The 72,089-nt window shown below is 46.2% G+C and overlaps 1 protein-coding gene across 2 annotated transcripts; it reads left to right on the top strand.

Moving 5' to 3' along the window:
- The first annotated feature begins 8,324 nt into the window (after positions 1–8,324).
- On the top strand, positions 8,325–50,305 carry BBC3 (BCL2 binding component 3). 2 transcript variants are annotated; one of them, XM_086938480.1, is made up of 4 exons: positions 8,325–8,771; positions 14,666–14,951; positions 32,180–32,373; positions 47,236–50,305. In XM_086938480.1, the coding sequence occupies exons 2-4, from the start codon at positions 14,681–14,683 to the stop codon at positions 47,341–47,343; spliced, it is 573 nt and encodes a 190-aa protein (XP_086794606.1). In that variant the 5' UTR covers positions 8,325–8,771; positions 14,666–14,680; the 3' UTR covers positions 47,344–50,305. The 2 variants fall into 2 exon arrangements, with proteins under 2 accessions (XP_086794606.1, XP_086794607.1); XM_086938481.1 differs by lacking the exon at positions 8,325–8,771 and adding an exon at positions 10,248–10,313.
- Positions 50,306–72,089: the final 21,784 nt, after the last annotated feature.

Below are 72,089 nucleotides of genomic sequence, written 5' to 3' on the forward strand. Positions count from 1 at the left end.
CATTCAGGACTACTTGCAACCTATTTGTCGGTGTTTTGGGGAGACCCAAATACAGGGCATTCCCATAGTCTAGTCTTGAGATTATTGTGGCAGAGACAATTGTACGGAGCGTAGAGGAAGAGAGCAGAGGGACTAACTTACGTAACTGTCTAATTAAGTTAGTGCAGGTCCCAACCACTGAGGAGATCTGGCTGACCATTGACAACTCATGGTCAATCTTTATGCCTAGACTTTTTACGTTGGAACAAGGTTTAGGGGTCAGGCCAAGATCTTGAGGCCAAAACAAATCACCCCAAGGAGACGCTTCAGTTGAAACCACCAGGACCTCAGTTTTTCTGGGTTGATCTTCAATGAATTTGCTGTCATCCAGCATGAGTAAGTATTTTTTGGGCAAGGGTCTGTGCGGATGCCGTATTATCAATACTAAGTAACAACTGGGCATCGTCGGCATAGTTGAAGGTTTTACAGCCCATTCCTACCAATGAGTCAATTAAGGGCTGCAAATAAAGGTTAAAAAGGAGTGGGGACAAAGCAGATCCCTGAGGGACTCCACACTTCAGGATACCCAAGTTTGATATACAGTCCTCCAGTTGAATCCTTTGAGATCTTCCAGAGAGAAAGGATTTGAGCCATTTATAGGCTACCTCTTGTATTCCGAACGCGGACAGTCTGTCCAAAAGCAGGGTATGGCTGACAGTGTCGAATGCCGCTGACAGGTCTAATAATATCAGGGCACTCGGTTTTTTACTATCAGCCATACCTCGGAGCTCATCAAGCAACGAAAGCAACAACAATTTGGTGCTGTGATGTGCCCGAAAACCAGCTTGACGCTTCTGGAGTAGATGGTGTGACTCCAGGAATGATGAAAGAGATATCAGAACATGTTGTTCCAAAATCTTGGACAGGAAAGGTAGCTGAGCTATTGGTCTATAATTTTTTAGGTTGATGGGATCAGCCCCCGGCTTCTTTATTAGGGGCCCAACTCGTGCTTCTTTAAAACTGGATGGAAGCTGGCCAGTGTCTAGTGATTTATTTAGTAGGGAGACAAAATGACTTTCTAAAGCAGGGAGCGCCAGGCGAAAGATGCTAGGGGGACATGGATCTGTAGGTGAGCCAGACTTTGTTCGATTCATGAGCTGTCCTAAGACTGTAGAATCAATCAAAGGAAACTTAGAAATAGTGTATTTTGGTGGAGGGGCTCTGGGATAGGGAGAAAAGGAGTGACTGCTGGAGGTATTCTTGATGTCATTAAGAATAATTTGTACCTTGTCGAGGAAGTAGTATTGAAAGGTGTTACAATCAATTGGAGATTCTGATCTATCTACTTTCTTGCTCAACTCTGATAAGATCTTAAAGGTTTCTTTTTGTACATTGTCCGCGTTGTTAATTCGGGATTCATAGTACTCTGCTTTTGCTGACCGAATACAGGTCAGCAAAAGCGTGACGTGTGGTAACACCCTTACGGGGAGATCACAGTGTCGGGCCTCAATCAAGAAGTTTCCATGTAGCGTCGCCGGTACCCCGCCTGTTAAAAGGTGGCCCATCACGCCACCCGTCTGATCCCACCACAAGTCCGTCACCAGCGCAGTGGCACTGCGACACACCACCAGCACTGTAGTGGTCCCGCTGTCTCGTAGATCGCAGGCGTCCCACAGATTCATCTTCTAGAACCACCAATCAGCGGATCCCCCAGCCTGGTTTGCCATCTTCTCCCTCATTGCTATAGTCCGCCCGCCAGGCAGCCCGTGGAAGCTCATCCGCGTTTCTTGCGGCCTTCTCCGCCGCCGATCTCAGCCACTCTGGCGAGCCTCCTCCACTGCAGGCAGGCACAGGGGGGGCGCACAGCCACCGGGGCAAGAAGCAGCACCCCCAACGTCTCTTGTAGGCCTAACCGGCAGTAAGGGCGATGCAGCCTCGGGGCAAGGCGAAGGCCAAGGGCATACCTAACCACGCCTCTCCGGGGGAGCCCACAGGGGAAGCCCAGGTCGCAGCGGCGACAAGAGCAGCACAGGCAAAGATGCAGGTCTGGGTCCCGCACTCCGACCCCCCCTCGTCAGATCCGTGCCGCTCCACAGTCCGCTCCAGGTCGCACCGGCCAACCGGTTTTCAGGTGGCACTCTCCGGGCCAGTCCTAGGGCCTCTGCAACCCCGATCGAGTGGTTTTCAGGGCTGGTGGCAGTTGAATAACCTGCGCCGACCCCAAAATGGCACCAATCATGTCCCGGGCGCTGCCATTTTAAGGACAGGCAACCGCGTCTGACCCACCGGGGTGTTTCTGCCCTCACCCGCCGGTGCGCGAAGCCTCCACACCGCCAGAGTCCAGGGAAGCTGCAACCTCCCTTCCGGAGCCGTTAATAGGGCCACAACACCCTCGGGGCTTCCTCCGATCCCAATTGCCGCCACTGGAGTCAGGTGCCAGATCCTCAGCGCGGGGCCGCCATCTTGTCGTCCGAGGCGGCGGCCTACAGCAAAGGTGGGAATTAACGGTTTCCTTTCTCTTAGCGCCTCTGCCGCCGTTGGAAACTTGGTTCAGGAGGGGCACCGGTTATTCCGCCATGAAATGCGATGCCGGGCCCGAGTTTGCTGGTCAGGATCATTTATTTTGGAGGGCAGCCACAGAGGAGCTCTGGAGTCCGCTGCTGCTTACATCGGCGTTCAAGCCACGCCCCCATGCGCCTGTGTAACCATGTACTGCGGCAACCCTTTATGCCTTGAGGGGCTGTTGGTACTAATGTTGCCAAAGGGTTCGTGCTGCCACCAGAAAGTGACTTAGGTTATGATACACAAGTTGGCCTTGCACTGAGAGGGAACTACCCATGACTCACTGTGGAGTACTACTGGAGATGCCGTGAATGATGTTGCGTACTTGCTGGCTCCAGTTAGGAGTTGAAATGATTCTCACGAGGAGCTGCTCCAACATCCGAGAGACCTCCAGCAGCACCTCTCAGAAGAGAGTGCCTGCGCCACCGGGCATTCCCATGTGTGTCTCGAGCAGGCCAAATTCTCCGAACTGAGCAAAACTCTCAGATGTGCTATGAAAGTGCCTGCTGCATCGCTGAACACGACTGTGCTTCAAGAGCAGGTAAGAAGGGAACCGGGCCAGTTGGACCCCGGGGGGACTCGCTATTAACGGTGCTGAGGAAACATAGACCCTTTTGACTAAATTGCTAAAGAGTCAAAGGGAGAACTCTTGAGCCCAGCTTGATGGTTTGCATTCCCTGATGCAGCCATCAGTAAATGGGTAATAATCCTTAACATGTTACACAAAGGAGGATGGGACATGGATTAGTCTAACAACCACTATCACCCCAATCTCAATTGGGTTGTGTTGATGCTTCCTAATGTTGTGATTCGCTGCATGTGTAGAGTTAGAAATAAAATACTACTTTTCTTACAATGCAAATATTTGGCTGGACATTGATTTATTGATCATACTGTTTGCACTTTGAGTTATGAGTTGTGTTCACTGACCTGTATCAACACTCCCCCCCTCACCCGTGGGGGCAATGACTGCAACCAAAATGTGGAAAAATACACATCGAGGATAGTTTTGGGAAATTAAGCATAGACTCATCGTCCTTCGGGTGAATAAAGAGGGTAGAAACGGGAGGAATAAGGAAAAGCTAATGGAAATGCATGGCTCGTACAATGATGGGAAGCTGATATAGTTGAGGATTGTAGAAGTATTTAATGATACAGGGTTAAGATCAAGTGAGCGTTTGAGTTTAAGGGGGCACTTTATGCACATAAGGGGAAACTCGTTTCTTTGAAAAGAGAGGGGCTCATGGTAGAGAAAGGGTTTGGATCACAGTACACCACAGTAATTTTTTGCATAATGTATAAACCAGTGATGTTGAAACATAAAGAACAATTGGTGATTATGTGTTCTCTGATTACTTACAGTGACCCCTGAAGAAGAGCATCTTTGCCCGAAATGCATTGGGTATTTTATTGAATAAACACTGCCTTTTATGAATTTTGCATTACTCATGTTCTTTCAAGAAGGTACGGATGGACACGGTTGGAACATTAGAAAGCTGGGAAATCGCATTTACACTCCACGTGTGGATTCTGATAAACAGTTGATGAAAAATTGAAAAACGTTATGAACAAAGAAGTTTAAATATAAGGATTACTTGGATTACTGTGGAAGATTATTGTCGCCAAGATGGCGCAATTTAGCTGTGCGATTGGGCAGGGCGAGATGTACGCCCCATCATCGAAAGAGGCAATGACGGCTTGACCACAGCTATTACTGAGAGTCAAGTGCAGAAGGGGTACTTAGCCCAGTTGAGCAGGATCCATAGTTGGTCAGGCCTAGAACATCAGGGGTAAAGGGCCTCACCCACCACGGTTGGGCCCCAAGAACCCCTGCATGCCCTTTGGCCTTCTGAAAGGGGTTCTGACAAAACCCAATAGAGCAGTATTTATATAAACGATTTTTAGCACATTTATGTCAGACTATGTCAAATATCTTTATTTAGATATAACACAGATATCTTTAAAAGAAGAATACAAAATTCACATTATGTTCCAAATGTTAAAATAAGTACAGAGACGCGATCGATTATTAACAGTCGTATAAAAATAGAGATCATCCACATCTTGATCCTCCTTGTTCCGTAACATTTTAAAATAGGATAAAAAAACAGAAATATGAACTAAACCAGAGGGAGGGTAGATTACCACATAATGTATAATTACTCTTCGCCCCGTTTATGTGACTCTCACAATCAGTGGTATCTTACATATAAAAACAACCCAATATTCTTAGGGATAGTGCTCATTCTCATTTCATTTTTTCTTCCTTAGAAGTTGGGGTATATTATAAGATGTGTTAAATGGTTAAAAAGGATCAGGGGAGGCTTTATGGGACCTCTTTTGCTTAAAATTACGATATGCTTGCTTTAAGACTGTGTTTTCAGGGTTCAAGGCCAAAATAATGGCTTGCCTGCAGGTCCGGGCACCCAATCTATTCCATTCAGCTTTTAGTTTGCACCTGCGTTGGGAATTAAAGAGTGGGCAAAGGCAGACCACATGCAACAGAGTTTCGGCCGTTTTACCACACCCTCTACAGGGTGTGTCTTCCGCCGTACATTGCCAGGAGGGCAGGTCTTGTAGAAATCGCCAGTCACCCATTCTAATGGCTATAAGGCTACGTTTTAGGTACAGTGAGTATGTACAAGACAGGTAAGTAGCGGGGGCTAGCCGTCTATACGAATTTATGAGAGCCCAAGCGTGGCTGCGTTTCGCAAAAAGTGCTTTATCTGTGATAAGTGATCTCATTCTCACGCATTTTTTTTAATTGCCATTTTAAATGCTGTCTGACTGGGGTTGAGGACCCATAGGTCACTCGCTGACATTTGATGAATGGCGTCCTTAAAAAGGCGACCAAACGTTCCACCTGGATTTTTCTGGGAGATTTCTAGCCAGACTAAAGATTCTAATGTGCCTGGGTCCGCTTGTCTCAGTTTATGACAGAGCTTTAAGTAAGTGCCCACGTTGGAAGCCTCACAGTTTAGTAACCCTATCTCTAATCTTATCTGTGCTGGGGATGCGGAATTTGGCAGCCAGAGAACTCTTTTATATATAGTGGTTGTGTGTTGGTTTAAAGCAATGTTCAATTTCCCCCTGAATATCTCTATGCCATATGATAGGGTAGGGCCAATTTTCGCTCTCATGACTTCCAAGAGAGGCGTAAATTTTGGACCTGAGAGATGTTTAGAGAGCTTACTTAGTGACACCGCCAGGGTCGTAGCTTTAACTGCGATCTCATTGCGCTGTTTTATAAGATTACGGCCCACATGCATCAAGCATTTTTGGAGTCGCCAACGGTGCGATTCCTTAAAATCGGCCGTTTGCGATTCCAAAAATGCTTTTTGAGATGCATCGTGCTTTTTTAGAAATCACAACTTTTTTGCGATTTCTAAAATTGCGATAGCATTTCGAAAATGCTATGCATCATTTGATTTCAAATTGCGAAATTTTAAATTGCAAGTGCAAATTACCACGAAGTTGAACCTCGTGGTAATTTGCGAAATTGTTTAAAAAAGCACAAACATGCATTTTTTAAACTGTAAAGTTACAGACCCAATGTCCTTAGGACATGTGTGTATGTAACTTATACTCAAAAGTACATTTCATGGGTGAAGGGGGGGGGGTCATTTGGACCCCCCTCTCCACCCTTGAAATGCATTGCTGAATTGCGATTTCAAATTGCGAATTCGCAATTCCCATTCATTCCTATGGGCATTTTAGCCCATAGGAATGAATGGGAATTGCGATTTCGCACTTTGCTAATCACATAATATTTGAGAATCGGTAAAAATTGCGATTTTTACCGATTCTCAAATGTTTTGCGAAAATGTACATGCATCCCATTTTGCATTTTCTAATTTGCGATTCCCTAAAAATCGCAAATTAGGAAGTGCAAAATGAAACAATGATGCATGTGGGCCTACATCTGGAGTCCAGGTGGACACCAAGATATTTGTACGACTGGCCTATAGAGAGACTTGTATTGTTAAATGTCCACCCGCCACCGGCTTGTCGTTTTTTACCAAAGGGGACAACTTGCGTTTTCTTAAGTTTGACCTCTAGTTTGTCTGTCAGACTATATTTCGGCCACAGATATTCTGACATACAACCATTTGGAGTAATCCTTAAGTCTTAATGACCTGACATCAATTGTTTAGTGAGGTAAGAGGGTTTTGGTACAAAGACTTCTATGAGCATGCCTTTTCCAAGAGTAATGGGCAGGAAAGCATCTGTCAATTTTTCCAAATTATTAGATATTTCTAAATAAACAGGACTGAATACTTCCTAGATGTGATATAGTGCATTCGTCGAATTTCAGTTATTCATACTATTGAGATGTTATGACCACCCATTATTTTTCTTGCATTGAAATGTTACCCATTCTTTCCTTGGGCCCAGAGATGCAGTGTTTTAAAAGAGTATTATGATTATGTGTCCTATCTCTTCAGGGGCTTAGTAAGGATGCCATAGGCCATAATCAGGGCCAGACTGACCGTAGCGGGCACCGGGCGTTTTCCCGGTGGGCTGCGAGGGTGGCTGCCGGTTTTGGGCACCTACAAGGCCGTTTTTGTTATGGGGAGCCAGCAATATCAGCTTCCTGTAACAAAATCGGCCGAAACCAGCCCTAGTAAACAGCTCGGCCGCACTCCCAGGGGGCCGGCCAAGCAGTTTGCCAGGGCCAGTTAAGCAAGGAAAATGTCCACCACCTCGCTACACCTGAACTCAGAAGTAAAAGCCATAATAAGGGTGCTGTAGGATCATCACATCATTGGGCCAGTGACACTGCATCTGGTGCACTATTTCTAGCTAGTCCCACTGTAACAGGCATATTTTGGATTACAGTATAGAACAAATTTGAATTTCTATAACCCATTCCCTGGTAATTCAAGTCTGCATTATGCCTAACAAAACTATATTATAAGTTAGACTATTACAGGGTCATACAAAAACAGTTAAACTAGGTCTTGCCTGAGACCTCATAAAACCTTAAAATGATACTGGGTTGAGCCACAGAGTCAAAGGTAAAGGTGATTAGAGACGGGGAGAGCTTTAGATGGACAAACCGAATAGACAGGGGTCAAAAAGAAAGTTCACTTTCCCGGGGGAAGCCCAAGAAAGGAGGGGTTTTCAGGCAACTAGCTGCACATTGCCCAATGCCTTAAAACGTAATTCTGTAGTTAGTGTGTCCTTCTCGTTCAAAAGTGTGTTACTGCAGGAAAAGAAATTACTAATTTAATTTTAAACATTACAAAATTGTCTTGGGCTGAAGCCGGATCAAAAGCTGTGGCAAAAGCGTTTATGTCAAAACTCGGTTGCGTACCTTTCAAATGAATCTGCGTTGTGACATTAAAAACAGCAAAATAGGATGTCAGCGCAAAACTGACTAACCTACGTCCAAACTGCAACATTTGTATAGAGTCCTCGTGATATCCTGTGCGGTCTGGTTGTGGGGCTGCCTCCTTCATAGCGTGCAGATAAGGCGATGCTGAGGGCGCGGGTGTTTGGAAGGGGGTCGGTGCCAGCTTTTATGTGAGGGACAGGCTTGAGCGTGTCATCTGTGCACGGGGTAGACGTAGACTTCTACGGCCAGCACACTGCTCAAACATTAACCGAGTAAAACGTACAAAAAACTGTCAGTTATGGTTCCTGGTTCTTTTTGCAGGTGGAGTCTGCGCATTGAAAACACAATTTCCCGCCAGAACTAGCGGAGCTGGTTGACACGCACCGCCCTCTAAGGAGCAAAAAAATCGAAAGCGCGGGAGAGTGTGCACACCCAGACAAGAAACACATTCTCTGTGACCCTGGATAGAGGAGTGACAAATCTTTTCGTCCCTAGCCCACCACCAACGTTCGACACACGCTGCAATACTCGATTTACTAGAGAGGGGGCGATAGCTGTTCGGAGGCACTTCATACAAGCCCGAACTTGTCAAAAGGAAAGCCTGGGAGCGCGAGCCGAGCGCTGAAGCCACGCCCCGCGCAGAAGGAAAACAACCCTCTCACGAGCCCGGCGCTTCAGATGACAGAAAGAGTGGTCCACGCTTACTCTGGACGGGTGGAAACAACGGCGCGTGCCCAGCTCCAGGCGGAGGAGAGAGACTCCAGACAGAACTTAAAGGGACAGTGACTCCTTGGATATTGGTGATCAAAGTTGCTTGTTTTTCTGGTTTTGGATCCCTGAAGTGCAGAAGACGGCTTTAGGAGGCAGCGGGACGGTGCATGCCAGCAGTCAGGTGAGGGGGCACTGCGTTACATTCATGTCCTTACGTTCTGTTCCTGACAACACTTCCTGTATAGCAATACATTCTGAGCACGGTAGATCGTTCGGGGCACGACGCTGCATTTCGTACTGCACTGCAGCTGCATTTTGGGAAGGGCTCCTCACTTTTTGCGAGCTTTGCGTTGTTTGCCTGGCACTGCCTCCCGTGCTGCACTGCCCAGCGATACCCTCTGCTTTCTGTGGTGACTTTTAGATAAATGCTGGTGGCGCTTTTGTGAAGATGGTAATTCTTTACTTTGTTGGCGTTGTGTAGTGGCTGCCACGGCTGTCTGTGGTGCTGTTGTGAGGGAGATCAAAACACACAAGATGCTTTTGCAGTTGTGAGGTAGAAGGCACTTCAACCTGTGGTGATGATGTGCAGGGACTGGATGGTGTTATTGTGGCGGGAATGTCACGTCAACGGACGGTCATGCTGTGTGGGGCAGGATCAGCTGGCTGTAGTGGTGTGCGGGCACTGGATCTGCATTGCTTTGTGCTGTTGTGAAGGAGATGCTACTTCCCTGTGTTGATGTTGGACAGATCGGGCTCTGCTTTCTGCACTACTGTGCAATGGCTAGCGCTGCATTCAGTGGCAGTAGGAGGTGTATGGCACTGCATGCTGTGGTGGCTGTCACAAGTTCTCGCTGTATTCAGTGGTTGAACTGTATGTGTGGTGGTTCAGTACCGCAGCCGATCTGACATTGGTGAACATGGGCTGCCACTGCGCTCTGCAGTATCTCAGCAAGGGACAGCTAGCACTACGAGCAGTTGACTGGCAGCGTTTGACACTACGTCCTGCGGTGGTTCTGATCAGAGTGTCATTACCTTCTCTGAAGGGGTCTGACTCTACAATCCGCAGTACTTCTAGGAAGAGCTAGTTGACCACACTGCAAGTGTAGTGATTGATAGCGGTTGGCACTACATTCAGTGGTGGTTCTGGGCAGGCTCGCACAGTATTCTCTGATGTTGGGGGACTGAAGCTGTCACTGCAGTGAATCGAGGTTCTGAGCAGGGGTAGTACTTCATGAAGTTGTATTTATTATTTATTGTATTTTTTATTTATTTATTGCCGGATCCATCAGGGTGCCCTGCACCTGCAGTCGCCGCTGCACAAGTGGGAATCCGCACCATGCAGTGCAGTGGGCGATGGATCTCCTGCCGCATGTCCCCGAGACAGAGCAGGGGCAGATCCGACAGTCTCTCCATGCGTGTCCCTTCCAGCCATGCATCTCCGGCAGCCTGTCCGCGCGAGGGGGAAGCCCATGTGCCAGTGTTTACTGGGCGCCTGACAGCAGCCGGTGCACATGGCCAGGCTGTGTACATCCAGTCGAGGGGGAGGTGGTGGGGGGACCCTCCGCTTGCAGCAGCAGCGCCTCCCCGTCCCTCCCCTTACGCGCAGCCAGCCACAGGCTGCCCAGCCTCGCTTGCAAAACACAGATTCGACCACTTGAAGAGCTACTGCGAAGCAGCAGCCGACATTCAGTCGTCATGCTTTCCGCGGTGCTGTGGCTCATCTGTAAGTTTTGCACCCTGGATTTGCTGGAAAAAAAATAAAACTGGCGGTTTCATTCGTGCTGCGGTAAAAAAAAAAAAAAAATTAGGAGCAGCTTTAAACCGTCCAGGTTAACAAAGCGTAATTTTGACAAATTACATTTCTTAATACATTTTATTCGGTTGTCGGGCGCCCTTCTGTTTTTTAATACAGCCCTCCAAATTCACGACAATATTCATGTATTTGTACACGGTGCCAGCGAAAAAATGTCAATGCGCATCGAGTCTGCCCTTCTCCGTCCCTCAGTCTATTCGGCAGACACTGTCCAGTCTCCTGCTCCACCACAGCTCCCACCGCTGTCCCAGCACCCTGACCGTGCCCCAACATGTCATCGATACTTTTGTCTGGACGCGTCCACCGGTGGCGTCCGCGCCCCCTCGCTGCTCCCCTTTTCGTGGAAGGCTGGAAAGTCCCCTTGTAAAGCCCCTCCTGTCAGCAGCCCCTCTCTCTGCCCCGGCCTCCCCTCCGTCTCTGCTCTTTTAGCCCCGGCTTGCCAGGTTCAGCCCAGGTCGCTGCGCAGCAGGTGCCGCCCGAGCTTTGTTTACAAACACTGGCAGCTGCTCTCGCCCGACCCCCGGCGGCCGCTGTGGGTACTGCGTCCCTCGGCAGCAGCTCCCTGTTTGTGTTCAGGCGTGCATTGCTGCTGTTATCGCCGACTTTTTTCTACAACCAAGTTTGTATTTTTTCATCGATGTATATATTTTATGGCGTTTCCGCGCTTTTCATACCATACTGCCTTCAACTATCGATGCGCCAGGATAAATACATACATTTCAATATATATATATATATATATATATATATATATATATATATATATATATATATATATATATATATATACATACATATACACACACACACACACACCCTATTCTAGTCCTCCATTGAAGCAAAACATGTTATTTGACAAATGGGCGGGCAGCATCTTGTTTATTTTAAATGAGTCTTTGTAGTGCATAGTGCCTTAAAATCTACCCCTGGCGTTTTAGGCATTTCTGCGTTGTGCCTGCACGCAGCAGGAGGAGTGGGTATGCGAACGTCCCCTTTTTAGCCGCACGAGTCAAAGTAAAAACTCCGCGTAATGCCACATTTCCCCTCAATTCTTGCTTCGAGGTGATCGAGTCAACCTCAAACAGAGCTTGCTCATTGTCGTTTGGCAATCACAGACAACACATCGCCAATTACATCTGTCAAGGTGTCGACAGTAGTGTGGCCATTGAGAGGTCAAGAGCAGTGGGTGTGGGGCTGCATGTGTCAAATCAAACAAGAGTGTCTGCTATCTATAGAGGCTATAACCTGTGTTTGAACTGCAGGGAATTGACTCTCAGTTGTAACTGTTGCTAGCAAGCTCAGTGTCACCCTTAAAGCCCTATACCCGCATCTTTAAGCAACCACCCATGTAGTATTCCCGCAGACAAAGTGCCTCGCTCCAAAAATGCAGTTTAAGATGATCGTTCATGTTATCACCACTGAGGCGAGACAGCTCCCAGCTGCGTGTATCCTGACACCCATCCAAGGGGACTCTGATAGTTACTGCTTTTCCTAAAAGCCTCCACCAGATGTTTTCCTATTCAGATGCCTCAAGCAGCATTTTGTTTTCTGATGGGGTAAAATGCACACCACTGGACTGAACCCTTTAAAGGCACCCTCTGAACTTAGCTTATTTTGCCACGCATGGTTTTGGGGTCTTGCTCATATTTCACGGACGAAGTGGGATTGTTGTGGTTTGGTGAGATGCCGACCCGTGCCAATTTGTTCGCTGATTTTTGATAGTAAAAAGTTGACTGTAATACATATACCTTATGTCTCACCAGAATCCATCAAGCTTGTAGGATCCCATGTAAATGACTGACTGTAAGGAGGTTACAGAACAATACTGACTGAATCTCCCCAAGTCCTATGATTTTGTTCGTATCAGTACACAGGCCGTTGAGATGTAGCAGAAGAAGCACGTGTGTGCGGCGCAGACAGAGCCCTTCGGGGCCTTGTTCGCGCCAATATAAACCTTTCCAACTGAAAAAAGAAAAGGGGAATACCCACGCAAAAGCAAAACGGCTGCGCTTCTATTATTTACACGCCTGTAAGTAAGGTAGCGGGCCCGGTTAGTGCGCCTGCTGCTGACACCTGCAGGTGACAGGCCATCAGGACAGGCTGCAAGTCAAGTGTCATGAAGCTGGGTATTAATATGGCTTGCTGTGTCTTTTTAGGGTACGTGTTACAGAATCGGTTATTGGTGTTATTGTCCTTATTACCACAGTCCCTGCCTAGTCCTTCTTTCAGGCTTGTATGTGCTAGTGCAAATGTAGCTGAAAGGCAGCAGAGTACTGTAGAGGTGCAATCAAGGTGTTAGCTTGTTTTTAAGAGCGAAAGTGTGTGTTTTTTTTTTGAGAGCTCAGAATTCAGTTCTTTCCCAAATTGGAGCAGAGCTGGGGCAGTTCTGATGGATACATGGATTAGTTCCAGATCTTCAGTGATAGACTGTGAAGGTCTATTGCATGTGTATTTTATGTTTTTCACTTCTACAACTCCATTCTGATCTTGTCCCAACTGTGGGTGTGCCCAGAGCCACCAGCGGTGGTATGATTGTCAGCGAGGCAGGCTGTGGTACTCCTCATTATGGCTTTCTAGATCATACTTCAGGTGTTGAAGACGGAGGGGTCAGGCGAGGGCAGCCAGTGCAGGGTAAGGGTGATGTAAGCGTATTTCTTGAGACTCCCCTTGAGACATGTTCTCCAGGTAGGGTGTGCTTAAAGGGGCCAGCGTGGAGCCTAGGAGGTCGTGTAGCAGGGAAGTGTCCTCTTCCAGAATACCAAAGCTTGATCAGCAGTTCTGAAGTCTCTTTTTGGGAGAAATGGTTTTACTTTCTTTAGTAGAGAGAGCTGCTACCAGGCATTTGTATAATGTGTTCCTAAGATTGGTGTCGAGGCTGAATCCTAGAAGCTTGTCATTGGTTGAAAGTTGGAATTCAAACCTGTCTAGGTTAATGTCATCGACCCAGGTTAAGACTATTTGTTGCTTGTTGTACCAGCTAAAATTCATTTTGGTGAGCTCCTGGTAGGAGCTGTACATCCGGTATGAATAAGGTATAATCAGTAGTTGAGACATTGGGTGGGTGCAGCAGGGGAGACTTTGAACTACAGGCGTGTGTCATTAGTGTATGGCGCCTTCTGGTATTTGTTGCGAATTATACATCTTTTTCAATCATTCTTTATAGGTGCATTTTGTTATCTGCGAGTGTAGATGATGGGGACAAGGTGGAACCCAGGGAAACTCTACAGGGGATCAGGATCTCCTAGGTGCATGGCAGCGCCCATGTGAACAGGCTGAAGTCGATTGTATATGTAAAAGTACCAGTGAGGGATATTTAGGGGTGAACTTCCCTGCTGAAGTACTGCAGGCATGCAACAATGGGGTGTAAATTGTCAAAAGGTAGAGTAGTCATTATTTGAGGCAGTCCTGTGCTTTAAGGAGGAGGGGAGGAGAGATTGGTGATTGCAGACAAGAAGAAGTGAGTGTTGAACCTGGGGTCCCTAGAATCCAGGTTGAGCTTTCAGTACTCTGTGTTCAGCACTTCTAGAATCCAGGTTGAGCTTTCAGTACTCTGTGTTCAGCACTTCTAGAATCCAGGTTGAGCTTTCAGTACTCTGTGTTCAGCACTCTGTTGCACAAGGCACCATTGCCAAATACCTGTATGGATGTGATAAACATGACAGAAAGAGCACTGCAAGTTAAATGTTAAGCTAGCATCATTCGTGTAGTGCCTTTTATCATCATTTTTACGCTAAAGTAAAATTAGTTTCATCCTGCTAAAATCTTTGCAGTGTGCTATATGTTTCTATGGGTTTGCTGAAGACAGGGTGCTCGGCTGCCTTTAACTTGGCTTATGCATATGTTTTCTGGACAACATCACTAGCTGTAAATAGAAAAGATGGTTATATTCTTCATGTGAGGGTGTGGGTACTCTAAGCTAAGTTTATCTGAATGGTTCTAAGATGCATGTTGGTGTGGTGCTGGGTCATGCTGTAGATGTGGCAGCACTAAAGCCTAACTGACAAACGGCCTTTCATACTCGTATGACAACAACCTTACTCTGGACCAGTCAATGCTTCTTGCCTGTATAGAAAACGCTGATGTAGTAAATGAAATTGTCATTATCTCTTCCACAGTCATATGTGTAGTGTTATGGCACCCACATTTTAGGTGATAGATGTTCCCATCAATCCCTCTCTGAATTCTTCATCAAATACAGAACCTATTGTGATTTCTATGTTGTAATCTTGTCTTCTTGTGTTTCCTTTCTCTTCTTTCCTCAGAGTACAGAGGGCAGTATGGCAAGACCATTTCAGGATGAAAGCCCACCAGAAACGGTAGAGAGCCATCCGAACGATGGTCCGCGACCACTTGTGTCGGAGATTCGTGCAACTTGCTCTTATTGCTGTGGAGACTTTGAACGAGTCCCAACACTGCTGCGAGACCCCCACGGGCAGGACCATCACCCATTCTGCCACGGGTACCAACTGTCCCAGACAGCGTGTTCGGCTCCCACCAGAACTCTTTGCACCTTCCCGGCCACTTGCCAAGCTGACCACTCTGTTTACGGTAGGGCCTTCCACCGCCTTGCAAAAACCATCCACTGCAGATTTATTGCACTTTCCAAAAGCAAGCAATACACACAATTAACTGTTTCCACTTTCTTGCACTTGAGGAATGTTGATATTTCCTCATTCCAACAGCTGTTGCTCTTCAAGTACAAGTCATGTTAATTTCCCACTAGGCATCTCCATGAATGACTCATGGCATAAACAGGCCTAAAGTTGGCTTGACACCACCTTCCTCAATAGGTTTTTTGCCTGTTCAGGAACAGTTAGGTTAGATTAACCTACAGCTTTCAATTGATTGAGTTTTGTGGTGTGATTTGTTGGTGTTCTGGGCCTTCTACTCCAGGCTCGGAAAGTCAAAACAATTCTCAGGAAAACAATGAAAAGAAACCAAGTCTGGTATGAGATTTGTTGGGAAAATGTTTGGGCTCTTTTTCAGCTTAACTGAAATGATGTTTGTTCGTTTTAATTGTAGTGATTTTGTTGTGGTGGGTCATACTAAGATTTAAGCTGCTTCTACCTTTTAGCGTCCCTTTAGAGTAGAGTGCCTCTTACCTCATATGGGCGGGGGCTTCCCTGCTGCTCCCCCAGCCCCACTGGCATCTAAGAGGCCCTGGCATACCACTCAAGGCTCCCCGTGAATGAGTTCCATAATTCCTGCAGCACTGACAGAATTTCCAGTCTTTGTTGTTTCATGTCTTTGAATTGGGGTGGGGTTGGGAAGAGATTTCTATGAGAACAGAGAAATTAAAGTACTTGTGGACCACAGTGGTTGAAAGATAGCAAAGGCACCCCTGCCAACACCACGAGAAACCTATACTGACAACCTGGTGTGTACAAGGACATTTTTACAAGTGATATATTTATACATTAATTTTACGTTGCTGGTTGTGTGTTTACGGAGATAAGACTATCTTGTATCCGCATAAACAGAGGAAAAATGTAAGCAAAATGATGCCTGCCTTTTCCAGTGAAAGCCTGGGTGTGGGAAATGGGCAGCGAGGTGGACCTTGTGATAGGAAGTGATGTCACGACAAACATGATACCCTCCGAGAAAATAAGAAATGTTATGTCCGAGAAAGGTTTGTGCTGTCAGTGACTCGTTTACTCGGGGAAGGGAACCTGCTCTAGTAAAATGAACTGAGAGACAGTTAAATAACAAATATGGATACATGAAAATGAAACTGGGAAAGTACAAGCTATTGGTGGCTTACGCTGTTTTGCAATATCGTGTGTCACTTTCCAAGGAGCTTGTCAAACTAGCAGAGCATGGAGAACCCCCCACCCCCTCCCCTGTGAGACACCTGTTTCCCTCGTCACAGCAGGGGCAGGTGATCATAAACTGTGACCAAGTGTCACAAGAACTGTGTGGCCTTGGAGGCCAGCGGCAGTCCCTTGGACGAGTCTGAGAAGGCAGGCCTTTACCTGTACTTGGAGACAGCCATGTAGTCATAACAGGTCCTCGTGACAGCCTAAGCATGGCCTCGTGGCTTCGGTTATTACAGGGTCCTCGCTGGCAGCCTGCGGGTATCGATCCAGTCTCTTTGGCGTCAGTCACTCGCTGGCCCTCCGGGGCTACATAGAGAATGTGAGCGTCCTGACTTTGCACAACCATTAGATGTCAGTCCTCAAAGCGCACGAGTTCTAGGCTCCTCAAAGCGCACGAGTTCTAGGCGCGGCATTCGAAGGCATTGCTTCTTCTACAAGTGATACTGCTACATTGGGGGCGTCCAGGTGATTCAAATTAGCTCAATTTCTCTCATACTGCAATACACATCAACAAATCACTTGACGCAGTTTTAGAAAATATTGATATTGGATGAGGGCCGCAGACAGCCAATGGTGTATCTATATAATAAATGCGAAGTGGGAATGTCTTTCTTCAGCACCTTGGATAGTGCAAATTAACTTAACCACAGATGTAATTGTGTGTTTGGGGCTTCATCACTCATGAGCCACAGCTTTGCCCACACTGGGTGCCCTCTGTTTGCATTGCCTAACAGGGCACCGCATGGAGTTATCCTGTATACAACAGTGCCCGTCAGCAAGCAACGCCTGCGCGGATTTTAAGGCAGAAATGAGACATTACAGTTACAGCAGACGGGCTGACAGGCCGCGTCGCTCCCTGTGATGCCCAGAGTAATGTAACACAAGGTCGTAGGCCTCGACAGCGCAGGGCTCGAGGAAGAGCTGCCGGCATTAAACACAGCAGCAGCCCCGGGAATGTGTTAACGGATACACACACTGGCACACTGTGCCCGTTTGGGCGTTAGCCCAGTCACAGCGGGTCCTGACCTGGGCAAGCCGACCTCGTATTCTATTGTAAATGCAGGCTGCGTATCTTGGCGTGAGAGGCCCGAGGCTGCGGGCCAGGCTGGGCCCTCGGTGTGTCACCGCTAAAATCCAACAACTGAATTATGTTGCCTTGATATAAACAGATTGTACTCGGTCGCCCTTTTTCTCTTTATATTTGACGTTCACCACCCAAATTGCGTATGTAAATAATGACATGTATGATTTGAACGTTTTACCTCAGTGTTGTTCTGGGCGGGAGTGTTAATGTGTTAGCGTGTGTTCTTTGGGAGCAGGGTTTCTTTGCCAAGGACATCGGACATCGCGCATACGGCCGCTGACTTGTTACAGAACTTTAGGGTGGTCAGAGTTTCAAATATTTTTTATTGCATTCGACCAATGCTTTTCCTGTCGTTTGCATAGTAGCAGTGCTACGACAGATTTACCATTGAGCGCTCAACACTCCTTCCTCTTACTGAGCTTACTTGCACTCATCGACATGGGAAGGATGAAATCTTTAGCGGCCACTGCAAAATGCAACTCTTTGGTATCCAGCGCACAACTGAGCAGCTGACTGAGCTATCGTGGTCATCGATTAGTATTGCAGCGGTTTTAGAACCCCACTGCCGTGCCTACGAACTAAGAATTACAACGGTCGACTTTGGAGCTAGGGATCATGGTTCGAATCTCGGCGTTGGCTCAACGCCCTGTGATTCTGGGCTCCTGTAAAGCGCTCCAATACCTTCGGGTCGAGTTCGCGCTAAATATAAACTGCAAATGTACACCTGATACAAAAATATGGAACTTTGTGGTGTGTTTTAAACACCAGGCACCGCTGCCCTTCACTTGCCATGCGTTGCACCCAGATCAGTTCACATGAAGAAGGCACGCCCCGCCATGGAGTGAAGATTTGTTTTGCTAATCACTGGTCAGTGCCAGCGGGCTGCTGTAGGCCACGACCCTGCCACGCCCTCTCCTCCAGGAGGAGGTCCGCCTGCAGGCCCTCGTTGGTTGGTCTCCAGCTCTCTAGATCTCGGGGGAGGGAGACGCCCCCGGCTGCTCCGAGTTGGCGAGTGCCCCCATCCTCCAGGTCGCCTCGTGCGGCAGATGTCTTGCACAGATAGCCGAGGTGCACCCGTGTTTTCTCTCAGCACTAAACCCCGGAATCGAGGTGGAAGACTCGATAACATGCCCGGGCATGTCCTGCAGGCTGCGGCTCCCTCTGACGTTCATTTAAGGGCAGTATTGGAGATTTTGTGGCACTGCACTCCACACACTGCCACAGACTGGTCTGCTGAGGGGTGCTCGAGTCAGGTCAGGCGGCCTTCCCGCGCGGATGCTGTGGCGCACTGCAGGCCGCCGGGTCAAGCGGTTTAGGAAGCATGCCTTATGGTAATAATACCCACTGTAGTAACGTAAGACACGGTCTAGTGTCTCAGTTCTTTCTGTAACTGTACACCTAACACCCACCCACCACCAGGCGTCACAGGTCATGTGACACTGGCCAATAAAGGGGCCGAGCGCTCGTGCTTCGTGGCCCATTCACCCATCTGTTACTACTGTGTCAGTGTCTGCCTCATTGTGTGCTTGCTGCGTCATGAGGGCCTAGCGCCCCTCACCACACGATCACGACAATGGCGACGAGGCGGAGCTGTGCCCAGCGTGCCACAGCTACATGAAAACATCGTGGGGGAAGAGGAGAGAGCTGTGAGGCGACGCCGCGCCCCCCCCCCCCTTCCCCTCACAGGATCGGCGCCTGCCTTCCGTGAGGCCCGCGGGGCATGAGCCAAGCCCCGGGCCGACAAGACCGAGGAGGTGACCGGGAGCCGACCACGCACCTCATGAACACATCGTGAGCTGCTCCCCCTGTAAGGGATAAATAGAGGGCTGCGCGGATCCCACCTGCAGCGGCTAAAGACTGGGCCGCGACTGAGCCCCACCGTGAGGTGATCAACGCAGAGCCCACCCGCGTGGCAAGAGTGGCCATGTGTCCATGTGGCCGAAGGTGAGCCTAAGCGCAGTGTGCCCCGAGTGCAAGAAGGCCAGCGGAGCCCGCCCGCGGCCTGCCTGAAGCGTCCCCTGTCCTCGCCGCGCAGCGTGTGTGGTGAAAGGCTGCGGCGGCGGCGTGAGTGAACTGAGGAGACCACTGCGGAGCCTACCCGCGTGGCAGAAGAGGGCTGCCAAGCATAAAAGGGGTGCCCCAGGGCGAAGCGTTTGGAGCGGAGCCTACCCGCAGCCTGCCCGAGTCGTCCCCCGCCCCCGCCGCGTGTGTGCTTGGAAGCGGCAGGGGCACCGAGACGAATGGCGGCGTGAAGAAGTGCGGCCGGACCCGCAACACCCGTCAACAACGAGGGGGAGGGAGCGGAGTAGCTAACCGCCTCCCGACCCCCCTCGCGACGTGATCAAGACCAAGCGGAGCCCACCCGCGGCCTGCCGGTGACATCCCCACCGAAGAAAGACTCTGCAGCGCCAGCGGAGCTCACCCGCGGCCTGCGACGTCCGTGACAGGTCTCCGCCGCGCAGCGTGTGGAATGTGAAGCTGCTGCGGCGGGAGACCGGAGCCTAATCAGCATTGAAAAGGCAGAGCCGGCGGAGCCTACCCGCGGCCTGCCTTATGCACCCCCTGCCCAGGGAAGAGTGACCGGAGCGACACGCTCCCCGCCTGAGGAAGCATCAAACCCCCCCCCCCCCCCCCCCCCCCCCCCCCCTCGCGAGGACTGCCGAGGCTGCAGCGAGTGGGGAGGGGAAAGAAGGAAGCGCCTACACGCGGCCAGCGCCGCTGCAGTTTAGAGGAGCCTCCACCTCGTGGGCTCCATGACCAAACAAAGTGCCTGTAAGCTGCCAGCACTGCCAAAGTTGAGCTCAAACTGGGCAAAACACTGAGCCGTCTTCCCTGCACATCACATACCCAGCAGGACACTGAAAGCCTACCACCCCCTCCCTGCACAAACAAACCAAAACAGGCAAGGGACTCACCTGGAGGGCAGCATGGGGCCAGGTGACCAGCAGTGGCTCCAGCCCCTGGCGTCCAGTCCTTGGGACCGATTCACAGCAGCAGCTCCAGCCCCCCCTGTGCACTGAGAGACTGAGGCAGTAGAGTGCACATCAGGGGAAGACAAGAGCCACAAGACAGACTGTTCCAAGAATCCAGCATCACTGACACCCAGTGGCCGAAAGCGAAAGTGCACCTACATCCACAAGAACCAAAACAAGCATTGCACAACGCAAGCTCAGTCAACAGCATCAAGGGGCATCAGACTGAGTAGCGCCCCCAAGGAAAGCATCTAAACTCCCGCTGCAAGCAAGCATCCAACCTCACGCAGCAAGTAACTGCGCAACAGCGCAAATGACATTCACCCACACCAGCAAGGAGTCGGCGGCTGCCACTTCCAACGCGACGTGGGAAAAAGGCACCAATGCCTCACAAAGCATCCAAGCCCTGACGTCTGGAGGAAACAACTGCCAAGCACCAGAAGAACGTCCGGGGAAACGACTGCCGCGATCAAAGGACGGAGAGAGCAGCGACGCCTGGTGGCCACAGGCGCTCACCGCAGCATCAACTACTCCCGCCAACGGTCCAAAGCATCAAGTACCCGACGACAGCCAAAGCAGCAAGTACCCAACGTCCTACAACAGGCGTCCCAGAACCCTGAACAGTAAGTGCGCAAACAACGCGCCACGTGGCGACGCACAGCCACCGCAAGCAGAAAAAAGAATGCATGCAGCGCCATCGCGCAGAACAATCGTCGCGAAAGATCGCCCATCAAGTGCCGACCCGCGACAGATCCATGGCGCCTCCCAGGGGCCGATCCGCAGGATGATCGCCCATCAAGTGCTGACCCACAATGGGTCCCCCAGGAACTGTTGTAGCGCAAAGTCCGACAGGACGACCGAAAGCAACCTGCCAGCATCGGCAGAGTGGACCGGCCAGAGGTCCAAGAAGTTCAAACACCAAGACACAGTCCACGATCAGCGACTAACGAACTTCGACAATCACAATTCAACATGTAACATCTAAAGAGAGAGAGAAGATCGCAACGCCCGGTCCAGTCACAGACTGACGAGAGAAGACAGTGTCCGTGAACCAGGACAGGACCGGATGGAAGCAGGTGGAGTGCACGCTGCCTGGAGAAGTCTGGTTAGGAAGATAAAACAGCAAGGTGACCAGACCGCGTTGCGAAGAAAATGGAGAAAGGAGAAGAAGTCTGAGTGGCATGACGTCACCAAAGGAGAAAGGAGAAGAAGTCTGAGTGGCACGTTTGCCACCACCGAAGAGAAGAAAAGGAAAAGAGGTCAGAAGCACGACGACAGGACGACAAAGAGAATGGACGATAACTAAGAGGAGTGTGAACCAAGACACCACGACACTCAAAAGGGGAAACACCGAGGAGAACGTGAGAGGTGCATAACAGTCCACACGCACGACCAAGTTACAAGTAACACCACTGGAAGGAAGCGTCCACATGCGAACTCGACAGTCATCCATGGAAGGACAGAAGAGAGCACGCCAGTCTGTTGGCAACACCCACCTCTGGGATGGAACGGACGAAAGGGCCGCGGAAATTTCAGGGGCAGAGGCCTCAGGGACACCGGTGGCAGCGGGTCCCACACGAGAGACGGACTGTTGAAGCTCACGCTGAAGATCCTGGAAGGCCGAAGGTCGCACACGACTGAACCAGTGCCAACAACACCCTTTCAGGTGGAACTCGGACACGGAGAAGATGACCCGTAGCGACGACCTTCAACATGTTTGAAGAGGCAAGGCGGCATGCACACCGGTCCAGTGGAAACCTGGCAGAAAGGCCTCCGGGTCGTCCAGTGAGAGGGGACACCCACGAGAGAGGGGTATCCGTGAGAGGGATAACCTGCAGCTGAAAGTCCAGTCAAGAACAGACACCAGTGTCAACCAAGCACTTTGAGCAGGACGGTCCAGCGAAAAGTAACACACTTGGGACTCAATGTATATTTATACTTCTGCACGTTCACAGGATGTGAAACAGAGCGAGAGAGACTGTAAAGCCCACTTACAAGCTGCAAGTCTGCCAAGATAAAAGAAAAGACATTGCCAGCAATCAATTGAACCAGCAGTAAAGACCACCACGTGGGAATCGTCGTGTAAATCATAAGTTTTGTTTGAACTGTTATGTTTTCCCCGCAGGTTGAACTCTAGTTAGGGTAATTTGCTTAACTAAGGTTGGGAGGGATGTAGTAACGTAAGACACGGTCTAGTGTCTCAGTTCTTTCTGTAACTGTACACCTAACACCCACCCACCACCAGGCGTCACAGGTCATGTGACACTGGCCAATAAAGGGGCCGAGCGCTCGTGCTTCGTGGCCCATTCACCCATCTGTTACTACTGTGTCAGTGTCTGCCTCATTGTGTGCTTGCTGCGTCATGAGGGCCTAGCGCCCCTCACCACACGATCACGACACCCACGTTCAAACTCGAGCAGGAAACAAGAGTTGTTGTTGTTAGCCTTGTTTTGATGAACGTTATTACTTTTTTTTAGTCGGTCTAAAAGTTGAAGCAATTCAGTCCACAGTACTTCATGTTCGTCTTCACATGATGTAAAATAATATTCTTAAAAAGAAGCTCAACAAACCTATCAGTGAGTTGCATCCGATATTCGCAATATGTAGAACGCAGATGGAATGCTACTTTATTAATTTTAGGCAGCGAGGTGTACCGTGGAAGAAGTAACAATAAATCAGTGTATTGCGGACAAGCATTGGCAACAGTCTGGCTTTCCCCGAATTATTTTTATATTGTAGTGTTAGCGCGCTAAAATGTGGAAACTTCAAGCGCTGCGGCCATTCTGGAGGGGCACCTGCCTTTGTGAACTTAAGTTCACTCAAATTGAACTTGGGTTTTCAAGAAATTGAAGGCGTTCGGTTCTGTGCATGTCTCTGTAGAGATGTAGATGTATTATAAATAACGGGCTAGTCTTGGAATCTGCCTCGTGTTTTGCAGACTGGCCACTTTATTCGTACTCTTGTGGGGGGAGTAATGACAGATTTCCCTCAGCCGCCCAGTGGATGCCTTCAGAGTGCTGTTTAGTGCTGGCTGTGCACTGCGGCTAGGTTGGAAGTCAGACACAGGCCTGGAAACACCTCGCCGCTCTGTGCCAAGCAGCCCCGAAGACCACAGATAATGTGATAAGCAAACGCCGCATGCCAAAACACAACGTGTAATTGGACAATTACCTTGCCACCAGGACACCTGCAGCAGGCATGTCAAAGGCCGCGCGGCCATTTTAACGCTTCATGTAAAAACTTCCGGAGGCACATTGGGTCACTGGGCTCCAGGCGTCCAAATTATGGGGCGCCGTCGCCCCACCGTCGAAGCACACAGACTGGCCTTTTATTAAAAACGCGCCTACCTCGGCACGTCAGGGTTTCTGAAAGGGAGCATGTGTACCAATGAATAATTTGGATAGAAGAACATTCAATAACCAAAATCCAATGAGGAGAGTCGAGGTTGATTATGTGTTTCTATATAGCGCTTCTTACAGCAGTCCCGCGTTTCTAAGCACTGAAAATGACACGTTGCAATTACCCAATGTATGGAACTCAATTTACTGGCCTTCGAGGATAGAAGTTTGATCTCACATAACAAGGATTCGATCTTTTCAGCTGCCCCTCACCTGCTTTGAGCCTATGTTGATGACTATAAATGGATTTTATTCTGCAAGAACAGAAATAAATAAAAAGGGACACGTGTCAATGACTACTTTGCTCGTGTGCTTTTTGGAACCAAATACTATTTCTGATTGTAACCAAATCTATTGAACATTTGCGAGCACTCGGCAACTCCACCGAAAATAACGTTATGTAAAACGTGTAACAAAGAAGCATTGCCAAATTCAAAAGGACATACTAAGTAATGAAGATCTGATATTGTCACCGCGGAAACTGGAATTGTGTACTCCAGCCTCTGCTCCCGAGAGGCCCATGCACAGACAGTCCTCGTCACTGACAGCTGTGGCTTGTGTACATCTGCAACAAGCACAGACCTGATCCTTCCCCAGTTCATTCTGAAGCCACAGCGCACCCACCGATTGCAACACGCGGGGGGCCACGCCACCCGGGCGGGCACGGGACACGGAGCAGAGACAAACAGGCCACACGATACCCGGCGGCCGCACCGGGTATCTAATCTGGTCTTCCAAGAAAGTCGTGTCGAAATATGTCCCGTTCCTTCCGTGAAGGCAGCTGCATTCCTGACGCGAAATTCCCCAACCCCATGTCACCCCCAGACCCAAATCTGGAGCAAGCGCCTTGTCTCGGGGAGAATCTTTTAAGCAAACAACGGGTGATAAGCTCCCAAGTCCTCGCATCGCCCCAAACAATCAATCTCAGAGAGACTTTGCTTTTTTTAAGGGGGGGAGGGGGTTACACAGTTACCTATTCTAGGTAAAACATCCTTTGGGACCATGCATCAATCCATGAACCGCAATTTCACACAAGTCTCGTACAACTGTTCGGCTCTTCACCACATGCTTTCAAGTCCGGCCTTTCACCATTCCGTGGTTGATAAACTGTCTGCCACTGAGCAAGCTGGGTAGGAATGCCTGTTTTCCTAGCGCCTGGAGGCATTTCCGTTTGTGGTGTGCACTCGGCAAATAGTTGCTATTGGAATGAATGTGCAAGTATGCATTTGTTGACCTTGGTAGGCGTCGCGTTAGGTGTAACTTAGGGATGCTCAGCTATCGGGGAATATTCTGTTCGACGGCAACTGGAATATTTCAAAGCAGCAGCTGAGGAGACAACACAATGAACGACGATGACCCCGGCCCAGGCGCAATCTATAGATTCACCTATACATGTAGGGCATTTCTCAGTGGTCAAGGGAGGATGGGAAAAGGAAAGGCCTCCTTCGGTTCAAATATCGGTGGTATTCGGAGCTGTGTTAAACCTTCTTCGGGAGGCGCCGGCGGAAGCGGACTTCTTTGACGGCGTTTATTTGTACCCTCTCTTGGGGGCTAGAGTGCCAGCACTGCAGTCACTGTCCTATCCTCTTCTACAATGGGAGGGGGTCCTCCGAATCCAGCACTGCAGTCACTGTCCTATCCTCTTCTACAATGGGAGGGGGTCCTCCGAATCCAGCACTGCAGTCACTGTCCTATCCTCTTCTACAATGGGAGGGGGTCCTCCGAATCCAGCACTGCAGTCACTGTCCTATCCTCTTCTACAATGGGAGGGGGTCCTCCGAATCCTACTTTGTACCACTTTGCTCACCGTTCACGCGCGTTGCTTGAAGGTCGAAGTGCAGTGCGTGAGTGTGTGCGTGACAACAAGTGCAGCAAGAGCAGTGGCACCAGGGACCATGTGTTAGGAAGGCCCACTCCCTCAACACTAACCTTGTTTTTACTGCAGGGAATACAGATCCCTCCGCCACGCACTCTACCGCATGTTTTTAAATGTCCCCCTAATGTTCACGCACCGCACAATGGTGGAAATGGTATGCCCGCTGTTTCGCCCGATGGCATCATTCTGGGATAATAAACTCGTGTCTCAAACTACAAAGAAGGGGTGGCTCGCGTGCTGTCGGGGAATTATAGTTACAGCATGTTCAGCTGGCCGGGAATTCCCGATTTCTCACTTGCATCATTATTTTCGCCTTGCATTAGTCACTCATTATCCTCAAGGCATGCAAGGCGACAGGCGTGTGACTGGTGAACAGCCATGAACGAGGGCTGTCCCTTTCACAGTCTCGCCGCCCTTGTGAATCCCTCGGAAGTCCGCCCGGTGAATCTCAGAGCTAGCCTGCCTCGTGAATCCCTGGCGTGTCAGTGTATCCAAGTGAACCCACGGACAGGCCTAGTTCAGTCAGTAACCCTAGGCGTCTGTCCCGGTGAATCTTTCAGATTATCCCAAGGAAAAAAAAACGATTTCGCCAGAGATTCCCAAACAAGTCAATCCCATTGAATGTTAACTTGAGCCTGCTCCTGGGATAACTGAGTGACATCTCGCTGAATCCCCACTCTGCCCAGTGAATAATCGAATTGTTCTGTCTTACCAGTGGCCATCCAGCCAGCCTGCCCGAGGACAGGTGAGCCTGTCCCAGTTTCTGTAAAGGACTCACATAATTTCAGGGGCGCAGTGCTGACGCGGAGAAACGCCCGCAGCACACTTCAAAGACCCCTCCCTTAAACACTACCCCTGGAACGGGGCTTTGCGCCAGGCCTGGCAGGGAGGCCTCAGTGGTCTTTATCGTGTGGGCTTATGGATCCGCAGGCTGCCTTGCACAACTACTCGTGCACCAGTTCGACCGAATAACGGGTTCAGGTTGTTGTGGCTCCACTTTCAGCAAATGGGATTTTGATCAGAGTTGTCGTAGGCCCACACCTGTATAACCAGAATGTTGGGACAACACTGTAAGCGCAGAGGCTGTCGGAAACAACCGAAAAGGGGCAGGTAGGGAAGAAAGAGGTGGGGGAGCGCTAGGCTGGTGCCTATGGGAGGATGGACCACATTCTTTAATATTTTAGGCAGTACTTCAACATGACTGTCTCTACAGCAGGCTACACCAAATCGGAAAATACAATCCCAGTAGCTCTAGTGGCTGAGGACGTGGCAGATCCAATATTGTCTGGTATCACGATCGCTTGGATAATCAGCAAATAATGAATAGGAATCCAAGTTCTCGTTGGGGGTGGGGGGATATTAAGTGCCCCGGCCTCAAAATTCCATAAAATACTACTGCATTTTCCTCCATCCCAGTACCCCCGTTATGCAGCTTCCCCTCTCTCCCTCAAAGGTATAACCAGCATGCCTTTAGAAAAAAGCACATTTAAAACGACCACGTATCTCGGCGACCAGAACAATAATTGTGACTTTCCCCGTTTCAGTTGTACTCCTTTTGTTAACTTCGGAAGGATGGGTGGCCTGCATCCAGCAGGCCTCACTGCTCAGACCCGCCGAGGTAGATCACCGTCTCCACCCCGAGGCCCGCTGGTAGCCGCTCAGCTGTGGGAATTGTTCTTCGGTTTCCTGTTGACAAGTGTTCCTTCTAGTCAGGCGGCCGCAGTGGCATCCTGTCCTGGTCCCTCTCGGGCCGGCGCTAACAGGACATCTTAGGCCGGCCGGCGGGTGGGAGGGGAGCCCGTGCCCCAGCGCCAGCTGACCTGGCCGCGCTCCAGCAGGCCTTGTAGAGCTGCTGGCTCGGCTTCCATCCTCGGACCGCCTTTCTTCCTGCGGCGTTATACAGCAGTCTGGCTGGGCTGGCGGCTGCACGAGCTTAGGGCCTGGTGCAGTGATTCGTATGCCATCTCAAAGTGGCTGCTTTTGGCCCTAATAGGACTCCTGAACATTCACATCAGCTTAGAAGTAGTAACAACTGTCAATACAGCGCTAGGATGTCGAGGTGGGAGTGAATGCTATGGATATAACACTGATATTATACCCGTTCCACTTGTGGCCATGCGTGCCTCCTCCATCAACAAGAAGGGGACTTCCCCTTCAGCCTGCTAATTACAGGTGCACTCTCCAGGACTTTTACAAGGGGAAGTCCGTGTAGTTTCTTGCTATTTACATCTAAATGGGAAGGATTTAGCAGATTGCTTTTATGGTGCAGAGAAGAAGTGAACACTTAATGAACAGCCCAGCTCCAAACATATGTTTTTCATGAACAATCGATGAGTCTATGTTATTATAATGTATAGATTTGCTGTGTATGACTTTAGCCAAAAGTCAAGTAAAATCCCCTCTTACCTTGCTAAATTGAGCGCCACATACTAAGAAGTCGCCGGATTGAGAATCTTGTAGGTCCAGGGTAGTGACCCTAATAACAGAAAAGAAAACGTCACTTTTTGTTGCTTTCCACCAGACTTCTTGTCTGCATTGGTTTTGGACTCAACTCTTGAAGGAAGGTGGCAGTGGTGTGCAGTATTTCACGTCCTCGACAGGTGATTCCCCATTCCCGAGCCAATCATCACCATTATCTTCTTGTACGCACTACATCAACAGCTGGACTACCTTACCTCTATTGTTGTGGTTGTTTCCTCTTTTGAGTTCGGACTACAGCACAACTCTGCCAAAGATAATAGGCAGATTGTTCTCCTGCAGTGACCAGACAGTGTTTTAGGTCAGAGTACCGACAGGATGTGTACATAAATCTTCATTTGAGGTTGCTTTTGTACCTTTTGGCATACTTAGAACCACTTGAGACGTGTTTGTTCATGATCTTTCTAGTCAGTTTGCTACCATTTTTGTCCTCAAACATGAACTTGTCAGGCTTAACCATTTTGCATATGATGCTGGGAAATCCTCAAAGACTGATTAGATTCAAATTTGAATTTGTGTCCTGATGGATCAGACATTTATATGACATGCACACTGTAATGTTTTTGTTTTGTCAACTGACTTTTTCTGCATTTGCACTATACTGTCACCAGTAGCACCGATTAGTTCTTGGAATTGTCATTGCACTGTGTATACACATATAACATATTATTTGTGTCACATGGACTGTGGTTGCAGGACTAATGAGTAACATAGCCCCTGCAGAATAGCAGTACGTTTCTTTTGCATGAATATATGGAACAGTGTTTTTTTTTTTTATACATGAAGAGATAATGGGGAAATAAGATCATACATGTACATACACAATCGCCATCGGAACAAGAATAATTGACTAAAAGGACTGGGAGGGTGTAAGGAAAAAAAGTGTAGGAATATTAGGGCCTTTTTGCTGCACAGGCTGAACTAGAGAGTGGAAGTGCCAAAGCTTTTCCCACCTCTTCCTAATGAACCACACTAGGGAGTTAATGCATCGCCACCATCTGTTTTACCGACCACAGCTACACTTGCAGTGCCTACTTTGTAAACTGAATATTGCAGTGGCCAAAGATTTTCGAAGGACTTGGGACTGCCCAAAGCCAAGTCTTCCTAGTCTTGATTACACCACATGCCTCGTTTTTTCCCCCATCACCCTACACTGCCAATCTCTTTATTTTACTCTTGCGGTTTCGTTTTTACTTCTTTCTCACTCGCATTGTTTTACCATCTCGTTTCCCTCCTTCTTTCTCCCATTACTGCCTGGCTTTGTCTTGCTGTAGGACATAGTCTGATCATTAGAAATACATCCCAGACCCAAAGAATTAGTTCCCGTGCCCACCACCCCAACCACCTGCACAACTTAGCTCGTTTTTTTCTGGGGCTTTCTTGGGAGTGGTTGGTGAGAAAAAGGTGGCACTGTAGCGTGGTTCTATGAAGTGTCAGCCTGTCTGGGGCACACCAGCAGAGCACAGTTGTGGGTGTGATTGCCTCCATTGCTCTTTTTCTGCAATCTCATTTACTCCAAGAATCTAAATCCTACAGAATACTTACTAGTGCCTTGCAAGTACCTTCATTTCTGTTTTTTTGCCCCATTCTGCTTATTTCTCAACCGAGCAGGCTGTGCATAATTGGCTGTTTAATCTGCATGTTTGCATCATTTCTTGTTCCTGTAGTGAAAGTTACAGGTGCACTGTCCCAACAGATCATCACTGTCACAATCTCTTAGAACATAACAATTAGTGTTACCATCACCCTAACTTACAAGAAGGTACTTCCTGCCCTCCTTTTTACCAATAATCACCATGAGTGCATGAAGGGTATGAACTGGTTCAACGGGTTTGCATATCAGAGTACATCTGTGTGCAGGTCTAGAAGTAAACTCTCTAACACTAAAGCAGATTGTGTAAAGAAGTTGGCAAGTCATGAAAGCACTTTCCCCACAACAGAAAGTGACCCCTATTACAATGTACAATTCCAATTTACAATTTACAATTACTTATTTCCAGATATTTCTGTACTTGATATAGTCCAAAATGCAACGGGCTTTGCATTGGTATACTCTTGATCGTTTCCACAGTCGTACTCACACTGAGGAACTAAGAAAATCCACAACTTACCATATGTGGAACACAACAGCTCCAAGATTCGCCAAGCTCTCATGCGGCACATCAAGGAAGACCCCAGTCTATTTCAGCAGACACTATGAGACACCGACTGTGTAGGTGGCTTGTGTTGGGGCCACACTTTAAAAGCTAGGAAACCACGAACTCAGACTGGAAATCCCAAAGCCACCCACATAAGAAAGTGGGTCCCGGCATACTGCCCTCTCAGGAGGCACAAAGGAGCTTACAGCCTCTTTCCCAGAGGTGTAATACAGAGGGCCTGTCCTAGCCCGTCAAGACTGATCCAAAGCACCCAATGGTAAAGGGCAATAAACGGCAGGTACTTCCTGCCCCAACAGGCCAGGGCGCAGCAAAGAAACCTTATGACAGAGGGTAGTAAACAGCAGGACTTCCAGCCCTGGCAGGTAGGGACGGATTGTAAAGGGCAGGCAGGTGCTAGAAAATGTCACTCTTGCAGGGAGGTAAGGGCTGCTAGCCTAACAAGCTAGGACAGAGCCTAACAAGCTAGGATGGATCTCAGAGAAACATACGATTCCTGCCCCAGCAGGTCAAGACAAGCCCCAGCACTTCCCTACAGAGAACAGAAATAAGTAGGAGGGGGCTAACATCTCTCCCATTCTGGCAGGCTTTTGTATAGCACCTGGACTCAAGCACCTGAGGACCATCTAGAGTTTAGGCACTCACTCCACCCATCGAGCAAGGTGCCACCCTCTCAAGCTATACTGGTAAGGTGGTGGGCTGGGGCAGTGTCAGCTAGGCACTGTCATAGCCTTGAGATGTCTGAATCCTGAGGGAAAGGGTGCTCCTCCTAGAACTCCAGGCATGGGATCTTCACAGGCAAACAACCTGCTCCAAGACCCTTGCAGCATAACGCCCCAGGGCTGAACCACCTCATCCATCTCTGCCTGGCATTCATACTGCCCTCCTTAGACACTAATAGCCAATCATTCACTGCCATTTCCTATGGCGAAACACCTTCTTTAACAGTGCACATCCCCAACACTGAGGCCGAGGATAGTTTATCTCGAAGCAGCACACTCTGGCTCAAACTATACACGTAACCTTGTGAAGTACACTCAACTGAAGTATGATGCCAGGGCCCCTGCCCCGCTGATCCCTCAGCATTGTACACTCACAAAAATATAAAAAATGCAATCTCATCTCAAGGACAAACTTAAATCACCTTCAAGATTTCACAGTGATTCGAATTAGGTAAGAATTATGCATGACGAGCACAGAGAAAGCAGCTCCTGGTGACTGCTGGGGAGAACAAAGGGTGGGTCATCACCAAACGAAGTGCGGATGCGCCCAGGCTTCAAGTCATTAGGACACCATGTTTCTCACTCTTCCATTTGACAGCTCAACGCATAGAAAGATAGTCTTGGTTTGCTTCCTTGACCTAAAAGGACTGGCATACCTGATGGCATTTTTGTACGAGAATCCCCAGGGCTAAAACCACACTGTCCTGATGACACAGAGCAAGGAAGCAGCCCGAAGGCGAGAGTAACATTCCAGACAGAATCATTACTGGGATAGGGACAGTATCTGATATAGACGACACCTAACTCCCTTTCAGCAGGACTCTTGTTCATCCGGGGTTACTACTGAATAGCGACCTCCAGAATAGCATGGTACAAGAATACTGAGAACAGAACATCAATGGACAAATATAAGTTCATATAGGGAAGTATAGATTTACAAAATATATATATCTCCTAGGTACATATATGTTGAGTCGGTATAGAAAATCTAGGCTTACTTAACTTTCAGTATATTTTATTTGGGATATTTTGTTTTCTATATTGTGGTTTGTCGATAGTCAGGGTGTTCACCTTCACCGGAGCCTTGGGAGAGGGTTATGTATCGGGTAAAGTCTCCCCATACACAACAACTGAGAGAACTGGGGGCATGACAGGACTGAAGCACTTGCTGCTGTGAGCCTAAAAAAGAATACATAATAGAACCATGCAAACTAGTCTGAAGCTCAACAAATATGCATTTTAATCTGAAAAAATCTGTCTTGCTCCCTTTTCAGATCACCGATCCATTGGGGGAGAGCACTCGCGAGCGGAACAGGTGACCATGGCGGGCCTGGCCGGGCGATTGGAAGGGGAGATGGTGGCCAATGGCCGAGCCCATCGAGAGCAGCCGGGGCAGGACATAGAGCGGGAAATCGCAGCCCGACTGCGGAGGATCGGGGACGAAATGAACACTATCTACCTGCAGAGGGTAAGTCTGCATGCTGTAGGAATACACGTAATAAGACATCATCTGCAGAGTGGATATATAACAGGGTGCTTAAGAATCCCTTAGACATCAAGGAACATTGACAGGATAGCTGTGTTTACATTTTGACAAAGTATTCTTTAGTTAAAAATGACACCACTGACTTAAACATTCAGGGCACATGTCTTGCAGGGTGGCATGTATGAACGCCCAGAACGCTAACACTTTTAGACCTTGTGTCCCACTGAAGGAACAGCCCAATCACAGATCCAGAACCATCACAAATCATTAAGTTAGTGCAAAAGGCTATAGCGCACTGTGAATCTGCAGCGTTTTCCGTAGACTTCACTCACTCACTCTTGCCTGAGTCATTCACTCCACTCCCCCCTTCATCCAGCAGCCAAAGATTTCCCCTGAAACCAGGGACCACTAGAAATAGCATAAGGCGGTTTAGAGTTTGGTGGTCATACAAAAGCTTCAGATTTCTGGTAAAAGTGCTTCACGCGGAAGGAATCTACTGGTGGAACTTCCTACAGAGTGGTGGAGGGGTTACTCTAAGATCCTTTTTTAAAAGAAGGTGGCAACTGCAGAAATGAGGGGGGAGGGTTGAGAGAGGATGCCAAACCTGATAACTCGCATAATAATTCAACCCTAACCTATTATCGCCCCTTCCTACTTTTGTCTACAATCCACCCCCAAAAGACTGTGTGCCGCTCCTAAAGGACCCTCATACCCAAGCTCACATCTGAATATATCCCTAGTCCCATAAGGTTTATACACATATGGAACTTATAATTCTTGGCCTTTCATGGATCACCAGGAGGGCTTCAGGACACCGTTGGGAGAGAGAACAACCAGCCGAAACATACCGAATGATGCACAATGCTCACTCGGCTCTCTGTGACTGCCTGAATACCTGTTTGCCATTTCTTTGCTGTGCTTGCATTGTTTCAGAGTGTTCCGACGCTGCCTTTGGGCAGCATGTTTGTGCTACATGAAACAGACAAGCAGCGATTACATACATGTATATCCTGTCAGCAGTCCCTCGCTTGCCTTTCAATAAGACACACATCGCCATACTATCCACACTGCGGGCAACTCAAATAAAAAAAAACAAGTGAAAAGCCAGATTTTCTCTCCAAAATGTAACACATCTCAGAAGAAAATGCAGGGAAGAGAAGAGCGTTTATTTCTGGCTAACAAACATATTAAGACACGGAATTTTACCAATTGATTTGAAAAGGGGGGAGGGGGTTCCTATATTTCTCTGTAATTTCTTAACACTGTTTTATGGGTGGCTGCAGAGTCCTAGGGGTTGGAATTATGTGGGTCACACAAATAATCTAAAGGCGTTAACTATAAGAAAAATTTGTGAGAGTCGAGCCATCCAGGGAAAAGGAAATGAACATCTATAACATTGTGTTGGAGGCCGATTCGTCTGTATGCACTCTTTTGTCACAAGATAAAGGGGCTCATGCATCAAGCCTTTTCAAATTTTTCCCTGTTGCCTCTTGGACACATATGGTGCATTGTGGATCAGTGGTTACATTTGGTATTGGTATTAAACAGGGTGAAGCACTGTATATAGCTGAAGGTAGGATTAATTATGTGTTGTGTGGATAAGTAGAGAGGTGGCGAGAAGCAACTTAGTTGTTCGAGAAGTGGGGAGAAGCCTCTTAGTTGTTCTTTGTAGAGCAGGTCATTATGGGTAGTGAAAACCTGTGCTAATTTGCAAATATCCTATGTGCTTTCTACATTCCAAGCGCAAGCATTGTTCATGTCACCAGAACTCAACAAAATCACATGGTTTCCAAAAATGTAATTTACACATTAAGCTCTAAAATATTTTTTACGTTTGAAAACCTGGAATAAGGTATTTTTTTGTTTCAATGAACACTTACAAGCACATGCATCAACGTTTTTTGCAAACGGTGTGATTCGCAAAAATCGGCCGTTTGCGCCCGCAAAAAGGGCTTTTGCGATTCATCAAGATGTAAGGCACTTGCAATTTAAGAAATCGCAATTTATTGCGATTTCTTAAATTGCCATTGCATTTAAGGAATCGCAATTTGTGATTCCTTAAATGCAATGCATGTACCCCTTAGAAACACGAATTCGCTATTTGGGGCTGCAAAGTTTCAGGTTACACACACATGGGCATGTGTGCGCGCAACATGGGTGCACATCACAATTTCAGGGGTGCAACAGGGTATCATTTTTGACACCTTTGCATCCTTGAAATTGCGCATAGAAATGAATGGGAAGCCATTCCTTGAGCACTACCTGCAGGGTGCTGCGCACGACCGTTGGCAGACGCAGCCCCGCGCACTCCGCCGAATGCCCGCACCGCGGCGGAATTGCCGCCGCGGTAAACGTGTTAATTGCGACTCGCAATTTGCGACTCGCAATTAATCAATGTTTAGAAATCGCTATTTTAATAGCGATTTCTACATGATAGGCTTTTGAGAGTCACTAATTGTGATTCCTAAATAATCACATTAAGGACTCGCAAAAGCCTACTTTGATGCATGTGCCCCTCAGTGACCTGAGGACGTATCCCAGTTGGATTCATGCTGCATCAGCAGGATCTTGGCCTTCAATGGTTGCAGTTGGAAGAGCGCCAGTTTAAGTGTTTTGATAGCCAAGCAGCATAATAGCAATTGTCTCCTCTTGTACCTGTTGTGTCCCCGTGCTCTGCCACATATATGCCCTGACTAGGCTCTGAAGTGCAGTGCGTCCCAGGGCGGAAAAGCCCCGACCATGACCTCGAAGACAAAGGGCTTTCTGCTGTAAAATTTCACTTGGCCGTGATCACTGTTTCCACCAGTCGGTCATGTCCAGAGTTTGTCACATTGTGTCTGGTCGCTGGGAAGTAGTGGAGTGCAACACGCCAGAAGGATTTTCTGAAAGGGTTATCAGGGTAGATCTGCTTCAGAGCTCCACGCAAGCTTGTTGTTGCAGCGGTTTCTCTGTAAAGCTCCATTGTTGGCGATTCCCGCCAGTTGTTTTAGAACATTGAAAAACAACTGATTTCTGTGCCAAGGCAATGGACGAGTGCCATGTACATAAGGAGTATTCTATTCTAGTCTAACTCTATAAGCCCCGAGAGATGCTCTGTACCCGCAAACCGTAGTATAAGGCTGGCATGTACCCTAAAGCAGGGGTTTCTTTTCCCCTTTCTGAAAGTTGCATTGAAGTTCACCTGTGAGGAGACACCCGTTCTTTCAGATATATATTGAGTGGGCTTTGGTTCTAACCAGAGAGTATTTCTCTCTCACCCCATGCTCCTGGCTGTTTGGCTATCTGGTGCATCATTCCAGCCTCTGTACAGGGCTTGCATGCAAGGCGGGAGGGGCTTTTTTACACCCCAAAAGTGCACTAAATCATAACACATTAAAATCTTTATTTCAGAAATGTATTGCCTGTAGGCAACATAATTATTATTTTTTTCACTGAAGCAGGTTTTTTTTTTTAATAAAAAAAAAACAAAGTAGTTCTACCTTATTATAGCGGTGTGCTACCTTCATGTCACTGATCTGAATTCCTGCAGCAGTAGCTCAATGTTCAAGCTTTCTACGGTCAATTAAAATAGCACTAGTGAGTTTGGAAATGGTAGCACTTGCCATTTAGCGCTCCATAAAGTGACAAAGTTGTGGTAGAAATCGCTGTAGAAAATACATCAGGTCATTATTGTTGCACTAACTGGATGTTTCAGCCTTTCTAATCCTGCTGTGGCGCTCCTCTCATAAGGAGGATGGCATTTCCTTATATTACGAATGTGGGCACAAAGTTTGGATGTAAATGTTGGTTCATAAGAAAAATCAACATGTCATGACCCATTACAGAGCATTTTTTTCAACTTAAAACAAAGCACTATTATCAGCATAAAGCATCTCCTTGCTAGAGCCTGGCACCCCACTTCCAGGATTACTTGAGGCCCCCCTACGGGGGCCCGCTCCTCAAGTTGAAGACTCCTGCTCTGGAAGGACACACAACCAGCAAGGTCATTTGAAAAGGCACAAGACCCACAGCCACTGTGCGACCGCACTGTCACAACTGACTGGAGTTAGACAGAGGGCCTCAAGGCCACCACAAAGATACCACTCACTATGCACTCTACATTCACACAGGTTACGCGTGAAGACCCTCTGCCTCACCACAGTACACCTCCATGAAGATAACCCGTGCCGCACCCTTCAACCACCAACCCCAGAATAATGTCTGCACAGGCTAAGTAACAGCTATACACCAAGCTATACAAATACCCAGTTACATAACAAAGCAAAATCGGTCACAGGTATGTATATGTATATATATATATATATATTGCATGTGTCTGGTGTCTTGAACAACTTAAGACATTCTCAGTGTGCATTAGGGCACTCAAAATATTAAAAACATTCCCTCTAGTCACATTAGTTGAACTCAGATACAAGGAGGCAAACTATTCACACTACAAATATAAAACATAAAATGAAACACCAATAGTGTAAGCACTTACAGAAACACATAACCATTATGTTTAACCATCTGCAGGGTCATTTAGACTGGTGTAAACACAAGGTGTAAAATTGCAAATGGTTGTAATACTATTTTTTAAGGCAGTTGAAGTTGAGGGAGGGGGTGGGCATCATGACCCCTTCAAGGTTTTCTCTCGTGAGACATGGCCACCCCAATAGATAACTATGTTAATAGAACTGTTACGTGTGTGTTCAAAAAATGATGTAAATGTGTTCAGTAGTTTGAAAGCATTTTATAATATAAGGGTTATATATATGTAGCAGGAATTCAAACGGACATTGGTTGTCCACAGACATAATGACGTACAAGGAACTGATTGGCTGTTAAGAACTGAGTAGTCCCTTTTTCTGTCATGTTTAATGCTTGTGGACGTCTCACGTCGGGTTCCTTGGAAAAGCCTATGTGGGACATGCAAGTTACTTATGTTACCACATGCCTGCACACCCCAGAAGGGTGAAAAAAGACGTATGTGCTTCAAAAAGTGTGTGCTTTGTGTACCAAGTTCCTTAAACATCTGAAAGATAGAAGACTTTCATTTCTAAGGTCGAGGACTTGTTATGCTACGTACAAACAGAGGCCCTAAATTGTACCGAACATGGCAACCAGGCATGCAACTATGACTTGCACCACATGGGATAAAGGCTGCACTGCACTTCAGAGCCACGCCAGTGAAGTACAGTATATTTCATATGTAGTTCTGCAGTCATGCTCACATAGGTGTATCCTTTGAAAAGCCCTGAAATGCATTAACATAGCTTAAATTAAGGAATGTTAGGATTAGAAATGTTGGTTTAGTCAGATAATTTACGCAGACTATATCCAGGATTCGAATTATTCCCTCACACGTGTGTAAGATGCATGAGCAAGTGCTTCCTAACGTGTCGCGGTATGTGGGGGTATGTTGCCTCCTTACTGTTGAAGCGTCCCTTTTCCGACGCAGTACTCCTCCCGCCCGTGCCTACCCTTTGGAGGCCCGAGCCCTGGGGCGGCCTGACCCGAACCTCGGGCCTTCTCGTCTTCACGGCGCAGCTAATTAAAATGATTTCACAATCTCGGCCTGGGTGTAATTATGCGCCATTAGTGTCTCGGCTTCATAAAACAAGGCAGCTCTCTTGGGGGGAGGACTTCTGTCTGCTGGGGTGGTTGGAGGCGAAGGGGAGAGCTCTCTCTGTTCGTACCAGGTCGGTCTGTCTGGCAGCTCTTTTTGTACGTTCAGGCATAGTTGATGTCTGTCAATTAGTGACTAAAATGTCTGAGTACCCAGGGAGGCCAGGTTACCACGAGTGGGACAGATAAGAGACTGCAGGGCCGTCAGGAATTTTAAACGGAGAAAGGTAGCACCGCGTTCACCAGAACGAATATTATAACAGTTTGATCCAACGGGGAGGTTTTATTCTTGTTTTACAACTCAATCCCCTTGGTAATCCACACGTTTTTTAGATATTATTGGTTGCGCGAACAGAATAACAGGATCGACCAAAGGGAAAAGGTTTCAGTCGAGTTAATAGACAATGAAGCCCGGTGACAACATTGCTTGAAGTCACTGCCCCTCTGCCTCTCACTCGTGTTTTCTTTGGCAGCTTCATGACACACTCTCGTCAGTTTACAACTTTTATTGTCTGGTCGTCAGCGCGTCAACGCGTGCCTCGCGTGCACTTGTTATCTTCTGTTTGATTGGAGTTGGAAGTGACTATTATCAAACAAATGTCCCCTCTTATTGTCAACTCCCCTCCACCCCATCCACTAAGCTAGGGCGGAGAGAATGGGGCATTTGATGTCTGCATAATATATATGTATAATAAAGATTCGTTTGCAGAAGGCCACTGAGACAATACAGATTAGACTACATTTTCAAGCTGCTATTTTCATCCCATTTTTAAATCCGGACTACAACTTGGAGTGCTCCTGGTCTGATGCTGTTTCTGCATTGCAGGGCTTGGTTTTGCCTGCGGTCCCAGTGAGCAGGAAAATTCCAAGTTTCACCTGCTCTGCTGATTGCACCTGTTACCCACCCTTGGTCTGTAGCCCCAGAGGCAGATTTGGAACCAGTGCCCTTGTTTTACTACTCCTGACATCAGAACCGAATGCTTATTTTTAGACTCTTGGCTTGATGTACAGCCGGAGGGTCTCATTTAAATCAGATTTTGCAATGATGGGATTGTTTGCTCGCCAATGGGTGCGGCTAAAACCGATGTAAGGGAGGAAGTATTTCTGGTGAAATAGTTGTTTCTAGTTTATCATGCACAGAAAAGAGCCATGGAGTTTAATGCTTTAATGTACACTTATATATATACTTAGCGACTTATGCCAGTTAAATGCAGTTCCCTAGTAGGGTGCTAGAATTGTCCAAGATCGTGTTGTGCGAAGGAGTGAGGGCAGGAGTTAACCTTAACCTGTACTTCAGAGTTCACAGCCTGAACTGTAGGTTGATGTGAAGCAGATTTGATCACTCATATCAGAAACAGGACGGCGTAGCAGAAACCTATTTCTGGTTCGACAATATACTCTTTAAGAATTTGCAGAAATACTTCATGTTCAGAAACGTTCAGTTCATGGAAATATCATGGCAGCGTCGAAAACTCGCAAGGTACATCTGACCTCACAGAAAATACTGATTTTAAATTAAAATACACTTGAGTTCTGTGATGGCGGGTGTAGGGTCAGAGCGTCCGGAGCCATGCCAGATTTTCTGGCCAGATAACCTGGCATGGCTCCAGCCCTCTTTTCAGGACAACCATAGACTATCCATATTTCATTTAATGTTAACTTTTTTTTAATGTGATGGGCTTCCTAACGCACTTGCCATTTCTAAGCACTGTAAATTACAGATGTCACTGTTACCAAATGTAATGGTACCCAATTCACCAATCTCAATTGAAAGTTGTGTCCTTTTGTGACCTTCTGTTCACAGTTTGGTAGAGTGGTGGTCGTATGTCAGTTCCACTTATCTAGATAGCCTCAATAGCTGGTATGGTTCCATTCCTGCTGTGCCTATGTTGGACAACAAAACCCAAGTTAAGCTCTTCTTGGTCATTGATAGGTAACCACCGTGCAGCCTCTTAATATATTAACTGCTGTAGGAAATACAGTCATGAATATAATGAACTATTGACCATCACGAACTGTCAAAGGTACAGTTAACTACTTACTCTTGGAATTCAGAGAGGGGGTGTCCTGATTTTCTTCCCCTTGACCGATGGTCAGTTTTCAACTTTTTCCAAGTAATCAATATGTCACTCAAAGATCAATAATTAGAATGAGGGACAATGCAGAGAATAGCATTACTATTGTTAAAGGTGCCCAACTTGTTTCTTATCTCAGCTCCATGATTTGCAAGGGTGGCACAGCCTCTTTACAACCAGTGGTCTATTAAAGGTACAAAGAGTCATAATGCACACAAAGAAAATGGGACCCGCTCTTCCGTGAGGTAGTGTAAGACAGCTATAATTGGGTACAAAGGTCAGGTAACCCCTCTGGGCCCCAGCCTCACAACTGCATTGATAACTATGCCTCTCTGTATAATATGTAGCAACTCCTTGAGGTTAAAATGAGAAAGTGTTTGTAATGCATTCTACTCATTAGTAATGTATGGGTTTGCCTGCCTTTCCCCGAGTAGAGTTCTAGTAGCTGAAAACTATAACATGGAAATAAAAAGTGTAACATAGATTAGGATAGTGGGGTATTGCCATTGATGGTATGGCTTCCTAATGCTATCAGGATCGGGTACCTCCATCCTCTCAAATCGCAGATTTCATTACAAAGACTGAAGTAGGTTTTTTTTTTTAAGTAGAATCTTCAGTAGTGTGGTGAGGGTATACTTGAGTTTCTGGTTGTGTGTTGAAAAGGTTGGTGGTGTTTGGGGTGTGTCGCCAGAAATCTTTACCATTTCTGATCCATGCCATGTGAAATACTGGTAAGTGCATTGCTGGACTTGAGGTATGCGCATCAGGTAACAGACTACGGGGCCGCCTTAGGGTCCACAGATCCCTTTACTGTGGGATGTTTGTTTAATGTGTTACAGGCCTTAGAGAGGTGTATTGTTTTATGAGGAGTAAAGCATTGTATTGACCTCAATGCGGTCCTCCTATTGGGTGCCTCTTAGCTCTGTTGGATGTATGTACATTGTTCTGACTGTGTTCTCTTGTAAGGTTTATGTTCAGTACTGTTGTTCGGGGGGGGGGGGGGGCGGTGAGGCTCAACCATATGGATATCGGAGTTGTTTTGACTGATATGACTGCAGTCTGGGCGTTTATACCGTGATGTATATAACCCTCAGGTGAAAGACACTGGGAATTTGATTATGAAGAATTGTGACATTCATTAGCTGGCTCCTATATTCGATTGGACTTATAGTGTATTTCCTTTTTCACCTGGGGAGACAATATCTCCTGCTGCTACAATGCATTGATACTATTTGTGGGTGGGAGGGAGGTAAGGGACGAGCGCACTAACTTACAATCTTCCCAAGAAATAGTTTTCAAAATCGTTTCCAATCGTCATGGCAAACGAAGGGTGGTAAATCAGATCATCTTCTGAATATCATAAAAATCGCTAGCGTGAGCAGATGCAATAAAGTTGTAGATGTCGACGAGTCACGTTTACAGGCGCATTTGACGCTGTCAGTGAACTAGAGAAAGTGGAAAAATAAAAAAAAAAACGTCTGCAGGTCCACCCAGTTTAGTTAGAAAGAGTTAGCACAAGACTACATGCAGCCACCCCCTTACACAGCCCACTTCCACATTTTGTCCGCGTTTGTTTACTTTAAAAAGTGTTTCGGTTTCAAATGAAATCAAAAAGTTCAGCACGGAGTAAAAAAAATCGAATCCAAAAGCCAGCCGAGGGCACAGAACAGGTTTCTAAACGCAGTACACGGCCCGTTGGAAGCTGCAGTGTGGCGGGCAGCCTGAGCAGGCAGCATCAGGCTGCCTCGCAGAGAGGCATGCTGACCGCACCAGTGTGGCCTTGTCCTTCCAGGACAACAGCCGCCCTGCGTGCCTGCGAACTTAGTAGGCCCTCCCGGTCCGACCTTAGCGCCCCGAGCCTGCACGGTGTTACCTACCCTGGACGAGTGACGCTCGCGCCGGCAGCGCAGCGCTGATATATATCCCAGGCTATTAATATCTGGTGAGTCAGCGCCCGGTCTCGTGCCGGCCCGTCTGTTCGAGCTCCGCCCCGTGGCCTCGGGCCTTGGCTCCGCCCACACCACCGTGACTTAAAACACAGGGCCCGCCCTCCGTCTGTGACGCGGCCTCTGGCCCTGCGCCGAGGCCGCCTTCGGCACCTGCCCTTTCCCACACTCAGCGCGCCTGTATCTCCAGAGGACAGCGCCCGCTGCCTGCAGACTGCAGAGGCGCAGGCAGCGAGGCGGGAAATCAGAATTGTAAATCATTCCCTTTATAGCTCCATGCTTCCAGACACGCGTCGCAAAACCTCGGTCTCTGGGGTAAAACCCACGCCTAGAACGTGTCGAGGCGATGCTACAGTTCAGTAGGTTGAAGAAGCTGCGGCAAGCTGTGCAGCCTTCTTATCATCGCTTCAAATGAACCCGAGGCCTACTTGATGAGCAAGGAAAGGGGAGTGAATAAAATGTTATAGTAAGACAGAGGAGAGAGTGAGTGAATCATACAATCGAAAGAGAAGAACAGAGAAGTATAACACCAGGGCACAAGTCGTAAAAAAAGAAGTGGGGGGACGCTGTCACCAGCGTGACGTCACGACAGGAAGTGACGTCACGAAAGGTGGTGTTTTCGCTTTGCACCTTCAAAAGCAAATGAGTCAATATGATGCACTATCTGAGTAGCAAGATCCAAAGGTATCACGAGTGGACTGTGCAGGGGTATTAGACGTTTATGTGTACTGTTATCGGGTACAATCTTAAAAGGCACCTCAATCTGAAAGCTAATTTTAGATGTTCCATTTCTTTTCGGCTGCCTTTTCACTGAGTAACACTTCTCAGCCGAACAAAACCAGCCCAGCATCCGTCGAGTCTCCGAGGCAGCAGGAGGCCTGTGCCAGCATCGCGCTCGAGACTCATGGCGTCCTCCCCCTCATCCCTGGAGCTGCCTCGGCGCTGTGAGCTCCGATCTCGTTCCTGAGAGGCCAGAGTGAAGTCCAGCTGTTTGCCAGGGGGGACGGCGTCCACCCGGTAAAATAAGTGGGGGGACGCCGTCCACCAGCGTGGTACCCCGACTCGAGCCCTGTATAACACTGATAAACTTTAACTTTAAAGAATATCACACTGGATGGGACCTCAGAGGTTAAAGTTTGGATGATTGTGGTGTCCAAACCAGCCCCCACGACTCTCCCTCAAAAGCCCTGTTAACCTTAACATAGGTAAACCTTATATTGACTGTAGATTATAGCAGCAAAAGCAGTCCTGCAAGATGAGCGGTCTCGTCCACACTAGCGGGGCTGTTGCGGGCACACAGGAGCAGGGCCTGTATTAAATTCAACACAAAGTCCTGGGAGACATACATTTCAGGAAGGTCCGCACTCCACAGTTTCAGTTTCAAAAAAGCTTTATTGGAAACTGAGACTATAGAGTGCGAGCATTCCTGACTTTTGTGTTGACTGCAGATTATGTACATCTGAGCAGATGAGAAGAGTTACTTTACAAGTATTCTCAAAACTGTGCCATATAGTGACCTAACATTTGCTGGAACCAGAGTCTTTGAGGATTACTGTTATATTGCACAGTCTATTGGTGCAATTAGTTTTCATACCATTTTGTTTATAACCAATAACTATGTTTGTTGGTGCATTTGTCCTACTGCTGCAGTTTACAAGGTGCATTTACTCTCGTCAAAGTGGTATCTATGTTAGCAAATAAACTTTTATTTAATCAATTCACAAACCGCCCTGCATTTCCTCATTTACTGGGTGAACGCGCGTTCGGTTTGCAAACATCCCCTTGCAGTGTCTCTTACATAACAAGCCCAAGCCTTTTGTTTCCTTGCGAAACTTGTGCAGACTCTATCTGATGTTAAGCTGTCTTCTTGTCCTCTGACAGAAGATCTGGCTCATATGAGAAGTATTAAATGAGGGTGTTCATGTAAACAAGTTAAGAAGCATACATTTTGTGCTGTACACACTAGCAAACATGTCACTGGAAGAAAGTTATATGCCTCGGTGAAGAAATGTAGCAGCTAGTAGCAGTTCCATCTGCCTGGTGTGATAGGGGAACCAGAAGACGTGTCATCTGTCTGAATCTGCCATACCAATCATCATTTTTTTTATGCATGTCTGAAAGTGTAAAGACTGCAGATGAGCCCAAGAAAGTGCACTGACATATTATTGAGGTTGATTGTCAAACAAATACCAAACGCATAAATACTTGCCTTGTGCACCACTTCGTTGCAAAAGTCCTATTTTAGAGTAACATCAGGCTGGTTAAAGTGCCTTCCAATGTTTGGAAACATCACAAACTGTCCTGTTTCTGTAAAGGTGGATTGATGGCCTCAGGAAAATGGCGCATCCATAAACTGAAAATGCAGTTCAATAATCTGTATTCCGTGTTTTTCCCAACCCAAAATGCCATTAAATTGATGAAGAGCAAGTACTGCCTCCAATTTTGGAAAACATTTTTTCGTGGAACTGTTTATTTATAGCTGAGGTCCTCATTTATGGTGTATTCAGCAAAGTAGAGCTCTTTGTGCTGTCAAGTTATGGCCATCTCAAAACATTTGAGGGGCTGCAGAAGAGATGACAACATTTATTTCAACAGTCAGCTTTTGTAGCAAGTACCCATTTTTGTTAACGAAAACGTAAAGTGTGGCTGGAGGAATTAAACGAGCAGTCATTTCTAATGGCATTTTTTTGAATACTGCTGGAGTCTACAAGCCCACTGCTTTAATCAGTGCAGTCTGAAATGGCTTCTACTGGAGGTCAGCTGCTACATTTGCAGCTATGCAGTTTTTGAATATGTTAACATCCAGTTGGCCAAATAAAATGGGTCAAAAAGGTGACATGGAGACTATCCCCTCTATTTAACCATCTCATGGTGGCAATGACCAAATAATGAATAATACTCAAGAAATGCGCAATCGGATATGTTGGTGGTCTCTGAGTCTGGCTTGCAGTTGACATTTGCTATGGTAAAAACCTCAATTTCAGGGGCACCATTGGAGGACTTAAACGCCGTGAAAGGTCTGCCTTCGTAACATGTGCCATATATCTGACACTTAACGCCCCTCCCTGTCATGCAAAAGGGCCATGCAGGGTTTTTGTTGCCAAAGCATCACACATCACATGGAAACATAGAGGGTCTCCAGATTCAAGAAGGCCCTTGACCATAACTTACCCCAACATCACATAGAAACAACTCAGGATTGCATTCTTCTCATACCCACAGAATGTTGCTTGGGCATGTCAGCACAGTTCATTCATAAGGAGCCCAGTAAATGTTGACATGCCTTATTTCATTCACAACACAGAAAAGTAAATGGTCGCTATTGAAGAGGCAAGTGTTCAGATGATTAACAGAGAATTGACCGAGTAAAGGGAGGCATCTTACCCTACAAAGGTCTCTTTTGCTGTCCACATTCTCATATGGAGACCTTCTGACAATTCTCTATTTCGACTGTAATTTCACTGATGTGCCCTATAAGTATAGTTCTTCATATGTATTAGCACATTTAAATAAAAGTTTATTTGCTAACATAGATACCACTTTGACGAGAGTAAATGCACCATGTAAACTGCAGCAGTAGGACAAATGCACCAACAAACATAGTTATTGGTTATAAACAAAATGGTATGAAAACTAATTGCACCAATAGACTGTGCAATATAACAGTAATCCTCAAAGACTCTGGTTTCAGCAAATGTTAGGTCACTATATGGCACAGTTTTGAGAATACTTGTAAAGTAACTCTTCTCATCTGCAAATTCTACAAAGATGAAGTGTGCGGATCTCAAAGTTAAGGTAGATGGCTGAGAAAAGCATGGACAGCACATAGCAACCAGTTTTTGTTTTCATACCCCATATCTTGTGAGTCAATAATTCTACTTCTAAATACGACTGTGACTGTCAGAACTGGGCGAGATAATTTACGCTAATTATCAGCTCAGTAGTGGATTGCTTCTTGCCTAAGAGACATTAGCAGCAGATAAGGACTAGATAATGCCAGTGCATACAGTCATTATGCACAAATTACTCACCCTACCCTGCGGTCCTGGCAAACTCTGCTGGCAACTACCTTCAAGGAGACTGTGTAACAGCATCCAAGCTTCCCAGGTGTCTGGAGGGTTGCCAGGTATGCTGCAAGGCGCGTGTGCGCGAAATACAGGTGTGAGGTGCTGGCAGCACAATCCAGCCCAGCTTAACAACATAGCAATGTCCTTTGTTTACTGTCGCCAATGCAGCCTGCAGAGATACAAGGAAATAAACATATAGAGGCTAGCAGATATTGCAACAACACAGCTTAAGGCAAATCTAAAAAGATTGGCAAATCTAAAAAGATTGGCAGGAAGCTGTTGGTGGTTGATAAAGGGATTGATTAGGCCAGTTTGTTGGGTGGCTAGAGTGATAATGCGGGAAAGTGTGCGGAGGGGGAGTGAAAAGTTTCTTTAAAAAGATGAGTTTCAAGAACTTTAGTAGGTTAAGTGACTGATTTAGAATAGACTCTAGACATTGGCAAATAGTGTTAAGAGCAAGAAAGCTTTTGTGGAAAGTACATGCAAAGAAAGTGGTTTAATTACACCCATCGCTCAGCATAAGTAGTTCAAACAGAATACAGAGTTTTTGTCATTCAAGAGCTACTTTCCCCTCGGCAGATCCTTTTTTGATTCTAGCGGAAAAACATCAGGCGTGTTCCTCGAACAGGAATATATTTACAAAGCATATAACACAGTTTCAGTAAAATATGACCAACTCTTAGAACATTAAGGTAAGTGTGTATGTTCTTGTGAAAGTTAGGCCATTGCTACTCCCAGAGAACAGACATTCCTCTTCCTTGCTCTTTTAACCTTATAGAAAAGCGAACACAATGACACATTTGCTGCAGTAAACAACTTCAGAATCTTCTGAGCAGCAGGCAAAAATGGGTTTAATTTCAAGTCATGGGTAGCAATTGCTCAGTTGTTGCTCTATAAGCCTTTTGAATCCGTTCCCAATGAGTGCCTCCTTGCTCTTCCCCTGAGAACAATCTTGAAAGAAAGTATGTCCAAGGCTAAATAAGAAAGATGGTATTTTGCTCAGGTGCACTTTCTTCCTTGCTAATTCAAAATATGCTTAGTTACATTGAACAGTGCTTTGAACAAGTTACCAAATTTTCATTGCTTTGTCTGTAATAAAGTAGCTTCTGCCTATTTGGTCTAATCATTTATCATTGTTTTCATTTCCAGGCAATGGAACAACAGGGGCACCGGGTACCCCTCATGTGGCACGTCTACCACTTCATCTCCCAGGTCCTTGCTGTGTTCTTCAACCCTCAGGGTGACATCATGCCATAGCAAGAGCCAAACCAGAATCCCGGAAGGTGCTAAAAAAAATTCTATCACAGAACGGGTTTCAGAACATTTTACTTCTGCGGGACAGAAGCAGGCAACAAGAGAAAGAAATTGAAGAGGAGAGTTTATTCTTTTGAAGAAATGTAGCAGACTGAAGATTGACCTGTATATGTAAAGCCATGGTTGGTGCATATCCACTGAGCCGGTTAATCAGTGTCTTTGGTAAACAGTTTCCATAAGTTACAAGTCCAAAAGTGTGTAATCACAAGGAAAGGACCAGCAGTTGTGCTCCACATTCCTCCAAAACTCAGACATTTTATTAGGTGTTTGGTAAAACCTAGGTGCGTGACTACCATTGAAAAGGGCTCTTGACAAATTAGGATGTTCACATTTTTTGCATTGAACTCACCTTTTGTAGGTAAAATGTGAAAGCAATATCTTATTATCAGACCTCCGTTCCAAACACAAGTTGAAACGTAGAGTCCAATGGTGGTCATGAATGTTTGGTTTTACTCCACATCAATGTGAAAGAACCCAATGCACTAAAATGGTCTAATGTTTATCGCAATTTTCTCCTTCTTGTTTATGTGAGATATCGCGACCGAATAGAGGCCATGGGTTCAAAAATCTGGGCATTCCGCTCATATTTCAAGAGTGGAATACACTGCTCATAGATGTTTCTGCTGAAGCTCTCAACGTCCTTGGGATCTTCAATGCCATCGTTCTTGCAATGTGAATACGTGTCGACAAGGCTCTGTCTTCCCAAGGGGATTGTGATGGTATGATGCGCTTGTTAAATAGGTATAACTGTACCTAACTACTGGATATTAGCACAATTATGTTGCATTAAACAGTATAGCCACTACGTAACAAAAAATGTAGCCACTATTAATTTTCCACTCGTGCACTGAGTAATCCCACTATGAAAACGTTGCAAACTATAAATAGACAATCAAATATAATTTGCACTCCTAATGCATCTTAAAGGGAAATGAATGCTCATTATTTTTACATCCAATATATTTCTTTACTTTCCAGTTGTGGATTTGTGAAATTACACCTTACAGTGAAACGACTGCAAAAATGTAACACATTACAGTTATCACATAATGTGATGTTGTGCACAACTCTATAGTAAATCTAAATAGACCATAGCGTCACTGCCTTTTCACTAAGCTCTAATGAACAGGATTTCTATAGAAAAACGACCTGAACAAAGATTTTCACAGCCACATGAACAAAACAACTGCTGTATGTTTACTGAAAAGTACTAGAAAGTAGAATGAGCATTCCTCTTTTATTTGCTGTCCGGGCATGATATCTGTAGCAAAACATTTGCATACGGATCTTATTGATTGAATTGCATATTTTCATACAGTTACAAAACTGTGGCCAAACCCCCAAATTATCTAAAAATTAAAAACTTTATTTAAAGGGATAAAAAGATAAAGCAGTTAGAATTAGCAGTGCTGGACTGTCTCGCCACCCCTGATAAATAGAAACCTTGGTGTATTGTCACTTCTAAAAGTGCCTTCTGTTTCTGCGTTGCAATGGGCTGGAGCCAAGCCATCATAATACTGCAAATGAGGATGAAGTCCTGAAACATCAGAAAAATAGCAAAATCTGTCCTCCCACTAAGGCATTTAGCCATTATTTATTTATTTATTTATTTTTTTACCAAAAAATAAAAGCAAAAAAAATCTTCTAAATTTAAAAGCACACAATGTAAATACAAAGTTAAAAAACACAAGACATAGAAACCTCTAGCGGCCTTTCTTTGGTTTATTTTTGGGGAGGCTAGATTTTGCTTGTTTTCATAGAAGGTTTTTGCATCAACTGAGAGCATATTTTTTTTTCTTCCTCCACCAACTGAGAGGGAAATTAGGTGTACATTACATGCCTCTACCTTTCGAATGTACAGCAGCACTGAGCAAGGAGAGTTGACATGGGATGTTCAGCCTGGGGTTGTCTGAATAACTTACAAATCTTGTGTGTCCAAGGACATTCAGAAGGAGTGGGTATATTCGAAGGGGGAGAAAAGGGCTATAAACCAGTGTCTTAGATCACAAAAGTCTCCTTTTCCCAAAAACCAACACTTTGGAGTGCACCAACTGCCATTTCCTTCAGTCAAAGAACAAGTCACTCAGGTATGCAGTCACACTGTACACGTTAAAAGTGTAGTTCCATATCAGGCAGACCAAATCAGTCTTGTATGTGATATACTGTATTTATGTACCTGCTTCTTTTTCTAAGGGCTCAAACTGACTTTAACTTTTGTCGGAAGGGGCGGTGTCACAGTAATCAAGACCATTCCTCTAATGAAGTGGGTGCTTTTTGGATTGGAGGTTCACCCACAAACAAGCTTGAATGGGCTGTGCCTGTTATGATGATTAGGTTGGCAATTTCCAATCTAGTCTATTCATAATGTTTGAAGCACATTCTTTCAGCCAACGGAGGCAGTTGATTATTTTCTAATTTTCTCAAGAATTTTAGAAATGAATAGCTGTTAGTTTCTCAGTAAAACAACTGTCTCAGCTAAGTGCTTTTATGGGAAATGCTGATCTTGTTCGACATTGGGAGGGAAAAGGGGTCTGATCTGGTCTATAGCACTCATTCTCGCCTTCAGAATCCTCCCGTCCCCAGGGGTGTGAAGGGTTCTGTCGATACCATGACTTCTTGCCTCCTTTGCTGAATTTCAAATGGCTAATTCTACGCAAGGGCCTGAAAGCATTACTATGAAAGAAGGGGATAATTCACATGAAAAGAAATCTACATTTCAGTCTGGTCCCACACTCTTATGGTAGCTGTTTACTTAGTCCAAGAGATGGTGGATAGAGCGAAGTATCCTGTATATATTTTGTACAGTTGTGAACTGGAAATATTTGAATTTTTTGTGTACATTTTTGATTACGTTTTGTACATGGATTTTGTATAATTCATTTTCAATAAAATTGGATTTACGGAAGTCATGTTTTGGAGTTATTAAAATAAATTGTAGATTATGGCATGCTGTGTGGAGCTAAGGCATGGTCTTCAGGTACTCACAATATTAAGGACCTCGTACATTTTAAAGATGTGCTAAGAGTCTCTACTTTTACGCTCAATGACAGTGTGTGTGATCTAGGAGAATATGGATGGATTCAATATGTCCTGTGCTGCTCACTTGGAAGAAAGCCTATATCCCAGCAGGAAACAAGTTAAAGCAAAATTCTATCTGACGTCTCCAGCACGACCTGCAAAGAGCGTTCCTGAAAATGTTATTTCAATCCAGTTTTGCTCATAAAAGTTAACAACTTGATACTGAACCAGTAATTAAGTCTTCCGAAGTCCACTCCCTTGGTTTCTGCCCTCCAATGGTAGGACCCATTAACCTATTGAAAAAAAATGCAAACTGAAAATGTCAACATGCATGTCAAGATCCTCCCCAGAATGAACGTCACGTGGTGCCACATTTTAGAGGCACATTTTTGGTTTCAGGCTTTTTTGCCTAGTGAAAAAGGACACTTCCGGTTAGAGTCGCATGGAGCTTAGAATGGGACTAAAAGCGCTGGAGAGGACTGGTATAAGGAGACCTAGGGGACACCTCTTATAGGAAGAACTGTTATTATTGTGCAGAGAAAGTCAAAGTGTACCAATTTTGCTTTGGTGTTGACATCTTCACATACCTGGTTGAACGATTTCCTGACACTGAGTGAGGACTTCAGAACACATTTATTACAATAAAAACTTTGAGTCGTTTATCAACACTATTAATAATTAAAAGTCCAAAGGATCCCTGTCCCGAACTAAAGGCGACATTTGCAATGGAACTAAAGGTAGGCACTTTCTTCCCCCAGAACCAGGAGCTGTTAGATGTGATGGGTTTGGGTAAGTTTTTCAGGTCTCAACACAACGTCTCATTTGGAGATGGCATTGATACATACACCTGCGTAGTTGTTCAACATTTGAGTCTTTAGTTTACCGAATCCAGAAAGTCACCTCTTAAATCTGTTTCCATTGTGGTGCCCAGAAGGGATGACGTGAATAAGGTAGAATGTAGACAAGTAACACTGAGCTCTATAAGCCATAAAGACTGTCTTACACTCGGGCCCAAAGCTCAAAAGCCGTCAAACATCATACACCTGGTATCTTCTACTCCAAGAGGGCAGCTCGTCTCCAAGCTGCTGCGTTCTTCACTAGAAGGAGTCTCCTGACTAGCGCCACTGAAAAGTCTCCATAGTAGATTCTACAATAATCCATACACGCTCACAAAGAGAAGCACTATGATGATTACAGGTCAAGAGTAGACCAATGTAGACACAGTTTCAAGCCTTCAGGCTTTTGCTTTCTCATGTTTAAGTTGTTGTCAAATGTGGATGTCAAAGAATAGTTGGAATTATGGCTCTTTGACAACTTCTACCACGTGCACCTTCAGCCATTCCCATTTCTGTTTCATCGAACTGGGGACTTGAGATGTTGCAACTTCCTGTTCTATTGTAAAGGTAGAATGGTCTGAGAGTCATCCGCATAATGTATATCACAGCTCTAGAAGATGCCTTGACGTCTAATGACGTCTTGTGCTAAGTTAACATCTAGGGATTAGCTTGTTCTAATGAAACAGCAAAAAGACTGAAAAACAGATCGCTCTTGAATCACAGAAATCAGAAACCATATATAAAAGATTAATTTGTCTGGACACATGCAGGTGCCAGTGTGGGGGTAGAACAATGTACTTTAAAGCTCTCTTTGGATACAAACAGATATGTTATCTATTGCCACATGCTGAAGATGTCCTCAGAACTGACAGCCCCTGCCTCCTCAATTCCCAGATCTACATAAAGAATAGATCTGAACCTGTAGTCACCAGCTCCCTACACTGCCCACTCATTGGCTTGGCCCAGAAGGAAGTATCAGTCTGAACATGCTGTCCCTATCTTCCTGTGCCATTCCTGCCCTCATACACCAGGGGCTGAGAGAACAGGGTTAAGCGTGTTCTCCACTTCCTTTCTACCCACCCTCTTCAACCAGAACCGTAGAGGAGAACTCATCTAAAACTCTACCTGTCCTTTATGTGCCAGGGCCAAGGTTGAAGGCTGCATACGCCTGAGCCTGCCTCATGCCCCAGAGAAAAATAATATAACCAGCCTAAGACGCCTCAGCTTGCCCTTTATACACCAGAACAAATGCATATAGCCAGCATTAGAGTCATGCTGCTGTCCCTCAGTGGCGAGCAGGTCTCAGTGCCAGAGTCGAGGGGGGTTTAACACAACGGGTGTTCATTATGTGTGTGTACACGTGTGTGTGTGTGTGTGTAAACACACACACCTTTTCACTGAAACCAAAGGTTAAAGGGATGTTATAGTTAGTTATGTAATAAGATCTTAAATTACATTAAAAGAAAATATAAATTCATTGAAAGAAGGTTAATGTGACAATAGAGTGAGTTTTTGAAGTCAGATAAAAACTTACGTTTAAAAAACAATTAAACTATAACTTGCACCACCGCCATGCCCTACTCATGTCTTCTAATATTATATCACTCATGACAAGTTAAATGACATCGTTGATGACCTCTCAAATGACATTATTGATGCCACACCACCGGTTCGTTTTTCAGGCCTAGCTGGTTGTGCTGCTGCAGATATCTAAGGCAGCATAATTAATTCAGAATCCTGCGATGATCCAGTTGTGGAAGAGCTGGTGGATGTGTGGTCAGTGGCTCCTGCTGTCTACATCTGTCTGATGCCATGATGCACTCTGTCTGCCCAGCTATGAATGTAGCTCTGCAAAACACCAATGTGGTAATTATTTCTAAATGCTGTGGGCTTATTTTTTTTTAACAGTGTTCCCCAAGTGACCAATCAGATGCCTGCTTTAATTTTTATTTTTTATTTTTCCATGTCCTTTTGGTACCATATTACTCCTGCAAGAAACCTAGAGCTACTGATAGAGTGATGCCTCACTCATGTGAGATCCCGGTATTACCACAGGACCAAGATTATTTTTTTAAAGTGCTTAGTTTACTATCAAACGGTCATTTTATTTTAAGTTTGAGCCAGGGGGTTTCTTGACAGGTCTAAATAGCTAACAAATATTGTATTTGTTATTAGAATGTCTGCATTTTTAGGTGTCACTGTTCCACAGCACCTACATAAATGGTACCTAACCATAGTAAAAATGACTCCTAATAAAGCCACATCTGATAGGTTGGTGTGTTTGCATTAATTCAATTGGAAGTAGTTACAACCCCCTTTCCAGCATTACGTTTTGGATATCACTTGGGTTACACCTTGAGAAATCAGTCCATATTTTTTTGTGGACATCCTCTGTTTTTAGGGATTACTCAAAAATAATTTAGAGAATGACATTAAGAAGATACCACTTTGAACCACCTCAAGACCGCAAGGTCCATTGGTTTCTGTACAGGACTAGAGGCGTTGGAGTTCCTGTGTTCTAGTAGAGCAGTACCGGGAGGGAGTAAGCTCACCCATATAAAGGTTTTGGTTAGTAGTTTGTAAAGTTCAGGTATTCAGGAGCAGAATCTGTTACCTCTCCATGCTTTGATAGCCCTTCATTCAAGTTCCCATACCTCTCTAGTGCTACATATGTGCCACTCTCCCAACACACACATACAGTTTCCTTGTGGGTTACCCTGCAGGCCAGTGGTGATGCTCAAGCATGCTTTATTACAGTAGGGTGGTGCTGTGAGTCTTGTTCTTCATTCTAGATTGTAACTCTTGACCTGATGCACTCTGCCCCTTTCTGTCTGAGACATATCTTAACGAGCCCAGTTCAGCATCAGCGCAGCAATGACCAACCGACTCCACTACATGAAATCCCTTTAATTGCTCTCCTCTAAAGTAAATGGACTGGGTCACTTTATTAAACTAAAGATGGGTTGGGAATATCTCACCACGAAAACCCTTGACATAACTTTTCTGCAAGAGATGCACTAATCAGATTCAGAATCAGAGAAATTACATAGAGATTGGGTAGGTACGACCGTCAGTTCTAGTTACACTAAACAGGCAGACATTGAGTCAGTGACTCAGGTCGCAGGACATTCTGCCAAGAAATGTGGAGTGGCAATTCCTTTTGGCAAAACATTGCTGTGAGGATTGTGAGGTATTATATGGTATGGTTGTGCTGCACTCACAAAACTGCCTTGGGTCCAGTCGGGCTCCTTTGCAAAACCTTTAGATGAACCATGGGTTGCCATGGCTTCTAGTAGCGAGGCTTAAACAAAGGAACTAGTGTAAAGCAATTAGAATCACCAAATAACGAAATAAGAAAGTCACAAAACGCGAAAGGCATCCAACACCAATTTATAAAAATAGATTATATTTTTATAAATTTTTAGACACCAAGATGAGCAAAATCCATTTGAGAGTTCCATAGATTTAGATTTTTAAGTAAAAGGTAAATCTCAGCTTTTTAGTTCAAAGCACGGACAAACATTGGTAACCGTAAAGTTAAGAAACTTTTGAAAAGTTTAAAAGAGTTGTGTCGAATACTCCAATCCGAGTGGGGTAACCAATTCTGGCAGGAAGACGGTCAGGGGCAATAAGGAGTGTTTGGACAGTTACCTGGTAACCAAAGCAGTCTCGAGTCCAGTTCCACAGTTTACATCAAGACCGCCATGGACTAAAATGGAGTGTCCCTGATGCTAGGGATGCAGGATGCTGTGGACGCATAAGATGCTCTGAGTGCTGTGCGGTTGATCGCAGTGTCCTGGTGGTTATTCATCATCCACAGGTAAGGTGGGGCGACTTCGGCCAGAGGGGTCAGTGTCCCTCGAAGTCCTCTTTGAACCATTAAAAGGGCAGCTACGGCTGGGCTACTGATCTCCGTACACAGTGGAAATTAGAAAAGACCCGGTATGCATTTCTTAGGGACTTAAACCGAACGCGTTTGTAATACCCAAATTCAAGCTGCCTCCGCAAACATCCCTTGCTTTCTTCCCCAAGTAGTACTCTGTAAGGGGATGGTAAACCTGAATGTGTCTGGCCTATGTTACCATGTAGTAAAATCGAGCTATACTGCAACACAGTAGCCCAGCAATATAACTTAGGATTTGGCAGCGCCCAGCCTCCTCTCTCCTTGGGTAGGGAGAGTAGTTTGTATGATCTCCTTGTATTTGAGTAGGCCCATATAAATTGACAAAATATTTGTTCAAATAAATGAAGGATTGTGTTATTGAATTCCAGGGAGATTGTTCTGAAGAAATATAGCAACTTCGGGAAGTAGGTCATCTTTACTACATTACACCGACCAATTATGGTTAAATGTAGATTATCGATTTTCTTAAGTGCTTTTTTAGTGTCTAAAGATAGTGGGATCAGGTTTTCTTCCACTATTGAGTCAATGTTGGCCATAATGGTCACACCCAAATATTTCGCTTTTGGGACAACTCGGCTATCGATCCAGGCTATATTTTCATTCAGAATTATCTGTGTCTTTGTTTTATTTAAAGCATACCCTGAAAGTTTCCCAAATTCCTGAGCTTCACTCTCCAGAGCTTTAACAGCGCTTTTAGGATCAGGAGTGATGATTGCCAAATCATCGGCATATGCCATGATTTTTATACTGATGCCGCGCCTAACATCTGCTTGTATTTCTGGATTTGCTTCTATTCTATTGATGAGTGGGTTTATAAATAGGGCAAAAAGTAGTGGGGAACAGGGGCACCCCTGTCTTGTCCTGCGTGAAATCTCTATTGGTTCAGTTAAATTTCCATTAACCATTATTCTGGCCCTAGGTGTTTTATATAAAGCCTGAATCGCCTGCAGCATAATTGGGCCAAAACCTGTCCATTTTAAAACCTCCCATAAAAATAACCAGGAGACCCGATCAAAGGCCTTTTCGGCATCTAACAGTATTAAGGCGATCGGGTCTCCTGCAATCTTTGCTGCATCAAGCAGCATAATCGTTCTTCGTACGTGCTCGGTTGTTCCTTTTTTAGGGATAAACCCATGCTGCCAGTCAGAAACTAAACTCTGTATATTTTGGGAGATTCTGCTGGCCAATATTTTGGAAAATATCTTTGAGTCCGTATTTATTAAGGTAATTGGCCTGTAGGATGACATTTCAAGTGGAGATTGTCTTTCTTTGCAAAAATTACAATCTTTGCCAGGGACCATGACAGAGGAGGGGAGGCACCACCAAAAATTGAGATAATCACTAAGGTAAAAACTTCTTTGATCTGTGGTTCAAAGACCTTGTAAAATTCTGCAGGAATACAGTCTAATCCGGTTGCCTTACCATCCGGCAGGGTCTTAATTGCGCTTAATATTTCTTCCCACGTAGGAGGGTACTCCATCTGTTCTTGTTCTTGTGGGGTGAGTTTGGCCATGAGTATAGGATCTAAATATTCCACAATGTCTATACTTTTGTCTTCTGCAGACCTAACATCATCCTCGGTGTAGAGCTCCCTATAAAATCCTTCAAAAGCTTTATGTATTTTCCCCGGGTCCTTTGTGGCTCCTTCCAGGTTGGTATTAATTGTGGCTATTATATTCATTGTTGACTGTTGCCTGATTGCTAACGCTAGCTGGTGCCCTATTTGCTCCCCACATTCGTACATTCACCCCCAGGTCGCGGCTCATTTTGTGGCCGTTCTTTCTGCGAAGATTGAACCTATCTTTGCCTTAACTGCCGCTACCACATGTTGGATTGCCTCTATTCCTCCGCCTGTTTTAATTGCCTGAGCTAGTCTTGTTTCCTCTACTGTCAGCTTGTCATGTAGTTTCTGCACCTGTTCTTTTTCAATTTTGCTTCTCCTTATGGGAAAGCTGAGAGTCTCGCCCCTGACCCCGGCCTTGAATGTGTGCCACACTATCATAAGAGGGGCCGAACCCAGGTTTGCTTTAAAAAAAAACTCCCGAATCCACCTCTACATATGCTTCATATATTTGACATCGTACAGCAGCGCTTTTTTCAAAGGTCCAGGTTATATTTGTGCTTTTGGGTGTTAAACCATAGAGGGTTAGTAATAATGGGTTGTGGTCTGATATAAACCGGGGTGAGATATCAATGTTAGAAATAGTGATCAGTGAAGAGGAAACAAAAAAATAATCTATTCTTGTAAGTGACACATGGGGCGCTGAAAAGAAAGTAAATCCTTCTTGCTTGGGACTCAGTTCTGCCCAGACATCGACTAACCCAAGCGTCTCAATGAGGTTTATCATGGCTTTAAATACCCTTGGATTTCTACCAATGTATCTCCAATTCCTGTCTGATTGCCAGCAGCTAGGTAGGTACAAGTTCAAATCTCCACATAGTATGATGGGAGTTTGCCAATGTGCTAGCTCCCCTGTTACCCAGTCAATTACTCCTGGATCGTCTTGGTTGCTTCCATATATAGAACATAATATAAAGGCGCTGTTTGCTGCCACTGAACAGCCCACAATTACCCATCTCCCGAGACTGTCAGATTTGACCCTATCTATTCCTAAAGCACCCCTACCCCTTTCACTCTAGCACCCTGTGTTGTAGCTCCAATTACCTTATACCCTAGTGAGTTAAGAAGTTGTTTCTAGGGACCGTCGACATGCGTCTCTTGCAGACAAATTAAATCAGTGTCCGCAGCCCTTGTGCTACTTTCTGTCTTTTTGCCACATCGTTAAGTCCACAGATGTTGACAGATACTATTTTAATTTTATTTGTGTCAGTCATCCTGGACTAAAGGTACTCTCAGCTCTCCTACATCCTGCCTGCTTCTCCCCCCTTTTTTTTCTTTTTAGCTTCTTTGAAAGAAGAGATTTTGTGACCTGTGCCTTATTTCAAACTGACCCTTTGTGCCCAGTCCTCTACATCCTTTTGGTGCCCCCCCCGCCCCCCACCCTTATTGAGCAGTCAAGATGACCTTACATGATGGATGTCAAGTGTGAGTTTCAACCAAAAAGCCACCCTCACAGAAACAAATTTGGTCACCAGAGGTCTGTGTATCTTAATGCTTAAAGTTTTAGTCCAAAGTATCAGTCATTTCATCGCTTCCGTTCCGTGATCTCCTTTAGATATTCTCCAGCTTTAACTTCTGATAGGAAGACTCTCATTTTTCCCTCATGTAACACCTTCAGTCTGGCCGGATTCATCAGAAAAAAAACCTGCGCCCTTGCTGTTGGAATGGAGAGATTAACTGGTGCAACCAACATCTTCGTTCAACTGTTGCGTGGCAGAAGTCTGTTTTCGCAAAAAACTTAACTCGATTCGCCTCTTTCTGTGCGTTTGGTCTTGCTTTGTCATAGATCAACTGCCTCAGTAGGAAGTTTCCAAAGAAGACTAGAAAGATCCTAGGTTTATCATTAGTGTGGTTCTCGCCCCTTCTAGTCTTGATGTTAAAAGGAAATCTATGGGCCCTTTGTACTTCCAAGTCCCAATTCCAATTAGTTTCAGTGGGGAATGCCGCTCTCAGAAGTTTGACTATGAACCCTCTGGGATCCTCTCCTTCAACTCCTTCCGGGATACCCAGTAGTCAGAGGTTATTATGGCATTGTCTGTTCTCCTGATCCTCTAGCTTGGTCATTAAGTCCACTAGGCAGGCCTCATGCGAGCTCCCCTGTTCTTTAGCCTTTGCAGCCTCCACTTCTAGTATCTCAGTCCTGACCTCCACCATTGCTACCCGATCCCCGATATCTGTACAAGCTTTATTGAGCTTCCTCATGCCACTTTGCAGCTTTTTGGCGGCAGCTCTTGCCGAGAGACTATCTGAGCGTACCTCCTCCTAGAATTGCTTAATAGAGTTTAGGATTGAGGTTAAAGAGGGCGCTTCTACTTCACCCCTACTCCTTTCCATGACTGAAGTGGCTACCTCAGGCTGAGGCGCACCGGGTGTATTTCAAAGTGTGAGTAAGCCAGAGGAATCGGAATAGTCCCTTTTTAGCTAGCCCCTCTTCCGCCTGGACTGTCTCCTCCTCATAACAATTGTTTTGTGCCAACTCATCCTCACTGCGATTTTTCTTCTGAGAGTGAGCCATCAGTAGAAGAGGAGTCTTCTTTGCCCGTGTCTGTTAAAGACCCATCGGAAACAGAATAGAAATTTTCGGCATTAGGATCAGGGGTCTGAGGTTGCGGGGCCCCGGAGTTGTTAGCCTCGTTCAAAGTCTCTCCCTGCTCTTTGGTTCCACCCATGGTCGCGCTTGAGGGGGTTATTTGAGGGTCCTTATCCCCTTCTACTTCGGTTTGCTCTAAGATTGCCTCTTGTGAGTCCTGCGGCGTCTGTGACTCCATCTCTGCCGGGGATGTTTGGGGGCTAATATTGGTTTGAGGATTACTACCCCCACTAGCGGTTGTTAGGCCAGTCTTTAGCACAGGAAAATGCCTGCTAATTGATGGGGAGCGGCCGGTATTGGTTGACACTGCATTCCTAGTAAGGTTCGATTTAACCTTACTAGCCCCCAAGTCCCTTTTACCTTTCACAGGCAGGTCTGGCTTTTCTCCCTCTTTTTCTCCGTTTGTCTGCAATGGGGGCAGCTTCGTCTTAATCTTCTGACCCCTCGTCATCATCCTTGCCGTAGGCTGCCGGCTCCTGTTCGCCTGTGCCGCTTGCCACCTTATGGCTCCTGGTTGTGCGTCAAAGGTAGCAGACACTGCGGCTGACCACAGAACTCGCTTGCAGGGCACTGAGCAAATAACCAGATAGAGATCTTCCCAGAACTCCGATCGTCTTTGTGATGCTTTCTTTGTCATGTATCTGGGCAGGCTGGCTCCTCTGAATGCCGCTCTCACCTCCACGGTCTCGATCACGGTCGAGCTCTTGCTCCAGCTCGTGCATCCGCGGCCGGTCTCCAGCTGTCAGGCTTATCTGTGCAATGATCGCCGAGCAGCAAGATTTTCCCAGCATGCAACAGTGGCAAGGTGGCTGGATCGCGGCTCCTCCTCACACGAGCTCCATCAACATGTCTAAATTGTAAGTATAATTTTGAAGTGTTTACTCCCCTCAACCACTTTTAGCAGGCAAATAAAAGACCATCAGCGCTAAATTTGGATTGGAAGGCAAGGACTAAATTTAGCGTGGTCACATACATGCAAGGGCTAGAAAAAAGGTTTCTCCCAGGCCTCCTCGTGCTGCCAAACGTCCCAGACAATGTTCTGACCCATAGTCTCCATTGGGCCTCACCAGCCCTTAAATAGAGAAAACTCATCCTGATCCTTTCGCAAAGGTTCCTTTAACCTCCAGCTCTGAGGGTGCAGTGCCTAGCCCCCTTGGACAGTTGACCTTAGGGAAATATACTTTTGGAAAATCAAAGATCTGCTACTTAAAGAGTTATCCCCATTATCAGACTGGTGGTAACCTTTGAAAAAGTTCTGGACAACATGCCTAGGTACCAAAAGCAACCTGTCTGCCCCTTACCTGAGGGAGAAGCTGGTGCTGGTGCTTTACATTCTGATTGCCAAAACAATTAGACTAATACGCTTGGTAGTTCTGTAAGGCTTTAAGAGGGAACATGTTTAGATCCACTGCACCTACCCATGCTTTACAAAACAAAGGCAAAGTGACTGAAGTTTTGGGACTCTGTATGCTACCAAATCCTCTTAAGATCCTATGGTTCCTAACCCTCTCCCTTATGGTTTGGAAACAAGGGGTACATTTGCAACCAATCCCCCTTTTATCTCAAAAAGGCATCCTGTAATAGAGCTTCCACCAGCCTCTTGTCCCTATGTACTTTTGTTATTTGGTGTTCCGGAACTGTGTGACAATCAGAGGGAGGACCAGGTCGAACTGACAACCAAATGCTTAAACTGGCTGGTGCAAAAGAGACAGTTCCCCCACTCCATGGCAGGGGTGATTTTTCTCACACAACGAGTGAGTTGGTTCAGTAGGGGTGCAAAGATTCACAGTGATGATTATGTAATTATCAATTTTAGATCTCTCTGGGTTGTACCAAGGTTGCTTTTTCATCCCTTTTCCGTGTCCTTTGAGAGAATCCAAGATTTTTCTAGTTCCATAGGGGAACTTTTACAAACCTCCCTTCATTAAAGAGTCCAACACACTCCCACACAAACCCTCATCCCATCCATTCAGGGCACCAATTGACTAAATAACGGGTTTCCCTGGCCTTAACATACCTTTTTCAAACCAGTTTGAAGCCCTGGATGGGGTAGAGTGACTAGTTCCAGGAGAGGATGATCCCTTTCGGATGATGGAAAGCAAGGGAAGGCCATTTAAGGTAGTAGGGTCCACAAAGATGGAAAGGTGTGTGATAAGGGGCTTACTTTATTAGCAGGAAGTAGTACAGGGAATGTAGCTATCCCCCCGCACATTAATCCGAGAGTGCATGAAAATAGTGCAACTTTAGGGATCCCTATTATTGCGGGGTTGGCCCCGCAAGATTACCAGGCTTCCCACTGGAAGGAAAAATCCCATTAGGAAACGCAAAGGGGGAGGCCTGAGGATTTTGGTGCCCAGTTGAACCTGCAGACATAGCCAGTTCTCCTAGGTGGTAGTAGGAGTAGTAGCGACGTTGATGGTCTACTTAACTTGGAGAACTTGTGCACCAAATCTTCATGTAATAAGCCCAAGCTATTATCGTGGAATATTGCAGAGTAACATTCTAAGCTTAATATTTCATACTGGGTTGTATTTATTGATCAAAATACCTTTTCCAGTAAATATGGGCTCTTAGACCATTATATCAGGCTGGTTACGTTCATCTGGAGGGCTGACTGGGAGACGTCCATTACAACTCAGGCATTTCATTGTAATGCCTTTACAACACAATGTTCACAACGCAACTACCATTACATCACATGCTATTACAATACATGTGCCTTTACTACGCATGCCATTACAACGCATGCCATTACAACACATGCGATTACAACACATTGTTAGGTAAGTATTTGAGTTATTATTATTTACTTTGATTTTAACATTATTTTTTTTGTTGAGTATTTGTAATGGAATATTAATACTAAGGTATGTTTAAAAAAAATATATTGTTGGTTTTAATGGGCGTTATTAATATTACCCAGGTAATATTTTGAGATACGTTTTTATTTGTAATTATTTAACTTAGCTTTTATTTAAACTTAATATTACAGTATTTGTAAAGGAATGTTAATACTCAGGATTTTTTTTAAAAAGTCTAAAATTTTGATTTGGGTGGTGTTTTTTAAACCCAGGTAATATTTTTATTACTAGTTTATTATACGTAAAAAGTTATTTTTTTTAATTTATAAGGTAAGTATTATATTAAAAAATAGAGGTGATCTATAGTATTTAAAGACTTATCATTAAATTAATTAATACTCCGGTAAATAAAAACAAATTATACACAGTTTAAAAAAGAAATAGAGTATAAAATTATGTAATAATTTTTTTTATTTATTTAAAAAAAAAAAGTTACCCAAATCTAGTGCGACGGGATGCTAGGAAAATAGGGGTTTTGGGAGGGGAAGAAACTTAATACTCAGGGAATAATTTTTATACAAGAGTGTTTTGTAATATTATTTAATAAATGTATTTTTAAAATTAAAAAAAATAAAACTTAAAATTTTTTTTTTAAAAGAAATACGTCTTTATAATAAAAAGGAAGTATTTTGTGAGGGGGATCAGAGCAAAATGAATATATTTTTTTAATTATTTTAGAAAATGTTAAGAATAAAAATAGATTTAAGCATAGAAATGTATTCATTTTAAGAACAATTTAAAAATATACTACACATATTAGAAGTATATAAGCATGTTAAAATACTAACATCTCAATATAATTTATTACAAATAAAACAGTCAAGAAATAAAAAAATACACAGGTTAGTGATGTCGTTTTATAAATATAAAATGTTATGAACATTTAAAAATATTCATAGCAAAATAAAAAAAATGCAAACATTTTTCGAAAAATATTTTAATAATAGTAATATTTATTACAAATAATTTAAGAAATTACGGGGTGTCCTGGTGGATGTGTGCTAAGTAAGCTCTGTCCAGCTTCGACCTGTATCCTGCAATATCCTGCTTCTCCGGACTGTCTTTACACCTTAAAGCTGCCCTGAGAGTGACCTGAACTAGCGCTGCACATTTGGGCCGAATTCCAACCCACGACGTGGCCTGGAGCAGCAGTGTGGCGACGGCCAAGGGCAGGGCCTGTGGGCGGCGTGTGAGCCGGGACCTGGATTGGGATGCTGCCTAAGTCCTTCGGCGGAGGGACGTGCCGCGGCTGCAGGGTCGGCACGCTCCGTGAGTGAGGCTGGTTGATTCCTGGTGGGTGCCTCCCGGTCAGGCGTTTCCTGCTGGGGGTTGGCTGCCCTCCCGCCCCTTCAAAATCTGCAGGGCGAGCCTCACCGACTGGCGACCTTGTCGGACCGTGAGGGAGCAACGCTGGGAGAGTGCGTGGCGGGATCGGTGTACCGCCGGTCCTTGTTTGGGGCCCGTGATGCACTGGAGATAGCGTCTCCCCCTGTGCACTTTGCCGTGTGCCTGCCTTCCCTCCCCACCCAGTGGCACCCTCACATTGGTGGCTGGTCAGGCCCCGTGAGCAACCTCTGGGGCTTCTGAACTTTTCTTTGACTGGCTCCCCCCCTGCTAATCAGGTGCCTCCGCCTTCCCCTCCCCCTGCATGAAAGGAACTTGGGGATCCGGAGGCTTGTTGGGTGTGGTGTGCCTGAATCAGCGGTCAGTCGGGCCGCGGGCCTCCCCTGGACCTCGGCGCGAGCCTGCCTTCCACCAGCCCAGTACTATCCTTGCATCGGCGGCTTGTCGAGCCGCGCAAGCAATCCCCGGGGCCCTCAGGGATCGGGGCCTGTAGCCTCCCGGCGCCCCTCCTGAGTTCATGGCGCCTCCGCTCTCCCCCCTGCATGAAGCGAATCCAGGGGTTTGGCAGTCTTGTCGGGCCGCAGTGGCATTGGCATGGGGTGCTGTGGGCATATACTCGTGGCACAAATATTAAGCAAGGTGGGGACACGCCCGCCTATGCATCCGTCTGCCCGGTGGGTGATCGGCACAGTGCCCTGTTGTGAGATGACGCCTGAACTCCCTCACTCCCGCTGAGTGGCATACCTGCATCGGCGGTCATTAGAGCTGTGCGGCATCTCCTGGGGCTTCTGGCAGGAGATTTGAGGCGCTAAGCTCCCTGGGAAGCATACAGATCCTTGGTGCCCGGGGTGGGGCCCTCCACCCCCCCCCCCCCACCCCTGATGGTGGTGCATTATCCTGGTGCCGGCAGGTGTCGGCCCTGATTTATGACTTGAGGCGGTAGTGAGAGTGGTCCCCAGAGCTGGGGGGTCGGCTGGTGGACAGGCATGGTCGGTGCCAGTGACCCTGGTGAATATGGTCTCTCTGACCTTCTCCTGTATTTGTCGCCAAAGGTGTTGTGATCGACGACCAGGTTGGGCCGTTTAAGCAGTGCTCCCCCACTTTTGCTCCTCCTTACCAGGCTAGATAACCTCCATTATCCTGACGGTGCCACGTGGACTGTGAGTAGTTTGTTGTCCAAGGCAAGGGGGAGTGCGCTGCCCGCCATGACAAGAGATAGGCCAGGGAGCGGATCGGCCAAGCAGAGCACAATCGACAAGTTCATGGGCCCGGGGGCCTCTGCGGCGACTTCAGGGGGGACGCATGGAGATGTGCTTGACAATGCCGCTCTCATCACTGCCATCACCCAGTCCAGAGACGTCCTCGATGCCAAAATTGGGCCAGTTGGCTCCGATGCTGTTGCGGCAGGACCTACGGAACATGGTCGCTCGCATCACTTAGCCTGAAACATGAATTTCGGGAGTGGAAGATGTAGTTGCCACCCTGCAGCAGCGGGTGACTTCCTTGGAGACCACTCAGCAGGGTTTGGCATCGAGAGTGGAGGACGCCGAGGGGAGGGCTCGGCGCAATAATCTAAGCTTCATTGGATTTCCGGAGGGGTACGAGAATGGAGATATGGAGCGGTTCCTTACTCAGTGGCTGGAGAGCTGGCTTCCCCCGGAGACACTATCCAAATGTTTTGTGGTGGAGCGCACCCACAGGGCCTTAATGCAGAAGCCCCCACCAGGTGCCCACCCGAGGCCCATCATTGCGAAGCTCCTCAATTATCATGATTGAGACGCTATTCTGAAGCAGGCTAGGGCCAATGAACCGCTGCTATTTGGCAATGCCCGCGTTCTGATTTTTCCTGACTACACAAAATTAGTCCAGCAGCGGAGGCAGTTCTTCCTGGCAGCCAAAGCTCGCCTCCGGGTGCTCAAACTTCCATATGCTTTGCTCGATCCAGTATAAAAAAGCAATTCCCTTGAACAAAGTCATATACATAAACACTATAAATGAAAACATTTTTTTAAGGAACTATGACAATTAGATCTGGAGTAAAAAAAATTGCAAAATTTATTGTATACAGTAAAGTTAAAAAAGCAGAAAATATAATAAACTGCTTAACACAGGTTAAAATAGGAATTATAAAAAAACAGTACATAAACAATATTGACCCGCAATATTGCTAGAAACAGACAGAAAAACAGTAAGACATATGATTTTTACAATACAAGGCGTGTGTTCTGATGCTCTTTTGGGACAACGTAATGTACATATGTGGTAATACTGTATCAACAACGATGTTTGAGCCACGAATCACACTGTATTAAGGCGTCGACGCGTTTCGGTGGTCTTTTGGAATTCTATCCACCTTTATCAAGACAAAAAATCAATTTCTGTTGTGGTGTACATATGGTCCTCTTTGGTATGAGAGACCGATCTGTATGGTTAGAATGATCTTCCTCTATGGTGGCGTGGTTGATTGGGCCGAGAGTGTCTTAGAGCAACGTTCGGGCTTTGTCTTTGTAATTGTCCCTTATCCGTAACGTGTTGAAAGTTTATGGTAGGGTGATTCAGGTCTGGACACAAAAATGATTCCTTGTAAAATAGCTTTTATTCTGGCCTTGTGGTTCAGAGTACCTGCGATCTGTTAGGTTGGATGGCAGTGTACCGTCAAATTAATTTTGTTGCACCAGGACCAGAGAAGCGTACAGCCGCCAGCAGACGTAGAGGGAACAAAGCCTCACACTACTGGGGCAAGACTTATGCGCCTCTGGTCTAACGCAGCGCATTTGAAAATTAAAACGCTGTGCAACAAAATTAATTTGACGGTACACTGCCATCCAACCTAACAGATCGCAGGTACTCTGAACCACAAGGCCAGAATAAAAGCTATTATACAAGGAATCATTTTTGTGTCCAGACCTGAATCACCCTACCATAAACTTTCAACACGTTACAGATAAGGGACAATTACAAAGACAAAGCCCGAACGTTGCTCTAAGACACTCTCGGCCCAATCAACCACGCCACCATAGAGGAAGATCATTCTAACCATACAGATCGGTATCTCATACCAAAGAGGACCATATGTACACCACGACAGAAATTGATTTTTTGTCTTGATAAAGGTGGATAGAATTCCAAAAGACCACCGAAACGCGTTGACGCCTTAATACAGTGTGATTCGTGGCTCAAACATCGTTGTTGATACAGTATTACCACATATGTACATTACGTTGTCCCAAAAGAGCATCAGAACACATGCCTTGTATTGTACAAATCATATGTCTTACTGTTTTTCTGTCTGTTTCTAGCAATATTGCGGGTCAATATTGTTTATGTACTGTTTTTTTATAATTCCTATTTTAACCTGTGTTAAGCAGTTTATTATATTTTCTGCTTTTTTAACTTTACTGTATACAATAAATTTTGCAATTTTTTTTACTCCAGATCTAATTGTCATAGTTCCTTAAATTTTTTTTTTTTCATTTATAGTGTTTATGTATATGACTTTGTTCAAGGGAATTGCTTTTTTATACTGGTGAACCCTATTTCCCTTGACTCTCGTTAAGGGGTACCTCTCCTATTTTAACCTACCTTTGCTTGATCCAGCCAGGTTGCGGGTGATGTACCGATCCCATACTTATTTCTTTGACTCAGCGGAGGAGGTGTTCCTGTGGACCGATGAGACTTTGCAGCTGCGTTCCCACACACCGCCCGGTTGGGAGTCTGACTCTTCCTCGAGTGGGGTGGCCTGCAATCAGCCCAAATTGAAGGAGAGGGGCACCAGGCGTTCCAAGTCCAGACGGCGCTCCAGGTCAGGTGGTGCCTCCTCTTGGGCTGGGTCGGCCTCGGGACAACAGGTGCAGTGGACTAGCTGATGGATGAGACTATGGTCTCATGGTCTCTGTTATGCTTCTTTGACTGGAGAAGCATAGAAGAAGGCCGGTATCTCTGTGGGACCTTCACGTACAGAGAGATGGCCAGCGGACAAAGGAATGTAAGTTGGGAATCCATTGGCGGGTGAGGGTGGGACCTCCAGTTGGGGTCAGCCCGCTCTACCTGCCACAACAGATACTTCACTGTTATTGAGGTATAGGGGGGGATTGTTGGGTTGTTATGGGGGGTTTTCGTTCTTCGATTGCACTATCTTACATTGCTTTAGAGTCATTTTGCACTTCTTGTATGATGTCATATGCATTGATGGCCTGTATAAGGCCCTCGAATGACAGCTGTATTGAGTACTTCACAAGATCTCCCCAAGTCCCTTTGGATAATTAGCTGGAACGTTAGAGGGGCACTTGACAAGATTAAACACAGGGCTATCTTTAAACAGGCAAAGTGTGCTCATGCAGATATCCTAATGCTTCAGGAGACACACCTTATGTGGACGAAGGCACTGTGCTTTCAAAGCTTTGGCTATATTCATGTCTTCCATTTGGGTTTGTGAGGGGGTCTTGGGGGGTTGCAGTCCTAATCCATTGCAGGGTTTCATACACGCATGTTAAGATATGGGGATATACTCAGGGTAGATACCTGTTCTTACAGGGTACTGTGGGTGGCGAAACTGTGGTACTGGGGAATGTGTACGCCCCGCCTCTGTACTGGGGGTTGGTGGAGAGACTTGTGACCATGTAGGCGGACCTACCCGATGGCCTGGCAGTTGTGGGTGGGGACTGGAACGACGTGATCGGTGGAGGCCCGGGGGTTCCCTGGAGGCACGACACCCTACCAGACTACACTCCCTGGTGATGGGCCTTGGCTGGGTGACCCTTAGCGTAGGTTACATGGTACAACTCAGGTATACACCTACCTTTTGGTGGTGCACGACTCATTTTCTTGTATCGAATATTTATTTGTTCCCCAGGCGGTTGACAGCATGGTGGTGGCAGCTAATATTCTTCACTGTTGATCAATATTTCACATTTAATGTCGGCTCAGTACAGGGGGCTGAATTGTCTTTGGGAAGCGATGAAGCCCACACTTCGTGGGGCGGACATTTCCTTCCGCGCGGCAGCCAGTAGGACACACAGGGAATCCCTCATGCGAGCGGAGGCTGAAATCCTTGGGCTGGAGGCGCGCAGTAGGAAAGACGGGGGCGTCAGGTTCGCCATCAACTGCTGCTGGCGCAACAGGGCTATTTGCATCTCCTACTGGATGAGGCCCGCCAGGCATGGCTGGCGACCCATAGCAGGGTCTATCAGTGGGGAGATAAATCTAGTAAGCTGCTGCATAGACTGTGTCAGGGGTCACTTTGCCCCCAGGCTCTCCCAGGTATCATAGGCCCGGACAGGACACCCATATCGAACTCCTCGGCTATTGCAGAGAGCTTTGCAGAGTATTACGCAGATCTCTCTGTCCCCAAGGAATGCTTATCGGCAGAGGTGATTGTCCGCTTCTTGAATGATCTTCCACCTAAGGCCCTCTCTGACGAAGTAAGTGTGGAGTTAGATTGCCCACTAACGGTGGACGAATTGGGAGTCGCCCTGGGGGACCTTCACCCCGGAAAGGCCCCTGAACCGAACAGCTTTTTCGAGAAGTGATTGCAACAATGGATATCTGGATGTGGATTTTTTTCTGATTTGGATTTCTATCGAGATTGGATTGCATCACTGGATTTTTTGTTTTTCTTTTTTTGCCCAACTATTTTTCTTTTTCGGGTATTCTTTTTTGGGGTGCGATTTTTGTAGCTGTGCTCAGAAATTTGTACAGTTTATTTAGGAACTTTAAAAATATGTTTTGTCAGAACTGTGCTCTTTTGTTAAAAGTTTCAGTCGGGCCATGGATTTCAAAAAGGATTATGGAATATTTGCAATAGGTTTAAATGACTACAAAGGACTCTTGGTGAAAAACTGAATTCAAAGTAAGTAAGTCCAAGAGTTGAGAAAAGAAGACTTCAGAAGGTAAGAAACCCCAACTTTTTATTATCATTTTCGTATTTTTAGAAAGCACATGCATTAGCCAAATTAGGCTCTCCTCTGGATATTGTCCCCCCAGGATCTTTGCTGTCCTTTCTAATTAGCTTGCCCCTGCTATATGCTCTCTTTTCAATCTGTCAGTTATCACTGGCAAAATACTCCTGGTCTGGAAAACAGCTCAGGTTATACTCAACCAAAAGAAGGCCAACATGGCACCTACTAATCTCACCAACTTTCAACCCATCTCGCTGCTGTAAAATATAAATATATAAAATGGCTGACCTAGAGAGCAATAGGATTCTGGACCCGTCACAACCACATAAGATAGTCTTTTAGTGCCAATATACCATCCATGCTTGTGCTGTTGAACTTGTCCGCAGCCTTTGATACTATAGGGCCTATTAGGATGGCAGGCGGACTTTCATCCGCCCGCCATCCTTGTTGAGGTGGGACCGTCCACCATGGGTGCACTGGACCCGCCCGCCCTATTAGGATGCGCCTGCCACACTGGCGGGCGCATCCTGGTACATTAACATTGCGGACGGTGTTGCTGGCTGCGGCATTGTACGCAATGTTAAAATCCCAAAATGTGCATTGCCATGAACAACGTTGCAGGCACTGCGGGTGCCTGCCACCTTGGGAATGGCAATGTTGGGGGGTAGCATAGGTACCCCCCAAGTTTAGCCCCCACCCCCGGGGGCCTGCAACGGGCCCCAAAGTCATTTCCTGCAGGCCTTTCCATGGTGGAGTCTCTGCCATGGAAAGGCATACCCACCTCAACCATCATAATATGGATGGTGGTGCCTGCAAGGTACCGCCACTATATTGTGGGCTTTTTCCACCCGGCCGGCAATCGTGATGATTGCCGACCGGCGGAAAAGCTCGGGCAGACTTTCCGTCTGCCGCGGTACCCCCACCATAGTAATATGGCAGGAGTGAATTGTGCTGTGATGGCGGGCGGATCGCCATCGCTGGCCGGGTGGTGGTGATGCGCCCGCCATCATAATCACCCCAGGCTGCTTCAAAGGCTGCAAGAGATTAGAATCTATTGAACACTGTTACAATGGTTCGGTGATTTGCTAACCAACAGAAGTAAAACCATCACTTTGGGTGCATACAAATCCCACACCATGAAGCTGGACAAGGGGGTACCACTGTGCTCTTGTCTCAGCCCCACGCTTTTTAGTATATATGTTGTTTCCCTTGCCAAGACTGTCAAAGCTTTTGGATTCAAAGTACAATCCTATGCTGACAATACACAGCTAATCATTTCCTATGACAACGATCTGGCCAAAGTGAAGGAAAGCTTCTCAGCCAGGATAAAAGCAGTCGCTGCTTGGATGAAGCAGAAGTGCCTCCAATTGAATGCAGGAATAACAGAGATTATGCTGTTCCAACAACTTTGGACCGCTGACTGGTGGCCTTCAGAATCAGGCAGCTTCAACCCCAAACAGGTAGTCAAGAACCTGGGGGTCTGATTGGACCAATCCCTTACTATGAAAGTGCAGGTTTTCTCTATCATAGGCACATGTTTCCATATGTTGCACCTATTGAGAGCTTTCCTGTTACCTCCCACTTTTAGCGAGGAAAACTTTGGGTCAGGCTCTTGTCATTAGCCGATTTGATTATTGCAACACCTTATTGGCATATCAACGTAAGTATGCAGTTCCTTTAGAGAAAATATAGAGGTAGAGGCCAGGTCGGTATATCAGAATATCCCAAGAGTGGAGGCGGGGTGTCTCCCAATTTGGGAATGAGGGCTCTCGGACACCCCGTGTCATGCTTCATCAGAGCAAAAGACACACAATTGATGAACGGAATGCAGAACAAATCAAAACATTCACCCCCAGTCAAGAGATCTGGGTTAAATCCATCATTCTTTTGTCACCATGCCACCCCAGTTTAGACCTGGCCATATGCAAATCAGTCTTGACCCTGTGCCTCATGGGAACAGTTCAGCCCGAACTGCCCAGCCAGGTCCTCCCTGGACCAGAAACAAGCCTCCTAGGACTGCTTTTGGGGTTTCACCCCTCTTTAGCCAGGATAGATTGACTCCAGTGGCATGGAGAGCATGCTCCTTTTCAGTTAGGGTCAGATTTGTCTAGTGACAGAAGTAGCTGGGTATAATCCGCATACGATATAGGGATGAAAACCAGTGTTCTCTATAGTCTCGCCAGAGGCGCCACGTAAACGTTGAACAAAGTAGGGCTCAAGCATGAGCCCAGGGGGACTCCCTTGATGACTATTGAAGTTTTGGAGTGGTAAGAGCCTAAGTTAACGGTCTGAGTTCTATCCGTGAGAAAATCGGTTAGCCATTCCAGAGCAAGCCCAGTAACACCTATATCACTCAGTCTTCTGAGTAAGATTTGATGTGATATGGTGTTGAATGCTGCTGAAAGGTCAAGCAGCACCAAAAGTATCGCCAGACCCTTATTCAGCAGCATTCTGATATTATCTGTAACTGCCACTAGAGATGACTCTGTACTATAGCTCTAGCAGAGTTCCGGATTTAGCGTTTTTAAGGTACATTTCTGTCTCTTCTATCGTAAGCAAAGGAAAATTGTAAAGTGAGTTGTTAGCTGAAGGGGTAGGTTCAGGCTCCATGTCCACTT

This window comes from Lissotriton vulgaris, chromosome 9 (genome assembly GCF_964263255.1).
Source record: "Lissotriton vulgaris chromosome 9, aLisVul1.2, whole genome shotgun sequence".
In the NCBI taxonomy this organism is placed as follows: domain Eukaryota; kingdom Metazoa; phylum Chordata; class Amphibia; order Caudata; family Salamandridae; genus Lissotriton; species Lissotriton vulgaris.

Excerpts from the sequence above, each read along its gene's own strand:
- BBC3 (XM_086938480.1), top strand. The coding sequence starts at position 14,681 with ATGGCAAGACCATTTCAGGATGAAAGCCCACCAGAAACGGTAGAGAGC. Across the intron at positions 14,952-32,179 it reads AGCTGACCACTCTGTTTACG|ATCACCGATCCATTGGGGGA; the intron begins GTAGGGCCTTCC and ends CTCCCTTTTCAG. Across the intron at positions 32,374-47,235 it reads ACACTATCTACCTGCAGAGG|GCAATGGAACAACAGGGGCA; the intron begins GTAAGTCTGCAT and ends TTTCATTTCCAG.